Below are 72,089 nucleotides of genomic sequence, written 5' to 3' on the forward strand. Positions count from 1 at the left end.
AGTATCGAATTGGTATCGAGCATTGAAAAAAAAATGTTGGTATTGGTATCGAACTCAAAATTCTGGTATCGTGACATCACTACTTCTATATATCCATAAAGGTTCTCTTAACATGAACACAGTGACAAACTACATCATAAAGTTGCATGACTTCATGTTCCTGTTGCATTTTAATGGTCAGATTAGTTTTAGTTTACAGCTAAACTCTTGCAGCTAAAAAACAAACAAAACAAAAAAAAAAAAAAAAAAACACAAAACCTGATGGATCATTCATAAGTCAATAGTATCATCATCACGACTGTCTAAACCAGTAGTGTCAAACTTCCGGCCCTCCAGCTGTTGCAAAACTACAATTCCCATCATGCCTGGACAGGTAAAGCTTAGACTATGGCTGTCCAGGCATGATGGGAATTGTGGTTTTGAAACAGTTGGAGGACCAGAGTTTGACATCCCTGGTCATGACTATCATCAGAAATGATGCTATAAGCAAAATCTTACCATGCTACCACCCCCAAGTTATTACACTTTTATATACCAGAATTCCCTTTTGAATACATATTTGTTCCACTGAAAGTTTGTTTTTATCTGTTAATTTTATTTTTATTTATTTACAATGACAATTCCATACAAGCATGTATATAGCTCCAGACTGCCTGCTGAAACACATCAGTCAAGCACTTCTACCTCCCAAAAGCAGCAAAAATTAAGAGCTACCTGCAGCCACTTTTATACAAAGATGATCAAAAATATGTTGTGTTATGCTACAATAGTTAAAAAAAAAAATGCATAAAGCAACATGTATCCTCTTCTGCAGCCCTCGGACGGATACAAATCATGGCTATAATTGTATTACGAACCATTGATGTAGGCAGGCTTTGCTGCAGGTAATGGGAGAAGCTGCCAGAAGAAAAGTTATAGAAAAAAAAAAAACGTCCAACGTGAGACCACATAAAGATCCACATAAAATCCTGTAAAATACGCCTCTGGCAGTCCAAAGGCCATGGTCCTGATTGTGGCATTTTACAAGAACCCTAAAGTTAATTATAAAATATGTTGAGCTCAATAGTAAGGAAATTTGGAACGAACAAGGTATAAAAAGAAATTAATAGTTAAGCAATGTCTTCAAAGTCTGCACTATGAATTGTTACCAAAATTCATACAGATTAATAAAACTAAGTTGCAAAACCTGGCACAGTCCAAGGATTAGAGCGGCACGGCTTCTGTTTTTCTAACCTGGACAATCTTGTACAGTGTCTCTATAGCCTATGGTTTGACATAAAAGGGTATTTTAGGGGAAAAATATTGACTGCACATTTCTAGAATAAGTCACTAACAGGTGGGATTCAGACTCCTGGGATCCTCATCACTCAGAAGAAAGAAGCTTCAGCAGCAGCACTCTACTGAGCCCCTCTAAAGTGACACTCTGGGCAAAACATTTTTCTCCTCTTCCAGAATAAGCATGGAGAGGATATATGGCTGATCTACTCCCCTTCTTACCAGCTGACACTGTTTCCTCGATACAATGCCCCTTATACTCACTGTTGCTCTTAAACTGATTAGGCAATCCACATAGGGTTTGCTATGCAGACCGGAAGTAACCTTCTTGAAGTAATTCTATGAGATACTCAAGGAGGCTCAGAATTACATTAGGTGACATCTTGTCCACACAGAAAACTCAATGAGAATCAGTGTCACTATAGTAGCAGAGTGGACTGGACATGGTACTGTATTGCGGAAAATAAGAATGGGAGAAGAGTGGCAGTTTACCCTGAGTTTGTGTTAGCAGGAGACAAGGAGTGTCCCTTTAAAAGGTTACCCCATCCTCAGCTGAACCTGATGGACACTATTTATCTAGGGCACACCGGCTTGTGTGTATGAGAAGCTTTGGCTGGTTCTGCAATTCTGACCTGTTCATGTGAATTGATCTGGATGCAGTAATTCTCATGGCCACATGTACAGAAATAAGCTGCTATGCCTAGATAAACATTGCCATTTGGTCGAGGTTCCAGGGATTGGCACCCATTGATCACATTAATAGCCCATTCTAAAGACAGCCCAATTTGTTTTTTCCCCCAAAAAAAATCCCTTTAAAAAAAATGTGTGGATTGTTAAACTTATAACTTAGATTATAAAACAACACAATGCAAACAGAAAAAAAAAAGAAAAAGAAAAAACAACTCTGTACCTGGGCTTGATTCCACAGCGTACAGCTCAAAACAGCAGTAAAACAATGGATTATACAAAGAAAAGGAACTTTAAAATAGAACAACCGTAAAAGAAAAGGACTTAGCACGACTCAATATGAGTGAAAACAATTAATCTACTTTGGTAATAAAGGTAAAAACATAGACAAGCTATGATTTCTTGGAAGAGTTTAAAGGCTTCAATGTAGTAGACTGTATATCGCACAGCGGTCCAAAGCGTCCATTGCCATCTTTGGCTCTCATGGCAAAAGAATAGGTTGTGTCCTCGACAAACTGTGTAAGTGTACAAGCCATTGGGAGTGGTAAAGCTTTGATTTCACCTATCTTTTTCCACTGTTTTTTCGGGTTGTTTGGATCTCCCTGGTGTACATAAAGGCAATAGGCTGTTGCTGGGGCACAGTTGGGGTCAACGTTGGTGATATTCCATGACAGGGCAATGCCTTTTGGATTTTGGACCTGAGCAAGTCTTAGCTGAGGCTTTTGGGGAGGCTTTAGAGATGTAGGTTCAGGTTTTGGTTTCACTGGATTCTGATGAGGAAAAAAAAAAAAAAAAAAAAGCGAGAGAACCGGTGTGACTAAAGATGTATTTTAAAGAATTAACCACAAATGGCTTATGTTATAGATATAAAAATGGTGCAGCAACTTAAACAGAATGGTATAAAAAAAAAAAAAAGTATGCAACTTTGCTAACAGATTTCAGTACATATATCCCACTGTATGTTTACATCCCTTACGCAGCCGCATGCATCTCTATAGTAACAGACTACAAACAACCCCTATATGCAGTCTGATCCTGAACTCAAACATGTACAAAGCAAGGAGGGGACCAGTGAAGAGAGCTGTGACTGCAGGATCAGACTACATGTAGGGCTTTATTGTGGTCTGCTACCATGTACACAAAACTCTGCCAAGGCAGGATTAGAAATCAAAAGGGGTTGTCCAGTGAAAATATTTCTTTCAAATCAACTGGTTTCAGAAAAAAAGTTATATAGATTTGTAATTTACTTCTAAGTAAAAATCTCAAGTCTTCCCATACTTAACAGCCTCCTGCAAGAAGTGTTGTTTTCGTTTCAGTCTGACACAGTGTCAGCAGAGAGCACCGTGTCAGACTGGAAAGAATACACCACACTTCCTGCAGGACATACAGCTACTGATAAGTACTGGAAGACTTTTAAAGATTTTTAAATAGAAGTGATGTTCAAATATATATATAACTTTCTGAAACCAGTTGATTTGAAAGAAAAACATTTTCGCTGGATAACCCCTTTAACACTGTGGAAATTTGTGCAGAGCCACTTAAACATGCAATTACTACATGTTTGTTAGAAAGTGAGTGTGGATTTGAACAGGTTTTTAGGTCTATCATGGATTTCACATGTGACTGTATAATCTGTGGTGGATCTGCAGGCCATTTTCACAAGTACTTGTGTAAGATGCCAGCATGTTCTATCATAGTCTCTTACCTCTGATTGAGGAGATATGGGGATGGATGTTTTTCTCTCTCTCACATCACAATTTAAGGAAGCTTCTTTACCATTACTCAGTGGGAGATCTTTTTTGGCAGGGCATTTATCCAAAACATTTTTCACACCACCATTCCCTTCAGGCGATGCCAACACAGCTCCATTTGGGATCCAATGTTCAGTAACAGTTTTTATTTCTAAAACAAAAATAAAAAACAAAAACAAAAAAACTATAAAAAGTAGTAATAATCTCGTACTTTTTGGGCAAATTTTGGGCAAAAGTACAGTGGTGCCTTGGATTACAAGCATAATTAGTTCCGGGATTGTACTTGTAATCCAAATCCACTCTTAAACCAAAGCTAATTTTCAGCAGCATAAAAGGATGGAACTGCAGATCCCCATAATTCAGTAGCGCAGTACAACAGGCTAGAATAGAGAAGCAGGGCTGCTGCCAGAGGTCTGTGTGGTGACATGACAGCAATGGGGAAGGGGGGGGGGGTCAGCATGACCCAATCAGGAATAGAGAATCACAGAGCTGTGCATTGGGGCAGTGACAGAAACTTTTCTATACAGCAGAGTGTATAGCTGAGTGTAAATGCAGGCACATTATAGAAGGAATGGAGAGGATGGGAAACACAAGGGCTGACAGACTGCAGGGAGCATAAAGGAATGAGCAGGGCATATGTGGGCACAGTATAGCAGCACTCTCTGTCCGGGGAGAGAGCGGTTACAGCTATGGAGAGATTACCTCCACAGTCCTGTCCCCTGATGCAAGCCCCAGCCTGAAGTGGATCTGCTATGATTTGAAAGGTGAGGGAGACTTCCTGGGTCAGAGTACAGTGCTGTAGACCACGCTATGCAGAACATGCCTCTCCCCGACTTTCCCTCACACCCAGTATAGGGAGCTCTTAAACCAAGGCGATTATCTTAAACCAAGTTAAAATTTTGAAAAGCTGTGAGCTCTCCTTGCCAAACATTCTCAATCCAAGTTACTCTTAAACCAAGGTACCACTGTACTCAAACTTTATCTACATCTCTAACAAAGTTGGGGAACCTTTACCCCTCCCCTAGGTGTTGCAAAACTACAATTGCCATCATAGCCGGAAGGTTATCCTAACTGGCATAGAATACAATCTATAGAGCTGTACATGTGCACGGCCAACTCTCCCTTTATTCTCCACCAGCATGCGAACGCTACCTCTTTAGGTACTCTTTGTACTTTTTGATATATCTGTATATTCATGTATTTTTTAAATTTTACATATGTGTAACTTATTAAGTGGTAGGTATGCCCTTTGATTGGGTAGCCTCTCCCAAAAGGTTGATGATTGGCTCCCAGGCCGCCAGACACACATGTAAGACTTGTATTTTTATATGCATAACTAGCTATGAGTAAGGCCAACCGGCCCAAACAAGTCAACTAAGCTGTTACATCTGTTTTTACATGTGAAGACCTAAATAAAGATTTTTGGATGGAATCCAGGACTTCTGGCTTTATAGTCCATATATCTGGTGAAGCTTGCACTGCCATGCACCGGACGGGTGGATTCTTGGCGGGTGTGGTGAGCTGAGTACTTCTCCAGGTAGACACTAGAGATGAGCGATACAGCCATAGGCTGTTTTGTTTTGAGTGTCAAGCAACACCTGTTTAGCATGTTCCTATTGCCGACACTGCAATGACGGCCTTAGGAACATTTTAACCCCTAGACGCACCAGGACGTTACTGTACGTCCTGGCGTTGCTAGTGGAGTTCAGAGGGAGGTTGCACAGCGACCCCGCTCTGAACCACTGCAATCCCGGGTGCTATATGCAGCCTGGGACCGTGGCTAAGAACGATCCCCGCAGCTGTACTAGGCCGGGGCCGCTTCCTGGTCTAAGCTGCGGCTTGAGACGTGACGTTCAGCGGTCGTAGCGGGGGAGAACGGGTAGCGTGATCCGGGACCCGGCCCTGGAACTGGGGAGGTAAGTGACCGGTGGCTTCTATATCCGCCCCCTCCCTGGCCATACGCTGATAATGACCCCAGCCTGGAGTACCTCTAAGATTCTTCAAATGTAAATGCAGCCTTGCTGAGGATATGTAACGGCTGTAAACAAATTAGCACTTAATACCTTTATCCAGTTTTTGCTCCTCATCTGTGAGATCAATTATGGTCTTGATGGTTTTATTCTGTTAAAAAAAAATGCAAAGCACTATAGTTATACCAAATCATGTAAGTACATACAACCTATGGAAAACACAACAGCTCAGACTTTAACATATAAAAGCCTACCGTTTGCGCTTTTCTCCTATGCTCCATGATGGATTCCATGATTTTGTGCATAGCTAGAAAAAGAAAGTGTTATAAGATTAGATTTCTTACAAAATATGACCAAAGATGCTTAATAATCTATAGCAGTTCCTTGACCAATGATCTATGTTCCTCAATCACTGATTCAATGGACAAATGTGACTCTTAGGCCCCCACAGGTTGTTCCCAGCAGAAGTTAGCCTCAATCTTCTCCTTTTATCATAATATAATTTTAGGTACAAATCCCATATTGATTAATTTCATGTCTTTATAGTGGCTGGAGATAATTTCATTTCTTCTGATACAGAGCTCCAAATCTTTTGCACAGACACAGGTTGCACATGTAAAATATTGATTACAGTCAGCTGCTAGTATAGAGAGCTTACTGCATTATGGGTTATTATTGAGTTCAGTGAATGGTGGCTTCAGGTAGTGAGTATGGTATTTTTAGGGAAACTGACAGCACAGATATGCATATATCAGTGCTGCCAGTTACCTATTAAAGGGGTTGTCCAGCCAAAATCTCTCTTTCAAATCAACTAGTGTCAGAAAAATATATAGATTTATAATTTACTTCTATTAAAAAATCTCAAGTCTTCCCATACTTATCAGCTACTAAATGTCCTGCAGGAAAAGTGGGTTTTATTTTCAGTCTGACAAAGTGCTCTTTGCTGACATCTCTGGCCAAGACAGGAACTGTCCAGAGCGAGAGGGGTTTTCTATGAGGATTCACAGAAAAACGAGACAGTCTCGGCCAGAGATGTCAGCAGAGAGCACTGTGTCAGAAACTATGAAATTATAATTTCCTGAGAAAATACATAGTTGGCAAATATATTGAAGAGCTTCATACCTGCGCTGTCCACCTTTTTGGAAGCACTGTTGGGATGTTCTGGATTACTGGGGTAAAAAAAGAGAACATAAAACAAAATTATGGCATTCATAGCATTTTTTGGTAATACAGATGTAAAAACATTCAGCAGGACCTCAGGGAGTGTGAAAATGTATGTATACGTTTAATTTTTTTTTTTTGTTACACATCACATGTGGCGATGCGCACCCCATAGAGAATGATTTTAGGTCAGGATCAAAAGACACAATCAGCTGATTATCGTTGTCATCAGCCAATTGTCGTCTTTATTACGATGATCTGCTATGATCAATGATTAGCCTGACTTGTTCCGTGTAACAGGGCCCTTAGTTTCTATGCCTAAAGTGTTTATTTTTAAAAGTTTTATAAATCTCTCCGCTGTGTCAGATTGTGGGCATATCTAAGCTGCATGTAACCACAGTATAAACTATATATTAATATAAATAGTCCATTGTTATGTAATTGGAATTCCCCTCAACTCACCCAGTAGACCAAGGTTGTACCTACTATCAGTGGGCTGTGTACAAGTGCCAGAGTGGGGGAACGGCTGAAAAGATTAGCTCTCTAGAGATTTAGACATGACCACATAAATTACCCGGTCACACACCCAGATGCATTTCCATAGAACAGTAAACCATTAGCAAGTCTGCATTAAAAAAGGGCCTGTTTTGTTAATATAATTGAGGTCATATACAGAGTCAGGCTATGGTCACACATAGTATAAGACTGGTCGGGTCATGGAACGGCCAGTCTGAGAAAAGATTATCCCTGCAGTATCGGTTGATCTTTAGCGCCGCATTAGAACTCCCCACAGCACACAATGGATTGCATTGGACTGCATTGTGTGAACTGACAGGGTTTTCTGCAGCCGCCAGCCACTGAATAGCGGCAGCAGAAAACTGACAGGTCAGTTTTCTACGTGTGTGTACACGTGTGTACATACTCCGGCCAGGATTCCCTCAGCCTGCAGCACTACGTAAGCACCACAGAAATCACGGTCGTTGTAACAACGGCCGTGATTTCTGCGGAACTTATGTATTGTGAACATAGCCTCACTCTTTATTAGAGAACTGAACCCCTCTGTCTCTTGCAAGTCTAGATGCGAAAGTAATGGTGCGTTTACACAGACAGATTTATCTGGCAGATCTTTGAAGCGAAAGCCAGGAACAGACTATAAACAGGAAACAGCTCATAAGTGAAAGACCGAGATTAAAGAAGCAGTTCACTTTTTATTTTTTTCGCCCCCCCGGGTAGCCGCTGTCAAGTATACTTACAGAAGATGATCGGTGTCCCGTTCCCGTCGGTCAGTTCCGTCCCGCGGTGCCGTTCACATCGGGCGCGCGCTCACTTCCGCCGGCTGCTGCGAGTCCTCTTCTCTGCCCAGTGATTATACGCCGGAAGTCACTCGCTTCCATGCATTCTCTATGGAAGCGCGTAACTTCCGGCGTTCAAATGACAAGGGAGAGAAGAGGAGTCACAGCGCCGGCGGAAGTGAGCGCGCGCCCGATGTGAACGGCACCGCGGGACGGAACTGACCGACGGGAACGGGACACCGATCATCTTCTGTAAGTATACTTGACAGCGGCTAACCGGGGGGGCGAAAAAAATAAAAAGTGAACTGCTTCTTTAATGCTCTTTTCAAATCCATTCCTGGCTTTGGCTTCCAAAATCTGTCAGATAAATTTATCTGTGTAAACGCACCCTTAGACTCTGCTCACACTGCTTAGAGCATATATTTGGTGTACCTGTTAAGCGTGCCTTTATAACTCTGAGTATGCTACTGATGTTGTAAAAGTTATTAGGGGCCAAAATGAGGCTCAAAATACTGCATTTACATAGGCAAAGGCTGGGTTCACATTCACTATTCTATTCTCATTTTGGAGCTCATATTAACCAGCATCTTTACCAATGACAAGAGTGGATTAGAGACAGAATTTGCACCTTTTTCTGTGTCTTGGATCCTCTCATTGTTTTCACTAAGACTGACCAAAATAAGGACCCATATACTGGACCAAAATACTGCTTGTGATCAGAGTATGGGGTGGTGTAGGACCAAAGAATAATATCCAACTACAGCCATGCATGAAACAACCGCACCGTAGTAAAATGTATATTCAAAATATATAGATACTTTATTTTGTATTAATTTTACAACAAGCTATTGAAGAACAGACAAACAAGACATTACACTAAAAAAAGACCTCCAGGACAAACATGCAAAAAAAATAAAAATAAAAAAAAAAGTTTAAAAATGTTTAAGTGGAACATAAGTCAACAGGTCTGGTCTCCACTATGGGACACAGAACCCTTGTACTTAGATGACATGGAGCCATATTGCATATTGGTAATGACGGTGCTGCATATGTACACACAGGAAAGGGAACATAGCTTTGTCAGCTCAGTGGGGCATTACTCTGGCTGTTCAGAGCTCACTGCATAATAGCTCATTATGTGAATCTCATTTACAAGAAATGATTACACAGGTCAACAAAAAAAAAAAATTTTACTGGTGTCCAAAATATTTTAATGATTTTGGGGTATTTTTGGGGTGCTGATTCTGAATATGCTATCAGTTTTGCCAGATTGGCTCAAGTTTTTTTTTCATGTCTTGTTCATTTTTGAAGATTACTTTCTAAAACTAGTTAAAATAAACTAAAATCAACATTTACTTTGTAAAATTTATTGTATTCATGACAATAGCAATAAAGTTAATGCGCGTGTAGCAAATTACGTCTTTTTTTTTTTTTACACATTTCACGAAAATTCTCAAAAACTTGAGCCAATCTGGCAAAACTGATGACATATTCAGAATCAGCACCCCAAAGTTACCCTAAATTCGTTGAAATATCTTTGGCCCCAAAAATGCTGTTGACCTGTGTTATTATTGTATCAAAAGTAAAAAGTAACAACATGAAACATGGCACTTAACACATTTCCAACAGGGGAAATGAACCAAGGCAAAAACATGTTGTTGGTCTCTAGACAAGTGAATTACCCCTAGACCACAGCTCCCATACAGTTAGACTAGGAGATTCAGCTATATCTGATTAAGGATCAGGCCTCAATAGGCAGTTTGTGTCTGGAATAAACACTCAGACACTGGCTGACAGCATGAACGAGCAGGAGGCCAGGCAGCAGAGATTATTCACGAAGAGGGAGGAGGAAGGGTTGGTTCATACTACGGAATTCTCGTGGACAATGTCCGCAGAATTCCGTAGTGTTTCTGGCGCACGCCTCTCCGCCGGCTCCATAGACATCATTCCATGGGCCGGCATATTCCGCTATCCACCGAAAGGTGTCTATGGGAATGGTGTCTATGGAGCCGGCGGAAAGGCCCGCGTGGACACACAACAGAATTCCACAGACATTGACCGCAAGAATTTCGTAGTATGAACCCACCCAAAGGAGAGGTAAGGCGTGCCAGAGTGCAACACAAACACTGAGGCACAACTCCTCTTGGACTCTTGAATTACAGTAGCAGACCAGATGTTGCACATAATCCACTAACATGGACAAATTACTAAAAAGGTACCATGTTCACTAGGGGACTGCCAGCTACAGCATGCCGTCAGCATCTGTGCTGACAGATTCCCTTTAAGTCTAAGTGCACTGTAGATGGTTGAGAATGTGGGATCACATTAGACTTTACTGATTTAGGTTATGTGCACACCGAGTGATTCTGATGGAAACTTAGTTGCGGAATTCTCAGCTCGCGCATGCTCGAGGACTGCGGCGGGCGCGTGTCTCCGCCCGTGTAATAGACTCCATTCTATGCACGGGCGGATTCTTTCATCCGTCCAAAGAACGATCAAGTTCATTCTTTGGGCGGAGGACGGAATCCACCCGTGCATAGAGCAGGCGGGCACAAGCTGAGAATTCCGCTACGGAGTTTCCTTCAGAATTACTCAGTGTGCACATACCCTCAAACAGGATCATCTCTTCTTTTACCAATTATGTATTTAGTTGTAAGAGAGATGTATACACACGTCTGTTTTAGAGCTCCTGACATATTTTGAGGTTGCACTACACATGGAGTTTCTGTCCATGTTGGCTCAACTTCTCAACATTTCTGGAGGATTTTAAAATGTTTTAACACTTTTTTGCACTTCTATTTGTTTTTGTTTTCTTTTGTAACAGTGTCTCTAGTCTACATTTTTGAATTGTTTGTTGTAAAGCCGTGATGGAATAAAAGGATAAATTTCTCTATTATACCATTTATTGGAAATATGCATTTTTCGTGTTATGTAAGTGATGCTCACTGGCTTTTCATATATTTTGAACTATATATTAATGGCATGGCCCTAGGGAATGTCATCATTGTCTTAATTGTAAGAAAAAAAGAGTTTGCGTGTTCAGTTCATTATAGAAGACCCTTCCAAAGCCTCATTTAAAGTTTCTGCATTTGAAATGGATTTCAGTGTAGATTCGGAAACCTATATATCAGCCTCCAATCAATGTAACATGTGTATTGAATTTGCAATACACAAATCCAACACATGTGAATAAATTCCTACCAGACACTGGTACATCTTCTGTCTGCTTTAGGACTGTATAGTTAGATTTATGGTGAGTTCTAACTGGAAAGGTTGCTGGTGAGATTCTACAACAGGGTGAACTAAGGTTTCTAGCACAGAAGCAATAAAAAAATTATATATGCAAAAATATGTATTATGTGCAGTTCCTACTCTGCTCCACATAATTCCCCCTCCCTGCATCAGTACAGTAGCGCAAAGATTTGAACAGTTTTGGAGCTCCCTGTATTATAATGAATGATGGTGCCGGAAGTTCCCAAGTCCGTTCTGTAGCACATCGTCCACATATACGCACCGTACACGGAACGTGTGAATGACACAGTAATTCTGACATTGCGGTTTTTGTCATTTATGGTGTTAAAGGGAATGCATCAAAAATGTCCTATTGTTTAAGCCAAGTTTTTGTGCAACCTCAGCATTAGAAAAACATAGCCACTTTCTTTGACAGCACCCCTCTAGTCTTCAGTTTGGGTGGGGTTTAGCAACTCAGTTTCATTGACGTGAAAGAAGCTTAATGAGACTGTCAGCAAGTTTAGGCTGTCCTATAACAGGGTAGCATAAACTAGTGAGAGAAGCTGAACAGAATAATGTATTACTTACATTGTTCTGTGCAGCTGATCTAGAGATATAAAATTGTCCTGAATAACATGGACAGTAAGTAGTCCTCTCTATTATGTGCATGAGCCCAGTAGCCCTGGATATTCATGAGCAGCAGAAAACCCCACCCACCAGCTGCTGATTGGCAGTTATCTATCCATGCTGTGTATAGGCAGTCAGCTGTCAATCAGCAGCTGGAGGGCGGGGAGAGGGGTGAGTAGTGCGGCAAGAATCCCATTCTCCTGCATATTAGGAGAACGGCTGAACAGAATGATTTAAGTAATACACCAATCTGTGTTCAGAATTTCTGTCACTAGTTTATGCTGCCTTCATTTAACCCCTTTACGGACGCATGACGGCTATACCCGTCATGCAGCCGTTAAGGGTGATCAGAGAGGGCTCTCTGCAGCCTGCAGTCCCCGGTTGCTATGTGTAGCCAGGGACCACGGGTATTAGGCGGTGCGGGCCGATCGCCGCTGCCGGCTAATTAACTATTCAAATGCAGCTGTCAAAGCTGACAGCTGCATTTGAATAGTGGTGGTGCCCCCTGTCCCAGGTGTCTAGTGGAGGATCTCCCCCTCGCGATGCGATCGTGGAGGGGAGATCCCTTGTACTGAGCCGGCCGGGGCTCAGCGTCAGAATGACGCTGATCCCGGCTTGGCATTCCATGTATGTGGTCTGCAGCAGACCATTATAATAGAGCACCTATCTGATGGATCATTGTTCTATTATATACACAGCATTGATCTCAATGGGAGATCAGTGCTGTGTCTTTAGAAGTCCCCCAGGGGGCTTCTAATTACTGTTAGGGAAAAAAAATAAAGTGTTTTTATTAATAAAAAATTCCCTCCCCTAATAAAAGTTTAAATCACCCCCCTTTTCTCATTTTATAAATAAAAAATACATTAAAAAAACATTTGGAATCACCGCGTGCGTAATCGCCTGAAGTATTAAATGATTACATTCCTGATCTCGCACGGTAAGCGGCGTAAGCGCAAAAACCCGCCAAAGAGTAAAATTGTGCATTTTTGTTTACAATAAATCCAGCCTCACACAGCCCCATAGACCAAACAATAAAAGCGAACATAGATACAATTGTCAGTTTTACCATAGGGCGCACGGCGTAAATACGAAACCCCTCGAAATAATTTCAATTTCACTGCACATATAAATTTTTTCAGGTTTTTTTTTCAGCATATTTTATAGAAAAATTAAGGTTTTGCAAAAAATAAGTGCTGATGTGGGTCTGTAGGGGAAAATATGCAAGTGCAGTGGCCTTTTAATTAAAGAGTCACTGTCGTATTTTTTTTTTTTTGCAGAAATCAATAGTCCAGGCGATTTTAAGAAACTTTGTAATTGGGTTTATTAGCCAAATCTGCCATTATCTGCATGTAAAAAGCCTTTTCCCAGGTCCCCCCCTCCTTCCTCTTTTTCATCCACTCTGAAAAATCTGAAAATTGTGACTTGTTGCAGGAGACGTCCCCTGTCTGCTCTAGGGAGAGGGGAGGGGGGAGGAGGGAGGAGGGAGTTAGCCGGCAGCAGAAAGCAGATAACAGAGGATTACAGGCACGGAGCTGGGTGACAGCTGTAATCTGAGCTCAGACAGGTCACTGGTGATGGTCAGTAGAGATATCCCGAGGGATTTGTAGATTAACTCTTTGTTGTCCTGTTTTGGTCTTTTCTTTAGCTCTCTCCATAGGAGAACAATGAAGACAGGGGGGAGAGCTTCAAACTGCTTTTTCATGATAAAAATGCATTTTTCGGATAATAAACCCAATTACAAAGTTTCTTAAAATCGCCTGGACTATTGATTTCTGCAAAAAAAAATTTCACGACAGTGACACTTTAAACATGAGGAGGAAAAAACGAAAGCACAAAATTGAAGACTGGCTCCATCCTTAAAGGGTTAAGGTGACATAAACCTAGTGACAGATTCCCTTTAATTGCAAACCACACCTGAACTGGAGAGATAAGAGTCATTTTGTCCTGGAAGAAAGTGGCCACATATTTTAAAGAATCAATGTTTTTTTTTAATTTTTCCATTTTACAATCTATATTATAAAATAGTTGTTCTCTCTCACCACTAGGCCTAATACTAAGCTGAGACTTCCTGTTCTGTCTGTGATGAGGAGGCTGCTTTAACGTAATCTCTACAGCAGTACAACAGGTGACACCAGAAGATAGAGATTACAACAGATGAAGCTCACAGCTCAGCCTCCCACACCCTGTAGAATGATTTTTATAAAAGGTCACAGACTATGCTCAGTAATGTTTTCATTCATGTCAATGGGGCAGGTACTGTCTATATCCATGGGTTTGCTGTAAAGCATATCATTAAGTGCTGTTAGAAACAGTTCAGGCAAGAAGGCTGCCCCTACAATTATGTACGAAAAAAAATTATAATCAGAAAATAAAAACAGATTAGATGGAAAAAAACATAGGTGCTTAAGAGGTGATAAAATCTTTTCAAAAATGCAACAGCTCATGCAACCTAACAAGAAGCAGCAAAACTTTTATAAGACTATGGAAGGAATTAATCGACTGTATAGTCATGGGGTTTTGTATATTATATTTAAAAAAAAATGCTTTACTGGTAAAAAATAAATAAAAAATAGCGACTGAATTCCTTGTCCATCTCCCAAGTAAAAAATGTGTGCTGCAAGATGAATTATTATATTTATGGCTAGTCTCATATGCAACTCTCATTTACGTTTGACTCTTTCCTTTCTGCACAATTATATTTACACAAGTTCTGAGCAGTCTTACTTTTTTCAGTGTGACTTTGTGTAGATTTGTGCAGCTTTATCATGCTACATGTGACTTTTTTAAAATTACACACACTCTACACAAAACTTGTGTACATATGGCTTATGGTACATACACCATTGATTAAATTCCCCCCAATATCTTGTACAGTAGATGGGAACAATCTAACAATATTGATCTGCAGGAATAAGTGTATTTTATTTCAAGACATAAGTAAGTCACAAGTAGTGCAGTCTCACCTCGGCTGCTCAGACTCATTATCACTAAGTACAACAAGGTCCTTGCATCTGCTTGGGGTGGGATTTAGTGGAGGTTCTGGTCTGGAAGGGGATTCGGTTTCCTCTGTGGGGGGAGTGACGGTAGATGCATTGGGTGTTGCATCTGTGTTACAATGCTATAAATGAAAAAACAAGTAAAGTGTGAGAAGCCTGCCAGCTTTCTACACTTAGTTTATCTTGGAATCCTGATAAACTGGGAATAAACTGTTCGCATAAGCAAAATATCAAGGTTCTAAAAGGTGTAAATGTCAACATATCTGCCTAGTTTTGCAGATATACCAGAAGAGGGCATATATCTGTATATAAGCTTGTTGACAGGCTAGGAGTGAATTTTGGGTCCACCCATTTTATTTAGGCAAAACTAGGCCACAGCTTCAAGGGGTATTCTGGAGTTTGGGGGACCATACGCACAAAACATTAATAACACATACTTCAGTATCAGCCAGTACACCCCCTACTTCCCTGGCAACTAAAGAGCGGGCCTTCATTTGCTTATGCACATCATCTCATGCACCCTCCACCTTCAGCCTCCCACATCAGTTCCTAGTTCCCACCCTAGGATTTCTTCCCATAGACCAATAGCTCTCTTTACTATAACTCCTAGTGCTGCAACTGAGCATGCCTGACCAACCAGCTGTACCTAAACTGCAGGTCATAACAGAATATTCTAGAACTTAGACTTTCTAACTGACAAATAACTGAATTACCTCCTCACGTATAGGGCTGATAGGTGTGGATTTAGTGCCCAGCTGTCTCTGAAGGTGGACGGCACATTTAAGACGTCTTTCCAGCCTATTTATGCTTCTCTGTCAAGAAAAAGACAACAAAGAGTAAAACAAGGTTTTTGGCTGCAATTTACATAGGATTAGTATGTATTGCAGTAAAATATCGTTTTCAGGGTTCAATGAAGCCAAAATTTACACTTTGCTATGAATAAAATATCAACAGGCTCTAATACATATCTCGGCAGTTAAAATATATTTATTGGGGTTTTTCAAGTTGTAAAATTTTGGAACAAATGTGCCCAGTATAGTGAAACACAAACACATAACTTCCTCACTCCACTGCTGCTGCTGTTCTTGAGAAGTGGGTCCAGTTGCACAGCGCCTTGTGTTTGGGGTCGGAAAGTGCACTGCCCACTTAGCCAGCAAGTCTGAAGGTAGACCTAGGGCTGTAGTCAATCAGGGCATATTTGATGCATATGAAAAATGTCATGTGTGAACACAGCCCAAGAGGCTGCCTTCTAGTATAATGCTAACAGGTACAATGTAAAACACTAGTTTTGCAGTGTATTAGTTCTAGGCTCAAGTAGGGCCTAAGAAAAACAAAAACAAAAAAAAACTTGTTCTCTTTCACACAATGACTTATTAAAGAAAAAAATTAAAATTAAAAAATACCCAAAATTGGTATAGCTGTAACTTTAGCAGCCCATGCTAGGAAATTAACAATTTATTCTGCCTAGGGATGGTCCGAACCTGAACGCTCGACATCAGATTCCCGCTGCCTGCCCGCTCCGTGGAGCGGGTGGATACAGCGGGAGGACCGCCTGGAAAACTGTGATACAGACTATGGCTATGGCTGTATCCCAGTTTTCCAGGTGGCCCTCCTGCTGGATCCGCCCGCTGCACGAAGCGGGCAGACAGTGGGGATCATTACCGAGAGTTCGGGTTCTTACGGGTTTCTTTTAAATAAACCAATGGATCCAGATGGTATCCACACCAGAGATCCTAAAGAACTCCAATCTGGGATTGCTGCAGCTCATGCTGAGTTTACACGAAACGACAATTGGCCCGATCGTACGATTAACAATGTCGATTTTTCTTTTCATAACGATCAGCGTTTAGACGGTACGATATATCATACGGAAAATTCGTTTTGCGATCATTTTGCAATTGCTTAAGCCTATCTCACACATTGGTTACATCAGCGAACGACTGTTCACACGGAACGATCTGAAAATTTTTTGCAAACGATCGACGATTTGAGAACATGTTCAAAAGATCAAAATGAATGATTTCTCGCTCGTCGTTTGATCGTTCGCATGATAATCGTTACGTGTAAACGCAGAATCAGTATAACCAATCCCATCTATGATGAGATGTTGCAGGTGATTAGAGGTTGTTGTAACAAGGAGGGTTGTAGAGAAGATGCAAGTGGTTACAGGCCAGTTAGTTGACATCTGTAGTAGTAATAAATATGATGGAAATTATTAGAAAAAACTGACCAACTGGAAACCACCAGCTTGTTGGACCTAAACCAGCATGGCAGGGCAAATCATATCAGACTAATCTCATAATTATAGTGTGACCTGGACATATATGCACCAATGACTTTAAAGAGGTTAATGACACAACCCCTTTAATCCCTGGATAGTTCAATGGACTTGCGTTTGGCTGAAGGATAGCTATCAGGGGGTCATTGTTTATGGTGTGTACTCTAAGCAGAGACTGTTTACAAGTTGTGCGCCACAAGAGTTAGTTAAGACCCAATTGTGCTGATTTGGTGCCCTGCAGCACTGTATAAAGCTGCTGGGCAGCTTGCGGCACGTACTGGCTGCAGCAGCAACTTTACACAGAAGAAAAATAAGTTTTATTACCCGGGCACGCGGCAGATGAAGCGGGCAGGTAGTCATCTGGGCAGCTCCCCGTCCATGTGTAGTCACTGCTCTCTGCCTGTTCGCACACTTGGAGAGCTCTTGAGAGCTTATCCCAAGTATAGCATCTGTAGGCAGTCTGCACATTCCTGGCATACATATCAAACATACCCACAAGAATGCAAAAAGGCACTTTTACCTCTGTCAGAATTGTATGTGTCAACATAGCTATTTTCTCGGTAAAGAAAAGCACGGCAGTGGGCCACTGCAGAAACTCATATGCCACTTGGAATACTTTTGTTTACATCAGGAGTCAATGACCGGCAATATCCAATTGTATATTTACACTGTTACACAAGTTGGAGCCCTTTATTAAGTAGATATTGGGGTATCTTAAAGGGGAACTCCGGATAAGAAAAACTTGTTTTCTATTAAAAGTACATTAAAAGTTATATAGATGTGTCTATACTAGTGATGTCACGATACCAGAATTTTGAGTTCGATACCGATACCAACTTTTTTATTTCGATACTCAATACCAGTTCGATACTTAATAAAGAATTAAAAAACAAGAAAAACACAACTATAGACATATAATGCATGCCTGCCCCCTCGACTGTTAGATATGTGACCTTTTCATCACTGAATTTTTTTTCTGGGATGCGATTTCACTAAAAATCAGCAAATTTGGACTTGGCCTTTTTTGCGATTACACTGTTTACTATGCAATATCAGGAATGTAATCATTTTATAGTTCAGGCAATAACATTTCAGCTATCAGGGTAAGCTGGGGGCAGTAGTTATGCACTGGTTCAGCTGTTTGGGTATGCTGGGGGCAGTAGTTATGCACTGGTTCAGCTGTTTGGGTATGCTGGGGGCAGTAGTTATGCACTGGTTCAGCTGTTTGGGTATGCTGGGGGCAGTAGTTATGCACTGGTTCAGCTGTTTGGGTATGCTGGGGGCAGTAGTTATGCACTGGTTCAGCTGTTTGGGTATGCTGGGGGCAGTAGTTATGCACGGTTTTTAAATAACATTAAGGACAATTCTCTTTTTACAAAAAAATCCTAGAAGGCAAGGAGAGGTGCCAGTGCAAGTATACACAGCACCAGGGTCAGAACAGTGTACATGAAGTAGATTGCCACAGTATATACAGACTCTGCACAGAGAGAGAGAAAGATAGGAGATAGATAGATAGGAGGCTGCATTGTGGCAACTTGGCATGGAGAGAGTCAGTATCCCACCCGCGGTGGGCTCCGGGGGCGGGGCTTGTCGGTGGGGACGGGGCTTGCGGGACGTACCAGAAACATTAATTTGCCAGGTCCCCAGCCCGTTTGTCTTCAAGAGGGCCCCAAACCCACCAATATGCAAGGAGGGAGACGAGCTCCCCCCCCCCCCCGCCACAGCCCTCTGCAAGTCTACAGTGCCGCACCTATCAGCCTTGAAGTGAGCACAGGAGTTAAAAAGGCAGCCCTGCTCATGCACCACCACAGCCGTCAACGTCACCGGACTCAGCCCCTGGAGTTAGACGTGCAGTGTCTCATCCCCCAGTGAGGAGACACTGACAGGCATACTAGGCGGCCTATACTATGTACAGTCCGGCTTCTCCACAGCCCTGCCGCAGCACAGCGAGCCGCTTCTAAACTGAGCACTCAGGATCAACTAGCTGCATAGCGCGACCCGCCGCTGCACCTATGGTACGGGGGGGGGGGGGGGGGGTATAGTTGATCGGGCGGCATATGGACATTCCCTGCTTAAATGATCATTTCCGGAGGGGTTATATGCCGCTGTCAGTGTGACAGCTGCATGTACACAGTAAAATAGCCGGCACAAGCTATCGCTAAGTGCCGGCTATTTGAATTTGGCGCCGGCGGGAGCGGAGGGTGGGCAGGCAGCAGTGGTGACTCTAGGGGGCAGGGGGCGCTCTGAGAACATGGCCGGCACTCAGCTAGCTGCCGGTCATGTTCTCTGCACTATACTTTATATTAAGCTGCTGTATTAGGCAGTTTAACAAAGTATCGAATACCAGGAAATCCTGGTACCGAACCGTTTTTATGCCCGGAATATCGATAGCAGTATCGATATTTCGGTGCATCGTGCATCCCTAGTCTATACAATGTATTACTGTACCTGTACGGTTCTGCTACACTGGTAGCTGACAGAAATCCAGGAAGTGAAAAAAATGGCCCCTGTGCCAAGTCACATTGTCTCCTGCTGCTATCCCCCCCCCCTAGGAGACAAATCTTCCATGCCTCTGTCTCACATTGTGTGTGTGTTTGCTGATGATGCATACAGGGGGCAGGGCGTGATAGCACAGGAGGCTTGGCTGGATAACCCAATCCCCTGACTGATTCCCCATCTCTGTCCGGCCAGAAGCAGGTGCAGCATAATTTTACTGATTGGGATGGGTGGGGGACTGTGATGGTAAGCTGAGGGAAAGCATTGCATTCTGGGAACTGCTGAACCAGGAAACACAGAAACACAAAACAGAACAAAAACACCCCAAACAAATGGATTTTTGGTAGTTTCAAAACCGGGATAGACAGGTAAGTAATGCGTTATGCTTCTGCAGAAGTTTAATTTTTTTTTTTAACCTCTACCCGGAGTATCCCTTTAACTTATCTTTGTCTATAACACTTGCCTTGTTTTTATACTTGTATGTACAACTTTTTAGCACATTGGAACATGGAACCCAGTTAACATGAATATTGCAGATCTAATACTACAATAGTACTTGTTTTTAAATCAGATAATTTTTTTTATTGTCAAAGACCGCATTACATCATTGTCTAATACAAATCAATTATCCAGAGACACATAAGCGATGTAAAAACAGTACTTGTGGTTTATACAAACCTGTAACATGTACTTTTATTCAGATTTTCATAAATATGTATTATTACTGTACTAAAGTTAAAAATATTCATGTTAGAGGGTACAGTGATCGTTTGTGCCATTTCCAGGGACATGGGATGTGGGTAAAAAAGTGTAAACCTACCACGTGTCTAGCAATCTCATTAGTGCGACTCCTGCTTCTTTGGATACGATTGACTTGATGCATTAAAGTTTCTAATTTTTGGTCATATGTTTCCTCAAATAGCATATGTATGCGCCTGTCAATCAGACACTGAACCTGTTGTAGAAAAATTAAAAATAAACAAGTTACAAGAACATTTTTTTCATCACTATGAGCCATAAGAGTATAAAGAACATAAAGAACAGGATCGCTGGTAGTTTTGTCAGGTTAGATGGCAAAGACAGCGCTGCACATTGCAGAGATCTCGGACACCAGTTGACCTGAAAGAAAAAAATTTGGTGGAGTTGCCCTTTAACACAAAAGGTTAAATAAGGATGTAAGACATTTTTCTATGCAACCTGAAGAGGAGACTCCTCACACTGGACTGAAGCACATAAAACAATATGCTCAGGAAGTAGCCAACATCAATGAGAAAAGGTTGTACTTCAATATTCCAGAATTTATTCTCAGTTCAAATCTATTTTCTCTGTTCCATTTTGGTAATGGATAGTTACGCACCTTATCTAATAGAACACTGGTTGATGTTTTGGCCCGCTTCGCATCAGGAACATTGCTGCTTTCCGAGCAAGTCCTCTTCTTCTGACAATCACCTTCATGAAGAACAAAAATAAAATGCTATTAAATTACACCCTCATACCACTCACACTGTGGCATTTGGCACTATTGGAGAAGTAGTTTGAGCTGCAATGTGCTTAGGTGGTACTAGGGAGAGGAATCCACCTGGATTCCTCAGTGTGAACATACCATTATGGTAAATGTACTGTCCTTCTGGGGATAGTCTGCTGCACTGCGGTATTTGGTGCTGTTAGGAGGGCTATTGTGTCCTGCACTGTGGTACCGGTTTGTGCTGCTAGGGAAGTATTTTATACTGCACGATTGTGTCTGGTTTTCCTAGTGGATATTATATATGCTACATTCCTGTTATTTAGTTGGCTCTGTTGGGTGTGCTATGGGTGCTGCATTTGCTGATGCATGGTCCTTTGTCACTGTTAAGGACTCAGAATCACCATAGATTAACTGGCGAGGCCCAAGCAGGACACTTTGAGAAGGCCTTTATTAGATCAGTACTTCTATGTGCATACCATACTTTTGGAATTCATAGGTTACATAGAAGCAGTACTTTGTTGCTATGTAATGCAAGCTTCTCAGAAAGTAGAAAATGTACCGGATTATATATTGGACTGCCAACATGGTATTCTACTCACATTTCAGAACCAAACAAGACTTACCAACAGCAGTATCATCCTCGTACATGGGTTGGACAGAGTCAGAGACTGCAATAAGTCCTGATGGATAGTTAAGTGCATTAGAACAGTCAGTAGTGCCATTGGATGGATCAGTCTTGTTTCTGGTGGGGGCATCGCTCTCTGTATTTGGAGGTCGTTCCATGCTCACATCATTGATGGATGATGTCTTTGTGAAGTTCTCATCTTTATTGATTATTTTTACAGATATGGATGCATTCAGATTGTTGGAAATGGTGGTGCATTCCATATCTGTCTGTTCATGCTCTATTTTCTCATCCTGCACAAGCACACTCTGGGCAATCTGCAGCGTCTCCTCGCTCAACATCGCACTTCCAGTATCTGAAACCGACGTGACTTGATCTAGACTAGTTATGTGATTTTCTGTTGCAGCAGTGTTGAAATCTCGAACCATGAAATGCGCTGTGTGAGAGAATGGGACATCTTCTGATTTTTTGGGAACTCCTTCCCAGGTTTCATTATATGAACAACCAATGTTAATGCCAGAGTCCACCTCAGAAACCTCTATGGAAACCTTCAGTTCATTGGGGAACACAGCCGGGCTTTTATTTAGTTTGGACACGGAGGTATCTTGTGCAGTAAAGTTGGTCTCAGAGAAGACTGCAGTCTGTTGAAGAGTTTTGTTGGGGGTATCTTTAAGTGGGTCCTCACTTTTGGATGGGTTTTTCAGTTTGAGTGTGGCCAGTTGCAGTCGACAGCTTGCAGTCATTGTTTTTCTTGCTCTGAATTTCTTTTTCACCGACCCATTTGTAGGTAAAATTAGGGGGACCTAGAAGAAATCACACAGTACACAGTGTCAAGATCAACATTTATAGAGCACCAAATCTGAAAGGAATATTCTTATTAACTAGCTTATGCTATGACTTCCTATTGGTAGAGGGGTCACACTTCTGCTTAGGCCAAAATCAAAGTAGGGAAGTGCAGCTCAGCACCACCAAGGGCCATCCAGATCTATACATACTGCTAGTACGTCTATATATACATGTTAGTAATAAAGAGGACAGCTGTCGTGAGATATAAAAATAGATTTCAAGAGGCCAAGCACTTCTGATACATGACAAGACATATGGGAATTGTCAGCACATTGCAACAACGCAGGACTCATAGTAGAAAGGAAACCCAGAACCACCCGTATACGCAGCCTGTAAGAAACTGTGACGGCTATGGATGACATAAACATCCCTCATCACACAAGAAAATAAAATTATATATATTTTTTTCTCTGCTGACTTTATTTTTAAAGAATATATAATATGTAAATGAAAGCCATATACTATTATTTTAAAAGAATTGCATGAAGTTGCATAACCAAAACCTAAAGCTCCTGCAATTCTGATAACATCTGGTTTGTCAAGTGCAATGCTGTCATGGATTCATATTCCCATCTATACACTGCCAGGTGGCAAATACAGAGTTGTGTGTGTATATGAGGAGTAATTGACACTATGCAGATTTTTTTCCATCACAGATTTTAAATCCCTGCTGAGTAAATTAAAAAAAGGTATCCATCGCAGCAGTAGTGTATACATAGTAGAAATCGGAAGGTATGGCTTGGATTTCTGCAGCATATTCTATATACATGCAGGGAGATCTGTGTGATAAAGCAGAACATACATTTAGGCCATAGCGTCAACTATCCTATTAACTATATTACGAGCAAAAACTCAAATACATACTTCTACAAAAAAAAAAAATTGAGCAGACGTGGCATTCTAACACTGTATGTAGAAGCCCTCATATAAACCTTATTACCTCCATGTTCTAGCCTTCAGAACTCCTCATTGCTGAAAGGGACATCACACCTGTCAATGTTTTGTCTACAAAGCCCTTCCATTCCTGTGGTCTAAAGACTATGGTTTAGTTATATCCCTAGCTAGCTGACAATTGTGTACAATGATCACTTGACAGCATAGCCCACACGGCCCTCATTGCACAACCAAGCCCAGAGCTGCGTCATCAGTTCATGTTCATTATTTCCTGCTCTATCTAGTGCTGACAGCTCTCATATGGTATAACAAGCCCCCCCCCCCATCCCACCCCACTTAGTGGTAATACAGTGCTCTGACTAACCTAGGCGCCCAATACATTTATATATATACACACACACACACACACACACACACACACACAAGTCATACCCCAATTCATTTTAAACACAGATATAATGGGATTAAAGCTAATTCACTTAATTTCATCATCAAGTAACTAGCCATCTAAAGTATTATAGATATTATAGAGTATCAGACTTTTTCGAGCACCACACACAGCAACTCTTCAGCTTCATGGGGCCTACTGTGCATCCACCCAGACAACCAGGGTCAGGAATACACATAGGGTGGTATTATACGAAACAATTATCTTTCGAAAAATCGTTAAATCGTTCGGATTTGAACGATAATTGTTTAGTGTAATAGCAGGCGATTAAACGACGAACAAAAAATCGTTGGTCTTTTAATAGAATTTGGACCTATTTTTATCGTTTTTTGTTCACAAATCGTTTGCAAGTAGTAGGACGTCATTCGGTCGTTCGCAGTAGCAATAATAACGATTATTGTTCTGTGTAATTGGGTGAACGATTTCATGTCGTTTGAGTTCATTTATCGGTAATCGTTGGTTGTCAAAAAAATAAAAAATAAAAAAATAAAAAAATCGCTTTGTGTAATAGTACCCATACTCTTACTATCGGTACGCTCTAGTCAGTAGGTTTTCTTTCTCCTGTCACTGCTGGTAACCTGCTCATAGCCTTCTCCTAAGCGTGGCAGATACCTCCTGCAACACTTAATGGGGACTAAAAGCTACAGAGGCAATGGGATGTATAGAGATGAGGCACAACCATTGTGATGATGGCTGGTCCTCACTGCATCTAACATTTCCCTCTACCAGAACACTGCTAATTTCTGGCATCCAGCACCGTAAAATATATATATGTATAGCCACCAGATGTTAATCCTATGGAGCATTTCTGGGACGAGATAGAAGGGAATGTTCCAGCACATCAGGACCTACTGTGCGACAGCTGAGAGACACTATCCTGTCTGCATGGGATCCAATGGACTGCTAGATGGAGGGGTCCGTTAAAGGGCTGGTGCAAGGTGTGTGTGTATACAGACTTATTTGCCCTTCACTGTAGTTTGAGTGTTTTTCATTGCTGTGTTGGCTTCTAACACAGAACAGGTCTCTGCGGAGAGATGTAATAACAGTGCACGCTCTCATTTTACAGATGCAGATGTCACAGCAAGACCGAGGTGACGTTCCACTCAAAGAAAGGTCTTTCGCTACCCAAGGCAAAGGTGTTAAACAGAAGTCATCCCTAAAGACAACCCCGGATAAACACCACACTGTGACATAATGTAACAGCTCTGCATTCTGATGACTTCAGATACAGCTACTGAGCTAAGGGGAGATTCCTGACTATATACTCATTGCTAACACTATGGTATACAGGGTTATGCAGAGACTTCCTCCAACCATGGTGTCAGTGTCACATCAGTGGACCCATTATTTTCTCCTACAATAGAAGAACAATGTCTTTGCATTTTGAGAATCACAGTAGGCAGGCAAACAGGTTACCAGATGTCAAGCTCAAAACTGCTAGCAGTCTATGGGGCTGCACTGTACCTTGTACTAGTATTAGTCTGTTATGTTTATTAATGGAGGCCCCATACAGTGATAATAATAATGTGTATTTCTATACATTGCAATGTTGACTGCCTACAGCCCTGAAATCTGGAACCACAGGGTCTCCATGTGCCGTCCTAAAAGGTCCATGCACGTTATTTTGCTGTATGCAAATTCATCTGATGGGGCTGGTAGAAATCCATGTGCTTGGCGGCAAGACAAACCCTGTGGATAAGGGACAAGTTAGTTTATCGGATCGGATCGTAATTCCACTGGGAGAATGTAGTGCCAGCTTTCTTTAACTACTACTATGCCAGGCCGGTAAAATAATAAATGAATACTAAAGACACCATGCTTACTCACCCTCTTTTCTCTGATGCGCTCCTGTCTGCTTCTCCAGGTCCGGGCTCACTAACAGCTCAGCCAATCACTGCGCTCACCCACCACAGCCAGGGATTAGCTAAGCAGACTGTCAGTGAGCCCGGACCCAGCAACAGTATTTCTGTAAGAATTTGTAGCCAAAATCAGCAGAGGAACTGACAGAAAAACTATAATAGAAAGATTTGTAAATGTTTTGTGTCTTCAACCCACTCCAGGTTTTGGATGAAAAAAACTGACCAAAATACTATGTGTGAACATAGCCTCATAGCTTATGGTCTCCAGTTGCCTGGTTCCTCCCTTTCTCATTTTAGGAGGCTCGTCTTTAAAGGGGTTATCCAGGGCTACAAAAACATGGCCACTTTTCCCCCTCTTTTGTCTCCAGGTCAGGTGTGGTTAGCAATTTACTCCATTTACTTCAATGGAACTGAGTTTTAAACCCCACCCTACCTGAAGACAAGAGATTGGAAAAAGTGGCCATGTTTTTGTAGTGCTGGATAACCCTTTTAAGCTTAAAGGGGTTATCCAGCGCTACAAAAACATGGCAACATAGGCTTCCTTTAACATTTTGTATTTTTGGGATCATCCACTAAATATGATACATATACAGTAGTACCTTGGTTTAAGAGTAACTTGGTTTAAGAGCTCACAGTTTTTCAAAATTATGACTTGTGTAAGAGCGTTGCTTTGGTTTAAGAGCTCTCTGTACTGGGTGGGAGCAGGAGTGGAGGAGGGGCATGGTCTGTATAGCGGAGTCTACAGCACTGTACTCTGACCCAGGAAGTCTTTCTTACCTTCCATATCATAGTAGATCCACTTAAGACTGGGGCTTACATCAGGGGACAGGACTGTGGAGGTAATCTCTTCATAGCTGTAACCCCTCTCTCCCTGGACAGAGAGTGCTGCATGTATGTGCCCACATCTGTCCTGCTCAGTCCTTCATGCTCCCTGCATTCTCTGTCCGCCCTTGTGTTCCCCATCCTCTCCATTACTGTACAGTAACTTATAATATCACATATTCTGCTGTTTCTGAATGTTTGTTTTATCTGTTTAACATAGTTATTCTGAATAATAAATAATTTTTGGGGTGTGGAATCAATAGTCTGCATATCAGTGATTTCTTATGGGAAAATTTGCTTTGGTTTAAGAGTGGATTTGGATTACAAGTAGGGTCCTGGAACGAATTATGCTCGTAATCCAAGGCACCACTGTAGTTAATACAGTTGAAAAAAAGTCCGTTAAGTTCAACCAAGGTAGATAGATATGAAAAACAGTGGTTCCTTAACATACAATACACATTGGATCTGAGAGGAACATTGTATGTTGAGACCATAACTCCATGGGAAACAAGTATTTGGCTCTGAAGCCTCCGGAGATGTCAAACCAAATGGATAAACTCAATAGGCGATAGATAATAGAGGTGACATATTTCAGGAATTACATAATCCACATACAGATAACTTTAAAGGGAACCAATCACACACAAATTGGCCATAAAGATAAGGAAACGTGCTGGTACATCAGCCAGCACGCTTCCTAACCATCCCCCTGTCCCCTCCGTCCCATGAACATTCAGCCCGCAAAGTTAGTTTAATAGTGTCCCGCGCTGTATGCAAATTACCATGTAAGTAGTCAAGGTGGGCGGGCGGCTGGTCAAGTAGTCCCGGTGGGCGGGGGCTTCGTCATGTAGTCACAGGCTCCTGGGCCGCCTCCGGTGCTGTAATCACGCCCCTCCGGGCGTGTTGTAAAGCGGCTCCTGGTGACGTCACTCGGGGGGGCCGGCATTGCACGTCGGCCACGCCGACGTCTTTACTAAGCTGCGCATGCGCAGTGCAGCCTGAGAAGACGCTGCTGTACTGCGCTTGCGCGGCGTAGTACAGCAGCGGCTTCACCCACTGTACTGCGCACGCGCAGCTTAGTAAAGACGTCGGCGCGGCCGACGTGCAATGCCGGCCCCCCCCGAGTGACGTCACCAGGAGCCGCTTTACAACACGCCCGGAGGGGCGTGATTACAGCACCGGAGGCGGCCCAGGAGCCTGTGACTACATGACGAAGCCCCCGCCCACCGGGACTACTTGACCAGCCGCCCGCCCACCTTGACTACTTACATGGTAATTTGCATACAGCGCGGGACACTATTAAACTAACTTTGCGGGCTGAATGTTCATGGGACGGAGGGGACAGGGGGATGGTTAGGAAGCGTGCTGGCTGATGTACCAGCACGTTTCCTTATCTTTATGGCCAATTTGTGTGTGATTGGTTCCCTTTAAAACATGGATATCTGCAGCTGCATGCAGTCCTTGGACTGACTTACACCAAGTGATAATCAATGACCCCATCCTCTGCCTGGCACACAATGTTGCCCCTCTCACTGACAAGGGGGCTCTGCGGTCGCCCAGTTTCTTCCTTATAGCTCTGCCACTACAAATGATCTAATCTTGCACAGGCTGCTTCTTCCATTTTTCCCCTTGACAATGGACACTGCAGGATCCCCCAATTTCTGACAGCCCCAGAGTCAGGGCATCACACACACACAGTGCTTGTCCAGAAGCTGTTGTGAGTGGTTTTCCCATATCTGCTGTTTGCAGAAGCTCCCTTGTTTGCAGCCATGGCCTTTGGATTTCCTCGGGTGTCCCATAGGTAACATGATAAGCAGACAGTGGGAGTCAGTAAGTGTTGCTAAGCGTGACACAGTTGGGGGGAGGAGGTCAAACATCCAGGACAGAAGGGCAGAGGGTGACTGCAGGCCTGTAGTGCTGCTGGGATATAACTTATAGATTCAGTCACCAGCTGCATGGCCTGTGAGTGATTCCTGCAGGGGGCAGCTACGCGGAGCAGTCCCAGCAGAGAAGACTGATGTCACACATGCCAGGAGACCTCATCCTGCTCAGTTTTCAGCTTTGGACGGGCAAACCTAGTACAAAAAAGAAGTGCAGTACAAGGACTGGGCCCCTAGAGGCGCTGTGGGCCCCCGACACTTGCCCTAGTAAGCCGGGTGCTGACGGCAGCCCTGAAGAGAAATGTTTACAGCATGCTGCCTAATGCTGAACAATGCCACAAGCTGAGGAGCAGGCAGTGAACACAGCAGGTTTTGCAGACTTGCACGTAGAGCAATGTTCTTCAGCAGCTCTGGGTAGGGGCTGGCAGGAGAGCTAGTTTAGTTTGTACATTAAAGACAAACAAAAAATAAATTTGGGTGCACATGGCTAAAAAAGTTGAACAAAAATCTGTAAAATTCTTCCTCTGGCCCTTCCCACATTACATCACATGTCTAAGGGCAGCATAGGCTAGAGCTCAGAAACATATGTACAAATGAATGTACATGCCTGTGTCCTCCAAATGACTTTTTGACCTCTGATGCACCCCCCCCCCCAAACAATCACTGTAGTATTGCTAGCTCTAGTGACCTGTAGTATCTGCAAGTATGTTAACATGAGGATTGTATGTAGTGTTGAGCCTATGGCTGTATGTATGTTTACCAGCACAATCTAGATCATGGGTCTCCAAACTGTGGCCCTCCAGCTGTTGCAAAACTACATTTCCCATCATGCCTGGACAGCCAAATCCAAAGCTGTAGCTGTCCATGCATGATGGGAATTGTGGTTTTGCAACAGCTGGAGGGCCGTAGTTTGGAGACCCATGATCTAGATGTTCACTGAACACTTCCCGATGGCTTTTATTCTTCCTATAGTGCACCTTCCTGCCAACCCTTGTACCCAGACATATGGTGGAAAGGAATGAGATTTATAAGACCAGACCTCTTTCTTACAGTGCTCCAGTAGTTACATGGGGTCTAGCACACATGGTGAAGAGGCTTTGGAGGGTCCATTGACAGAGCCTTTGTAGTGGTGTCATGAACAAGATACGTATACTGCTATGGACTGGAAGCACATTGTTTGTAGTGACAAATCTAGGTTGTGTTTGAGCTGTGCTGCAGGGGCACGGAGACAGGCAAGTATGATTCTTTATTATGACCCCCCCAGAGGATTTTTAAATTTCAGTCTGGGTTCTTCTTTAAAGTGACTGTACCACCAGGCCAAGGCTGAAGCAATGGAGGCGGGCCGACCCACCCTTAGTGGGAGGAAACCCTAGCCCCTCTATGATAGGGTTCCATTGATTCTAATGGAGTGACGTCATGGAGGGGCTGGGGTTTCTTCCCACTAAGGGTGGGTCGACCCGCCTCCAGTGCTTTAGCCTGGACCTGGTGGTACAGTCACTTTAAAGGGAACCAAGCAGCATGATTGTTCTGTTATGGTTTCCTGCTGTACAGTATAATAAGCTTTACAGCAGGGAAAAAGTAATAAAGGGATGGCAACTGGTCATCTGGGCAGGGAGCCATCTGTGACTAGTCACAGCTCTCCTCCTGTCAGTGCGCAGTGCAGGGATGATTGACAGATAGAGAGAACCGTTAGTGGCCTCTCTCTGCCTGTCAATCATCCCCACACTGCGTGCTGACAGGCAGAAAGTGGTGACTAGTCACAGGCAGCTTCCCGCCGCCCCTCTCTCGTCCTCCTCACACTGCGCGCTGACAGGCAGAAAGTGGTGACTAGTCACAAGCAGCTTCCCGCCGCCCCTCTCTCGTCCTCCTCACACTGCGCGCTGACAAGCAGAAAGTGGTGACTAGTCACAAGCAGCTTCCCGCCGCCCCTCTCTCGTCCTTCACACTGCGCGCTGACAGGCAGAAAGTGGTGACTAGTCACAAGCAGCTTCCCGCCGCCCCTCTCTCGTCCTTCACACTGCGCGCTGACAGGCAGAAAGTGATGACTAGTCACAGGCAGCTTCCCGCCGCCCTTCTCTCGTCTTTCTCACACTGCGTGCTGACAGGCAGAAAGTGGTGACTAGTCACAAGCAGCTTCCCGCCGCCCCTCTCTCGTCCTTCACACTGCACGCTGACAGGCAGAAAGTGGTGACTAGTCACAGGCAGCTTCCCGCCGCCCCTCTCTCGTCCTTCACACTGCGCGCTGACAGGCAGAAAGTGGTGACTAGTCACAGGCAGCTTCCCGCCGCCCCTCTCTCGTCCTTCTCACACTGCGCGCTGACAGGCAGAAAGTGGTGACTAGTCACAAGCAGCTTCCCGCCGCCCCTCTTTCGTCCTTCACACTGCGCGCTGACAGGCAGAAAGTGGTGACTAGTCACAGGCAGCTCCCGCCGCCCCTCTCTCGTCCTTCTCACACTGCGCGCTGACAGGCAGAAAGTGGTGACTAGTCACAGGCAGCTCCCGCCGCCCCTCTCTCGTCCTTCTCACACTGCGCGCTGACAGGCAGAAAGTGGTGACTAGTCACAGGCAGCTCCCGCCGCCCTTCTCTCGTCCTTCTCACACTGCGCGCTGACAGGCAGAAAGTGGTGACTAGTCACAGGCAGCTTCCCACCGCCCCTCTCTCGTCATTGCACAGCGAAATAAAACTACTATTTCCCGGCTGTAAAGCAGCTGGTCGCAGAGCCGCACAGCGGAGCTACACTGTTTAGCAGGGAACCATAGCAGCACAGTCGTTCTGATTGATTCCCTTTAAATAGAACAACCACATGGATCAAAGCAGCAACACCATCTTTGCTGCCCATAGCGACCAATCACAGCCCAGCTTACTGTTCCTAAACTGCTGCAGACAAATGAAAGCTGTGACTGGTCGCTATGGTAGTCATGACAGATGAGGCCCTAACAGCCTATGGTGGCCATTCCTCAGTCAGCCCCTATATGTCGCTGTACCTTCTGTCATGCAGCAATGACATAGTGCTCGGCCTCATACACTGTATGTATAGAGGGGGATTCCCTCACTAATCCCCCACGACTCCCTGACAACACACAGCCTCATAAAGAACAGTCCCGCTAAAAAGTTTGACTACAAATCTTTATTTATAAACCGAGAACAGCGCACAGAACCTTGGCAACAGCTGCCAGTCTCACGTGAACTAAGGCAGATTGTTGTGAGCCCAGTCACGGCACTCACTGCTCCTGCACGGTCCGCCCCACGTTCTCTCCACTCACCTCCTCGTTACACGCAGCCGCCTCCATCTCTAGAGCCGCTCCAGTAGCCCGGTCACGTGGAGGACCGTATCCGTTTGGTCCCAAACTTGGTCAACAGCCGTAGCCACGCCTATCGACCGCGCGTCACGAACAGGGGGCGTTTCTGTCAGGCGGATCATGTGATGAGAACGAAACTCGCGCGCGGGAGACACATGGAGGGTCTGGGTAGGAGGAGGGGCTTGTGGGTAAATAGAGAGCGGCCGCACTAGAGGCTGGGCTGAGGAGCCAGGCAGTGAGTGATAGAGGCAGGCTGAGGCGGCAGCGCGGGCAGGAGGCCGTATGTGTGGAAGGGCTCCCCCTACCGGCACCAGGTGACGGAGCAATATGTTGTCTGCTGTAACTATTAACCCTTCAACATCCGGAGGACAATATTTGGGCCTTGAAACTCAACGAGCCCGCAGTGTTCCTGTATATGTTTTACGTGTATGTGACATCAAGTGGTAAAAGGGCACGTTATCTCTCTTCTTTGGTTCAGTACAGATGTAGCCATATCACATGCATTCAGTATAGGTTTTTAGATATTTTGGCATTTTGCACACTAAAACCATGAGCCCAGATGTAGCAACCTATCACGGCTCAGCTTTCGTTTCTCACATAGCCCTGGTAAAATGAAAGCTCAGCTGTGATTGGTTGCCATGGGCAACAGAAAGCATCTTACTATGAGAGAGAAGGCTCAGTCTCCCTTGCTGCATTCTGAAGGCGTCATGTGGAGGCTTTTTTTTACATTTCCTTTGGTTATTTTTTTTATCCCCTCTAAGGAAGGTCAGACTTCTGTATCTTCTCCTCTAAGGAAGGTCAGACTTCTGTATCTTCCCCTCTAAGGAAGGTCAGACTTCTGTATCTTCCCCTCTAAGGAAGGTCAGACTTCTGTATCTTCTCCTCTAAGGAAGGTCAGACTTCTGTATCTTCTCCTCTAAGGAAGGTCAGACTTCTGTATTTTCCCCTCTAAGGAAGGTCAGACTTCTATATCTTCCCCTCTAAGGAAGGTCAGACTTCTGTATCTTCCCCTCTAAGGAAGGTCAGACTTCTGTATCTTCCCCTCTAAGGAAGGTCAGACTTCTGTATCTTCCCCTCTAAGGAAGGTCAGACTTCTGTATTTTCCCCTCTAAGGAAGGTCACACTTCTGTATCTTCCCCTCTGAAGGAAGGTCACACTTCTGTATCTTCCCCTCTAAGGAAGGTCACACTTCTGTATCTTCTGTACACCGCTGTGATGCCTATCCATCAGATCATGTCTCTGGCACAGCCCAATGGCCACACAGCCATGGTCGCTCTGGAAGCCTTGGTTAGGCCTATGGCTGTCAAGGCAAATATTGGAGCCCCCTCCCAAATCACCAGATGCCACAAGTGACCGTGGCAGCTGTAGCGGACTGATACCTATCCCTGCTCCTGCGAGAGGGACAGCTATAATTGGAATAATCTGAAGAGTTTCTTATATAACATGCCTCCTACAGGGAACCGCGTCCTGTGCATCATAAGATTTCTTACTATCAAGCAGACTATACTACTGATGTGTCAAAAAGAAAAAGTAAAAAACAAAATACTGTAAATCCTGCTTTCTTAAAGTGTACCTGTCATTATAGAAAATTTTTGACTTGTCAAAAGTCTTGAATGGTCCAGGTCTGACTTTTCAGACCTGTGCTAATCGGGAGACGTGCTGCAACGTGTCCTCTCCCAGCTCTGTATTAGCGCGATCAGTTGGGCTCCATAGACTTACATTATGAGCGCGACTGATCATGTGACACAGAGTTGGGAGAGGACCGCGGTCTTCTCCCAACTCATTTTCCCGATTGCTATGGGCGTGAACACTCAGACCCAGACTGATCAACGCTTTTGACATGTCTATGTGACACGTCAAAAGTTTTTTTATGGTGACGGTGACAACCCAGTCTGGGACTTTTATCCTTAAAGAGGACCTGTCACCCGTGGTGCCGGGGTGACAGGCTCCCGACCCCCGCTAGAGCCCCTCATACTTACTTGATTGCTCAGGGTCCCACTTCCTCGGCCGGTCTCGGGACGGAGACATCCCAGCGGGAAGCCCGGTGCACGCGCCGCTGAGATACAGGTACATCGCTGCTTTTTTTTACCTTAATAGATCGGCGCCAGTGTGGGGATGCCAGTGGCACTGTCCTCTTTTTGAAACGCTTCCCAGTTCCCTTACTCGGCACCAGTCTTTTCCCGAGCACCAGCCCGCACTGGAGGCAGGCCTGTCGCCCCTCAGTATGATGAAACCCCCTTCTCTCTGTGAAGCGGCTCCATTAGAATCAATGGAGCTGTGCCACAGAGGGGAGGGGATATCGCCACACTGGGGGATGGGCCGGTGCTTGGGAAACTATTTTCATGTCTGTAGTGGGTCTGTATCTTGCCATTGTGGTGAGCTGTTGCATTTTTCTGTGTTTTTGTGTGTTTGCAATTTTAGCCATATCAACGTGCTCCTGCCTAGTGTAAATGGTGTTCTAGGAGAGATGATCAAATTTGTCTTTTTTTCCGTGCTCGGGAAAAGACTGACGCCAAACGTAAGAACCGGGTTGCGTTTAACTAAAAGGACATGTTCCTGGCATCCCCGCGTTGGCGAAGATCGATTAAGGTAAAAAAAAAAAAAAAAAAGCAATGTACCTGATAGTATATTCGCTTTAAAAGGAGAACACTTAACCACCTTGTTACATGATTTTTTCCCCATTTATTTGTCATTTTTCCCCCTTTATTTAAGTGTTTGTATGCAAAATAGATGATGCATATTTTAGAGTAGTACTGGGGCCATTGTTAGGCCCATGGCTGTCCCTATACCACTAGACAAGGCAATTGTGTTGCAAGGGTTGACAATAGGAAGACAAGAAACCACTTTGTTTAAAGAGAATCAATCACCTAAAAAACCATCATAACACTATGAACGCACTGTAATACATACAGTATCTGTATAGCCTGGCTACACTGTATGCTAATTGTTTCCATCTAGTCATCTGGGTGTAGCAGAATGCGTCCGAGGCTATTTCGGACATGCGCAGTACATCGGAGATAGGTTGCAGGTGCAATGTGCATGGCTGCCGGATGTGACTACACACTTCTAGGCCAGCCTCAGAATCACAATTACATGACAAAGAGCTGTCAATCACGTCCATAGAGGAATGATTACAGCGAAACCCGGGATCGGAACTATGACTAGTTGGATGAAAAGAAACGCCCAGTATGTTTTCTGGGTATACCTGGAAGGCAGTCAGTCTAAACAGATATGTTTGTAAAGTGTGTGATGGGATGTATAGTAGCTTAATAGCGTTATAACTTTTTTTTAGGTTATTAGTTTCTTTTAATCAATGCTATAATTGATGATCATGGAAAGATCTAATACAGTGTTCCCCAATTCTAGTTCTCGTAGATGATAATGATAAAAGGATATCCCATACAGCAGGCATGTCCAAACTTTTTTCGAAGAGTGCCAAATTTGATGAAGTGAACATGTGCGAGGGCCGACCATTTTACATGCTACATGCTATATGCTTTATAACACAGGCAGATAATAGCTAGCTGGATACCTGGGGGGCCGTAAAAGTTCGGAACGCGGGCCGCAAATGGCCCTCCGGCCGGACTTTGGACATGCCTGCCATACAGAGAAAATCTGGTGCACTGGAATTTGGGAACACTGATTTAGTAGCTTCAACAAACATATCTCTAGTTATACGATACGATTTATGGTCTGGACAGCTGCTGGCGCAGCAGATCAAGTAAAATTAATGCAAGGCACTAAGTAGTCAGGCCATAGCAGACGAGAGTCCACATAAAGGTAGCTGGCGCCAACCCAGAGACAACTAATGGAGAGTGCAGGAAATGATACAGGAGATCTATAGTCCAGGTATTCTTCAGGAGCCCCAGCAGGACACAGATGGACAGGCAGATGCAACAGGTGAACAGCAGGAGCCTACAGCCCTCTGTGGGAGTCAGCAACAGAAACTTGACCCACATACTTGATACGGCAGATTAGCACAGGTTAAAAGCCGCCAGATGGGAATATAGCAGAGCTTAACATGTTCAGGTTATAGCAGGTTAAGAAGTCCAGTCTCATTGACGGTAGATCTAAATGCTCTGATATGTTCTATTCATTTTCTTCAGTAATCTCCTTGTGCTTCTGGTACATTGTTTTCTGCATCACACCCAGGTAATACAATACACTGTGTAGGTAGTCCAGCAGTTATGATATTTTTTAGGAAAATAAACACTGGTTACACAATTTTTTTTTTAATAAACTTACAAAGTGAATCGTGTGGTTTCCCATAGCTGGTACTTCCTCTTTATCTCTATTGCCACATTTGTTTCTGTCCCTGATGAGCAAACAATGGAGACAAAATCTTTGCAAGGTATACATACAGTACATCTGCCTGGCTGCAAACATCCAACCTGATGATAAGATGGTTGCCAAGTTTGCATCTTGACAAAGAATGAGGAAATAAGGCTGGGTTCACACTGCGTTTTTTTTGCATACCTGTTTACTTTATATATCTGCTATATCCCAGGTCTGCCTAATGTGATCGTAATTTCATCCCTAATGCGCGTGGATCATCAGGCAATATCAGGTAAAAAGCCCCAGGTTACATATGGTTTGCAGATCAGGAACAACACCTTCACTATGCTAAAAGCACACTATTGCTTAAAGGGGAACTCCAAATGAGGAAAATTTGTTTTCTATTTAAAGTACATTAAAAGTTATATAGATGTGTCTATACAATGTATTACCGTTTCTGTGCGGTTCTGCCACACTGGTAGCTGATAGAAATTCAGGAAGTGAAGAAAGATGGCCTATGTGCCAATCCACATTGTCTCCTGCTCCCACTGCTCTCCCACAAATATTCCATGCTTCTGTCTCACATTGTGTGTGTTTGCTGATGATGCAGGCAGGTGCAGGGCGTGATGTCACAGGAGGCTTGGCTGGATCCCCCAATCCCCTGAGTGATTCACCATCTCTGAACGGCCAGAAGCAGGTGCTGCACTGATTTCACTGATTGTGCTCTGTGTTGTTACAGGTAGAGAATACAGCGTGCTGTGTGGTGTTACAGGTAGAGAATACAGCGTGCTGTGTGGTGTAACAGGTAGAGAATACAGCTTGCTGTGTGGTGTTACAGGTAGAGAATACAGCGTGCTGTGTGGTGTTACAGGTAAAGAATACAGCGTGCTGTGTGGTGTTACAGGTACGGAATACAGTGCTGTATGGTGTTACAGGTAGAGAATACAGTGTGCTGTGTGGTGTTACAGGTAGAGAATACAGTGTGCTGTGTGGTGTTACAGGTAGAGAATACAGCGTGCTGTGTGGTCTTACAGGTAGAGAATACAGCGTGCTGTGTGGTGTTACAGGTAGAGAATACAGTGTGCTGTGTGGTGTTACAGGTAGAGAATACAGGGTGCTGTGTGGTGTTACAGGTAGAGAATACAGTGTGCTGTGTGGTGTTACAGGTAGAGAATACAGTGCTGTGTGGTGTTACAGGTAGAGAATACAGTGTGCTGTGTGGTGTTACAGGTAGAGAATACAGCATACTGTGTGGTGTTACAGGTAGAGAATACAGCGTGCTGTGTGGTGTTACAGGTAGAGAATACAGCATACTGTGTGGTGTTACAGGTAGAGAATACAGCGTGCTGTGTGGTGTTACAGGTAGAGAATACAGTGCTGTGTGGTGTTACAGGTAGAGAATACAGTGTGCTGTGTGGTTTTACAGGTAGTAACTGTGTGCTGTGTGGGTGGGACCACAATGAAATGATAAAGTACTGCAAATATTTCAGTAACACAATGAAACTGCAATGTGTGAATACAGCCTAGATGTTCTGCAACAGCTATGGGCAGGGTGGAGAACTGTGATGAACAGCTGAGGGAAAGCAATGCATTCTGGAACCAGTACTGCATTCTTGGAACTGCTCAACCAGGAAGTACAGAAACACAATACAGAACAAAACCCCCCAAAACAAATGGATTTTTGGTAGTTTAAAGGACACCTGTCACCCCCCGTGCCGGGGTGACAGGCTCCCGACCCCCGTTAGATTCCCCTATACTCACTTGATCCCTCCGGGTCCCGCTTCCTGAGCCGGTCGGGTCACGGAGATATCAGAGCCCGAAGCCCGGCGCGCGCGCTGACAGCAGAGTCAGATGCCCATAGAGATTGAATGGGGAGTCCGATGCTCCGTCATTCTCTATGGGCATCAGACTCATCTCTCAGCGCGCGCGCCGGGCTTCAGGCACTGATATCTCCGTGACCCGACCGGCTCAGGAAGCGGGACCCTGCAGGATCACGTGAGTACAGGGGGTCGGGAGCTTGTCACCCCGGCATGGGGGGGTGACAGGTCCTCTTTAAAAACTGGGATAGACAGGTAAGTAATGCTATATGCTTCTGCAGAAGTTTCATTTTTTTAACCTCTATATGGAGTTCCCCTCTAAGCCCCTATTACACGGGCCGACTTGAGGAGCAAACGAGCACTATCAGTGCTCGTTTGTTCCTCGTTCCCCGCTCACTGCTGCCGCCAATACACGCGGCGGCAGCGAACGGGTAAGTGTGGGGGGCTGCCCGGGTGATCGCTAGATCGTCCAAGCAGCCCATAGAGGATAGCTGCTAAATGAGTTGTTTGTCTTTCAACATGTTGAAAGACAAACGACTGCAACCATCAGCTGACATCGTTCATGTCGGCTGATTGTTGCCTTCTATTATACGGAACGATTATCGTCCGTAACAGATGATATCGGCCGAATGATAATCGTATGGTGTAATCGGGCCTTTAGACACAGATGAGTGATCAGAGCAGCTTTAAATCGACTCTGTACCCACAATCTGACCCCCCCCCCAACCGCTTGTACCTTTGGTAATCCAAGATCTGTCCTGCTGTCCGTTTGGCAGGTGATGCAGTTATTGTGCTGAAGAACAACTTTTAAACTTACAATCCCATGCCCTACGGCAGTATCCGTGCCCTAGCTTTGCACCACCCCTCCGTCCCTCCTCCCCACCCTCTTCATCATTAGGAATGCCACTGGAACATTTTCTCCATGCTGAACATTTGCACAGGTGTCTTAATGATCCAGCCCATGTGCCGGGCTGACACAGCTGACGAATAGGAGGCAATCTGCCTGGAGCATTCCTAATGATGAGGAGGGCGGGGAGGAGGGACAGAGAGGTTGTGCCAGTCTAATGCACACACAATCTAGGCCACTCCCGTAGGGTACAGGTCTGCCAGTTTAAAAGTTGCCACAGGACAGATCTTGGATTAAAAGCAGCTATCTGAAGGTACAAGCGGTTTGGGGGGGGGGGGGGGGGTCAGATTGTGGGTACAGAGTCGATTTAAGGCAGAGGTCCAGTGGAAAAAAAAAGTCACCGGCAAGCAGGGGGGGTTCGGAAACATAGAGAATGTATACTTACCTGTCCCCTATAGCACTGCTCTCAGACAGCCTTCAGATGTCATTGTCTCCTGGCTTCTTGGTATGTTATGGCTCCTGCTGCTGCAAAGTCATGGCTCTGCTGATGGATTGCCCTCTCAGCGGTGTCCCACCCCAGTCACTAATTGGCTGAGTGTGCAATACATCAGGCAGGTATGTGATGTTGCAGTAGCAGGAGGCCGGCAGCTGACAAAGATTGGTAATGAAATGCTAGGGGGACCATGGGGATAGAAGTATACATTACTTATTATGTCCCCGCACCCCCTATCTGGCTGTTTTTTTTTTTATTTTCTCAGGACTTCCCTTTTAAATAGGTAGGCAGGGGTTGCAGGGGAACACATAAAGGATGAGCACACCTTTAAGCTGCAGCCGGTGCTTGTGTGTGACCCCAATGGCTCAGACCAAAAGTGACTGTCGTGAAGTAGGGAACAGTTGAGAGACTGGAGGAAGCCCAGGGCATCTTAATAGTAAGGCACTCACCAGATGAGCTTGAACAGTAATGTAAACTTTTATTCCATATCAAAGCAAGGTCTCAGACTCTTACCAGCGATTAGGCTACGGCTGTTTGGCGCACATGCACAGCGTGCGTCCTCTGGCTTTATACTGTATATCACCAGTATGTCCACCCCTGTTAAAGGCATTTTAATTATTTTTCTCACTTGCCGCAGTACCAATGTGGTTTACATTGTGTTATGTAGTACAAAGGGAAAACTATACGTCCCATTTACAAGAGATTTTCAGAGCGATTTTCCTTAGGTCAGTGCGTAATGACAAAGACTGTCCGGGACTAATTGCTCATGTCTGGGAGGTGCATGGAGGCACTATTGCTGACCTCTTTTTTGGCGTCTTATACAGGGGGCAAGCAGGGATTACGATACTGGTGCAGCACTTGTCACGAGGCTAATATTACTCTAGCTCAGTGATTTTCAACCAGTGTGCCGTGGCACTCTAGTGTGCCGCGACACATGGTCAGGTGTGCCGCAGGGAAAGTTCCCCAAACTATGGTGCTCCTGTGAAACAGGAGAAAACAATGGGGGAGAGAAACCTGGGGATGGGGGAGAAACAGGGGAGAGAAGCAGGGGGGAGAAAAACATGGGGATGGGGGAGAGAAACTGCAGAGAGAAGCAGGGGGGGGAGAAGCAGGGGGGAGAGAAGTATGGTGGAGAGAAGCACAGGAGAGAAGCAGGGGGGAGAAGTATGGTGGAGAGAAGCACAGGAGAGAAGCAGGGGGGAGAAGTATGGTGGAGAGAAGCACAGGAGAGAAGCAGGGGGGAGAAGTATGGTGGAGAGAAGCACAGGAGAGAAGCAGGGGGGAGAAGTATGGTGGATAGAAGCACAGGAGAGAATTAGGGGGGAGAAGTATGGTGGAGAGAAGCACAGGAGAGAAGCACAGGGGGGAGAAGAAAACAGGCCCAGGTTTCACACTGAGTGAGTATAAATACATTTAGAATCTATATTATTAACTATATGTATAATATGTACTGTTTTAATGTCATTTTGTGCCATTTTGGTTGGTGGTGTGCCCCGGGATTTTTTAAGTATAAAAAGTGTGCCGCGGCTCAAAAAAGGTTGAAAATCACTGCTCTAGCTTACCAAGATCCCCATCACTGCCAGCAAGCAGCGGTAAGAGGATAATCTCTGAATCTACTTGCTGGCAATAATAAAAATCAGATGGACAGAAAAGATAACTCTGCTTGCTGGCAGTAATAATCAGTTATATAGACAGAAAAGATAACTGCTTGCTGGCAGTGATAATCAGTTATATGGACCGAGAAGATAACTCTGCTTGTTGGCAGTGAAATAGAGAGGTATAAAGAGAGTCAATTGGATGATCTCTGAAGCTGCTTGCTAGCAGTAATAATTAGTTATGTGGAAAGAGAAGATTTATATATGTGATTATAGTGCGGTTTTATCCAGTGACTCGCATGGGGGCATCTTGCTCTCTTTTCATTTTATTCTCCATCAAGACTGGCCATCATGAAGACTTCTTGTGATACTTCGTCTCTGCAGAATCTGCCAGACAAACATTTTAGGCTCTTTGCTCAAGCACAATCCTCATCTCTATACAAACTCCCTATCTGTATTGCTCCCCACTGTAACAGTGCAATCTTTGTGCTCCCAGTATTAAGGCCTAATTGGGTCTTCAAATAGTATGTAGGCCCCCTCTATTCCATCACATAGTAGTGAGGCCCCCATCTATACTCTCATATAGTAAATAAGCCTTCTCTGTGCCTCCACATAGAAGATACCCCAATATTGTACATATGTTCAAGGCCATATTTACCACTAGGCACCCGTGGTCCGGTGCCTAGGGCAGCACCTTGCAGGGGGGCAGCACCAGAGATCAGGGGTACTGAAGGAAACAACTTTTTTTTTAGTCTCGCACCTCCCGTTCAGACTTGCCAGTAAATCTGGTGTCTTTTCGAGAGGGGGGGGGGGGGAGTATGGCGGTATTGTTCAGGTCTGGTATGGTAGTGTTATCCAGTCACAGTATGGGGGTATTGGTCAGGTCTGGTATGGCGGTGTTATCCAGTCGTAGCATGGTGGTATTGGTCAGGTCTGGTATGGTGGTGTTATCCAGTCACAGTATGGTGGTATTGTTCAGGTCTGGTATGGTAGTGTTATCCAGTCACAGTATGGGGGTATTGGTCAGGTCTGGTATGGCGGTGTTATTTAGTCGTAGCATGGTGGTATTGGTCAGGTCTGGTATGGTGGTGTTATCCAGTCACAGTATGGTGGTATTGGTCAGGTCTGGTATGATGGTGTTACCCAGTCACAGTATGGTGGTATTGGTCATGTCTGGTATGGCGGTGTTATCCATTTGCAGTATGGTGGTATTGGTCAGCTCTGGTATGGCGTTGTTACCCAGTCACAGTATGGTGGTATTGGTCAGGTGTGGTATGGCAGTGTTATCCAGTTGCAGTATTTTGGTATTGGTCAGGTCTGGTATGGTGGTGTTATCCAGTCACAGTATGGTGATATTGGTTAGGTCAGGAAAATAATAAAAAAAAATACCTTACATCTCCTACCACATTCCCTTGGGTTTTCTTCTTTTGATGTCTTCAAGGCTGAACACTCTGGCCTCTACTTCGGAGACTTGTCTCTGGAGTGACAGCCTTCTCAGTCAATCACTGGTTACTGTATTGTCCCTCTTTAATCAGTGATTGGCTTAGCGGGCTTTCACTGCTGAGGTGAGTCCACCTTAGAAGTAACTGGTAGAGTGTGTATTTGGGGATACAAAGACAACTCAGGTGGACCAGCAGTCCCGGCAAAATAGGGTCCGGAATACCCCTTTAAGTCAATTGTCCCCAACTCCAAAACCAGTTGGATAATTTCCTTTGGCTAATTCAGTGCTTGGCTTAGTGTATGTTCATATAAAGCAGGGCCAGCATCAGCACAGGGCTTGTCTGGGCAAGTGGCGGGGCCCACAGCACCTCAAGAGGCCCAGAGAGGGAGAGGGGCCCGGTGTTCTAATGTTCAGCCACTCACTGTAGTAGGCAGGGGTTGCAGGGGAACACATAAAGGATGAGCACACCTTTTAACTGCAGCCGGTCCTTGTGCGTGACCCCAATGGCTCAGACCAAAAGTGACTGTCATGAAGTAGGGAACAGTTGAGAGACTGGAGGAAGCCCAGGGCAGGGGCAGAGAGGAGGTGGAGCAGTCATTGTGGCCTTTACTGCTAATATACTAGATCTTGTTTACCTTCACAGTGTGACGTGAAGTGTAATGATAAAATGAAGCTCTAAATTATAGTTGACAATAATGTTCAAAGTAAGGTAAAGTGAAGATGACGGTCTCAGTGATCCTTATTCCATTAAAAAGGAAAATTATTTCATATCACAAGAAAGTTAAAAATCCATGTTGGTGCCAGACCAATGCGCTTTGTGCAGGTGCACTGCGGACGCTGAGTGAGGCGGATGCATCACAACCCGGTGCTTGCTTAGAACAGGAAGCGCCCAGGGGACCGGAGTGGAGAGCATCCCACTATTTGCACCCTCAAACAGTACTTAGGCCCTCTCTATGCTCTCACATAGTAGAAAGGTCCCCATCTGTAACCTCATATAGTAGTCGGGCCCCCTTCTGTGCATCTTAATAGTAAGGCACTCACCAGATGAGCTTGAACAGTAATGTAAACTTTTATTCCATATCAAAGCAAGGTCTCAGACTCTTACCAGCGATTAGGCTACGGCTGTTTGGCGCACATGCACAGCGTGCGTCCTCTGGCTTTATACTGTATATCACCAGTATGTCCACCCCTTTTAAAGGCATTTTAATTATTTTTCTCACTTGCCGCAGTACCAATGTGGTTTACATTGTGTTATGTAGTACAAAGGGAAAACTATACGTCCCATTTACAAGAGATTTTCAGAGCGATTTTCCTTAGGTCAGTGCGTAATGACAAAGACTTTCCGGGACTAATTGCTCATGTCTGGGAGGTGCATGGAGGCACTATTGCTGACCTCTGTTTCTTGGGTCTTATACAGGGGGCAAGCAGGCATTACGATACTGGTGCAGCACTTGTCACGAGGCTAATATTACTCTAGCTTCCCAAGATCCCCATCACTGCCAGGAAACAGCGTTAAGAGGATAATCTCTGAATCTACTTGCTGGCAATAATAAAAATCAGTTAGATGGACAGAAAAGATAACTCTGCTTGCTGGCAGTAATAATGAGTTATATAGACAGAAAAGATAACTGCTTGCTGGCAGTGATAATCAGTTATATGGACCGAGAAGATAACTCTGCTTGTTGGCAGTAAAATAGAGAGGTATAAAGAGAGTTAATTGGATGATCTCTGAAGCTGCTGGCTAGCAGTAATAATCAGTTATGTGGACAGAGAAGATTTATATATGTGATTACAGTGCGGTTTTATCCAGTGACTTGCATGGGGGCATCTTGCTCTCTTTTCATTTTATTCTCCATCTGGACTGGCCATCATGAAGACTTCTCCTTGTGATGCCTCGTCTCTGCAGAATCTGCCAGACAAACATTTTAGGCTCTTTGCTCAAGCACAATCCTCATCTCTATACAAACTCCCTATCTGTATTGCTCCCCACTGTAACATTGCAATCTTTGTGCTCCCAGTATTAAGGCCTAATTGGGGTCTTCAAATAGTATGTAGGCCCCCTCTATTCCATCACATAGTAGTGAGGCCCCCATCTATACTCTCATATAGTAAATAAGCCTTCTCTGTGCCTCCACATAGAAGATACCCCAATATTGTACATATGTTCAAGGCCATATTTACCACTAGGCACCCGTGGTCCGGTGCCTAGGGCAGCACCTTGCAGGGGGGCAGCACCAGAGATCAGGGGTGCTGAAGGAAACAACTTTTTTTTTAAGTCTCCCACCTCCCGTTCAGACTTGCCAGTAAATCTGGTGTCTTTTCGAGAGGGGGGGGGGAGGTATGGTGGTATTGTTCAGGTCTGGTATGGTGGTGTTATCCAGTCACAGTATTGGGGTATTGGTCAGGTCTGGTATGGCGGTGTTATCCAGTCGTAGTATGGTGGTATTGGTCAGGTCTGATATGGTGGTGTTATCCAGTCACAGTACGGTGGTATTGGTCAGGTCTGGTATGGTGGTGTTACCCAGTCACAGCATGGTGGTATTGGTCATGTCTGGTATGGCGGAGTTATCCATTTGCAGTATGGTGGTATTGGTCAGCTCTGGTATGGTGGTGTTACCCAGTCACAGTATGGTGGTATTGGTCAGGTGTGGTATGGCAGTGTTATCCAGTTGCAGTATTTTGGTATTGGTCAGGTCTGGTATAATAATTAAATAAAAAAAAATAATTAAAAATACCTTACATCTCCTATCACATTCCCTTGGGTTTTCTTCTTTTGATGTCTTCAAGGCTGAACACTCTGGCCTCTACTTCGGAGACTTGTCTCTGGAGTGACGGCCTTCTCAGTCAATCACTGGTCACTGTATTGTCCCTCTTTAATCAGTGATTGGCTTAGCGGGCTGTCACTGCTGAGGTGAGTCCACCTTAGAAGTAACTGGTAGAGTGTGTATTTGGGGATACAAAGACAACACAGGTGGACCAGCAGTCCCAGCAAAATAGGGTCCGGAAATACCCCTTTAGGGTGCCTTCACACCTACCGACTCGCAGCATTAATAACGCTGCGAGTCGGCTAGGTCCTGGCAGATCACTGTCAGTACATACACGCAGCGGTCTGAACGACCGCTGCGTGTATGTAAATCTGCCTGCTGCTTAACCCCTTCTGATGCCGGCCGGCCGCCTCCCGCTCAGCTCTGTATACATACCTCCTCGCTCCACAGGGTCCCGGCGTCCTGCTCTCGCGCCCGGCCAATCAGTGTTTTGCCCTGCCGCAGCCACTGATTGGCCGGGCGGGAGAGCAGGACACCGGGACCCCGTGGAGCGAGGAGGTAATGTATACAGAGCTGAGCGGGAGGCGGGAGGCGGCCGGCATCAGAAGGGGGTTAAGCAGCCGGCAGATTTACATACACGCAGCGGTCGTTCAGACCGCTGCATGTATGTACTGACAGTGATCTGCCAGGACCTAGCCGACTTGCAGCGTTATTAACGCTGCGAGTCGGTAGGTGTGAAGGCACCCTTAAGTCAATTGTCCCCAACTCCAACACCAGTTGGATAATTTCCTTTAGCTAATTCAGTGCTTGGCTTAGTGTATGTTCATATAAAGCAGGGCCAGCATCAGCACAGGGCTTGTCTGGGCAAGTGGCGGGGCCCACAGCACCTCAAGAGGCCCAGAGAGGGAGAGGGGCCCGGTGTTCTAATGTTCAGCCGCTCACTGTAGTGCAGGGTGAGAACTGAACATCAGAAGAAGCAGCAGAAGAGAGAGAAAAGTGTGAATGACTAGATCACATGACCCTAAGGTCCTCAACCTTACAGGGTGGAGAGCAGCCTTATGTTACTAAGTTACTATGTTACATGACCGGAAGGTCCTTAACCTTACAGTGTGGAGAGCAGCCCAACAGAGAGGAAGAGGGAGAAGACTGAGCTGTAAGTGCTGTGTGTGTCAGTGTCACTCAGTCTTTGTCAGTCAGTCAGTGTCAGTCAGTCTGCCAGTGAGTAAATTTGGCCTAAGTGTATACTTTACTGTTCTGAAGCATAGATGCAAGGACTCCTTTCTTGGACAGGAGTCCAAAGTTAATTATAAAAATATCGGTTTTGGACAAATATGTTTTTTTTTTAATTCTGTGAAAATCTGATTTACTCCAATAAAAATTGTTCACCATTATGGCCAGTTTTTCATAAATCTGTGCTTGTAAATGAGGGTTATTTTCTACTTTTGTAATTCATCTCTTTAACTCACCTATCCATTTTTTGGATAAGGGGAAATAGAAGAAAATAGTCCAGGTATTATAGTGGTAAAAAAAAAGTTTGAAATGAGGTAACATTTGTGTATACTATTGCTAGCGATAAAGATTTTACTGCAATGATGAAAAAAATATACTTTTTTTTGTATACCATCTATATGGCTAGCATGCGTGATGGTAATTTGTCATCATTTTCTGAGAAGACAAGTGATGTAAGACATGGGGATTCCTCCGTCTTAACCTATTGCTCATACAGTCTTTGTTGTAGCCAACCCATCACTCTGCTCTTATTAATATTATTGTAATGTAATGTGGATTTGGGGGGATGTGCACCACCTTTCTCGGCTAGAAAAGTATGCAATAAGAAAAAAAATCCTGGGTTTCTTTTCTTTCCAAAAAAATTGTAAGACATCTGTGTAGATGTGTAATGAAGGAAAAGGTCAGGGGTGTTTGCAGATTGTGAAAATAACAAGTAACACTCATATTTTATCCATTATTCACCCCCCCCCACACACACACACACACACATACACACCATAAAAAAAAAAATTCCAATCACCTTCCCCAGCTATTCACCTTCCTTTTACTAAGGTTTACTTGTTGGGTCACTTGAAGCAAAAAGACATTTTACTTGCTCGTGTATCTTTACTATTGATTCCAATTACTTTCTTCCAGAGCTGAATGTTAGACATTGTGAAGACATCCATTTTGGTGCATAAAGCAATTTAACAGTAGATTAGACTTTGTGTGTGATATTCATTACATCTTTACTGTCCGCTGGGTCATTATTTTTTTTTTTGTAAAAAATACTTCCCAAAAATCCTAGTGTGACTCTACCACAAGTATCATATCTAAATCTTTCATCAAGAATTTAGGCTGTCTAACCTCAGTATAATACCTCAGTATAATTTAACTATTTGAACAGGGGCGCACAAATTATCAGGTTTGCGGGTCAGTTGTCAGTTTTAAAATATTTTTTTTTTTCAGAGAGGATCGCATAACTCATGTGACAGGTTCCCTTTAAAATATTTCTTAAATGTTACGGATAGCAGAAAACCTGCTATCTCCTCTTCTCTCATATCATTAACACTGGGGCAGTTGCTATACAATTGTCTTTCAGGCTAATGGTAACGGTATGGTTGCTTAGTTCTATATGTTTGGGTGGAGTTTTTATTTCTTATCATTTATAAGGATCCATAATGTAATAGACAAGTTTAGAATACAAAGCAAAGTCTGTAGGCCTGAGTAAGTGTAATTCCAGTTTGTCTTATATTATGTATGCAAAAAACACTGCAGAGACACCATCACATATCTCGACATCAGTGAGCTAGCCAGACCTTCCTCCGGGAAGGAACAACCAAGCCAAGGAATGTCTCCAGTCAAGGAAACCACCCAAGCAAGGTATCCATCCACAGACAGCTGTTTCTGGGTGTTTGCCCCTCATCAGTGTGGAGTAGGATTCTGGCTAGTGGGAGCAATGCCTAGTAAGTGCATGCAAAAGGACGCTGGTTAACCTCAGAGAGAGCAACCAAAACACAGCAGGGACACCATCACCATACACTGACGTCGAGATACGTGAGGTCAACCAGCATCCTTTTGCATGTCTTATATTTTGGTCTTGTTTTGTGATCTAGTTGTGATGCCCCAGTGATCCAGCGATCGTCCTTGGATCCTATCTGCATGATACATGTAATAGGCTCCTTGAGCATGTGCTGACCTTCTTAATTTGTGTTTGCATGGGTCTGCCCATGTAATGTGGCCTTTATTGACATATGCTTGCATTACTTTCATTGCACGTGCTGACTGGTCATCATTTACTGCCCTTCTATAAAAAACTAGCATATCTGAGCATTCAAAGCCATTGTTAGGACCCAGGAAAGGCAACTAATGCTATTACTACTACTACTACTATGCTAATTTCTGCAGTCTAGCAACCAACCAGTAATGGTTATACAGAGGTCACTTTTATATTGCATTTAAGGGGAACCTTGTTAAATATGCATTCTGATCTGTAGGACTGTTCTGAGTTTAGGACTCTAGTGGGTGGTCCTAATCATTGAATGACACCTATCTCTTACACAGAAGGATATCAATAATTTAATAAGACCAACCTCTGGAGTCCCAATCCCAGAATGAGCAGAGATATAAATAATTTATCATATATTTTTCTATATATATTAGTCTCTTCAGCTTCTTTTGCTCTATAACATGTTGCAGGCAGAAAGGACAGCATATCTAATATAAGACATTCCCCTTAGAAGGGTACCCCGATGCTGAGCAGCAATACAAAGCTATTACAAAGTTATCAGAGATAAGCGAAACAGATTAGTTTTGCTTCATACAAAACAAAACTGATCTGTGCTCATATGCCTCAGGCTGACGGCACCGTGCAGAAGGAGGATACCACCTGGGGACCGCCTGGAAAACATGGATACTGTATTTGAATTTGGAGTGATTAGACTCAAGCATTTCAGTGGGTTAGGGTTTGAGATGGTAGTTACAGACAGCTCCATTGAAGAGTTTATTAGAAAGCCTGAATTGTGGATGTAATTAACACTTGATGCCCATTGATAGTTTCGAGTCTGCTTTCCTTTCCAAATTCTTTTTTTTTTTTGCCACTTACTCCCAGAGGACTTGGAATATAACAGCTGTTTGCTTGGCTCACCTTCAGGTGCTGCACCAATGACCTTCAGCACTAGCAGCGCATATGCTAAAGTACTGTAGCGTGAGCAGCAGGCTGAAAGAGAGCAATTCACTTTATGTTACTATTATTTCCCGTGATTGCCACCCAGCGCCATTAATGTTAAAATTCTCCTAGAACTCACTTGTATATTTTTAATGAAAAAAATGCAGAAGCCAAGCTTTTTTTTCCGGCTAATAGATGCTTTAGAAATATAACACATATTTGGATGTTAAATGTCAATGATTATTAAGAGAGACTCAATTTCAACACAATGACCGGCATTTATTTGTTTTCATATTGGACAAATCTCATCTGGCATATGTGTATGCAGTGAAGCTTGTAATGGTGTCACCTAGGAGAAATGAATGTAAATCCTAACCATCCATTGCTTTTGCAGGGCTAAGTACAAATTCCATTAGAACTAAACTGAACTAAACTGTGCTATGTAATCATACCCTTCCAAGGCTTATTATGGAATAATATATGTAAATGTAAATTATAAGCAGCCAATGGTAACCAATTAGGGATTTGCTTTCACTGACTTATCAGTGTTAATCCCTAATTGGTTGCTAAGGATTACTGAACACAATTTTTTGGATTTTTACAAAAATAATAGTATTTTTTAAGATTCCATGTTACATATTGGGCAGCACAGTGGCTTGGTGGTTTGTAAAGGCTTACTGTACTTCTGTAGGCCTCCAATTTTATGCCCACCATATGGTAGTACACATATAGGCCCTAGTTCCTTAGCACTGTGTAGTAAGGACGGGTCTAGTCTAGTTGCAAGAATGGAACACATCCACATGCTGCAATTTAGAGGAGTGTGGGACATCGGATGTCATATATAGTTTCTGGATGAAAGACACCTAAGACTTCTATAATATTATCAGCCTTAGGGTATGTCCACACTACGGAATCCTAGCATATCACCCGCTGCAGATCCCGCAGCTCACCCCACTCGCAGCCGCGTGCATCTCAGCTTGTCCCATAGGCTTCATTCTATGGTTTGGCAGATTCCACTCACTCTTTGGGCAGATGGCGGAATCTGCCAAACCATAGAATAAAGCCTATGGGACCAGCAAATCCGCGGCGGGTGATCTGCCGGGATTCCATAGTGTGGACATACCCTTACAGTGGACCTGTTAAAAGCTTTGATCTATCAAATCTGCTAGCAGCCCTACAGAGAGTTTAGGGAGGGAATTGCCATACCTGTGGTCTTAGTTGTGCTGCTCAGTTGCATGATCAAGAAAAACATTATGTCATTAGTAGAGATGAGCGAACCGGGTTCAGGTTCGAGTCGATCTAAACCCCAACGATCAGCATTTGATTAGCGGGGGCTGCTGAACTTGGATAAAGCTCTAAGGTTGTCTGGAAAACATGGATACAGCCAATGACTATATCCATGTTTTCCACATAGCCTCAGGGCTTTATCCAAGTTCAGCAGCCACCGCTAATCAAATGCCGAAAATTCGGGTTCGGATTGACTCGAGCATGCTCCAGGTTCGCTCATCTCAGACATTAGTCATCAGAACATAACCTGTTAATTAAATTGTTTTTTATGTTAGATTTTTTTTCTAACCGTCCACTACTATCTGTTTTAAAATAATTGCAAAATTTTGTAGTTTTTTTTCTAACCATTACGCCTAAAGCTGAGCCAAGATGTCCTGTTATGTCTGTGATGAGGGAATAGACTGCTAGAAAGTGATCAGCATTGCAGTGAAAAGTGACACCAATAGATAAATTATACAATAGGAGTAGGGATGGTCCGAACCTGCCGAGGTTCGGGTTCGTATGAACCCGAACGCTCGGTATCAGATTCCCGCTGTCTGCCTGCTCCGCGGAGGGGGTGAATACAGCGGGAGGTCCACCTGGAAAACTGGGATACAACCTATGGCTATGACTGTATCCCAGTTTTCCAGGCGGTCCTCCCGCTGGATCCGCCCGCTGCACGGAGCGGGCAGACAGCGGGAATCATTACCGAGGGTTCGGGTTCGCGCGAACCCGGACCGAACTCTGTTCGGACCATCCCTAAATAGGAGCTCAGCTTTCCCTTTCTAATAAATAAACACTGCACAGTTTACAGTGCGGTTACAATGCATGCTTACATACCTATTGATATTCATTGGGCTATGTCCATGGGAAGAGTATCACTAAATTTTGTTTATAACAGCTCATGCAAGATGCATCCCCCATAATAATACACAAAAATTTACAATAAAAAAATAGAAACAGATTAGAATCATGAAAAAAAAAATCACTTTAACCTTTTGGCAGCGGCAAGTGTCCTGAAGGTTGGCTCTTGATAGGTGCCAAGAGTACTTTGTGTTAAAAGTGTTCCTGACTTCCCCTCTCAGCTATGACTGATAGTGAGTTTCCATTCAAGATCCATGAACAAGACCATAGACTACAGTCTTTTCCTTGACTTCTCTATAGGGCTGTGGGCAGTTTTAAAGCAGAAGTCCAGCGAAAATGTTTATTAAAGTATTGTATTGCCCCCCAAAAGTTATACATATCACCAATATACACTTATTACAGGAAATGCACATAAAGTGCTTTTTTCCCTGCACTTACTGCTGCATCAAGGCTTCACTTCCTGGAGGACATGGAGATGTCACTTCCTGGATAAAATGGTGATGTCACTCCCCGACTCCCAGAGCTGTGCGAGCTGTGGCTGCTGGAGAGGATGATGGCAGAGGGACATTGAGGGACACAGGGCACTGGAGGGACACTGAGCATCCCTCTGCCATCATCCTCTCCAGCAGCCACAGCCCGCACAGCTCTGGGAGTCGGGGAGTGACATCACCATGTTATCCAGGAAGTGAAGCCTTGATGCAGTAGTAAGTGCAGGGAAAAAAGCACTTTATAAGCATTTCCCGTAATAAGTGTATATTGGTGATTTGTATAACTTTTGGGGGACAATACAATACTTTAATTAAAATTTTTGCCGGACTTCTCCTTTAATTATTAAAACTTCAGATAGCTCTGTTTCAAAGAGGATTATTTACTAAGGAAGATTGTCCAATTTTAGCTTGACAGCTCTTCCTTCCAAAAGAGGTCACAGCCCGATCCAGTCATTCAAACCTCTAGATCTTTTCTTGCACAATATGCAATATTGAACAGTGATGATGTCATGCTGCTAAGGGCTCCAATTACACAGAGTGATTTATCCGATTATCGATCTGTATAATAGGGACAACGATCAGCGGCTGATTGTGTCTTTTGGTGCAACCTAAGATCATCGGCTGCTGACTGCACATCACTACGTAGTAGAACAGACATAGCTAACGATATCTGTGCTGCCCTTGCTAAATGTTAATCAAGCAGTGTAAAAGTCTAGCAGATCGGTGCTCGCTTACATTAGGCATGGGGCCATCTAATACAACCCTTAGTCTGCCCATTGTACAGATGTGATAACCAGCAAATTACACCACTATGGAACTTGCGTCCAATGTCTAACAGTATGCAGTTAGCGATCAGCTCAATCTAGTGTTAGCTGCATTTTTTCCACAAAATAAGGCTTAGACATCCCCATTGATATCACGCGTTTCTTAAATATTCAATCAATAAAGTGGATGTCATTTCTGTAATTATTAGTTGACTGTCTGTACACAATAACATGGGTATAATACATGGAAAGCTATATTTATGATATTCTCCATTGCTCACAATTCACAGTACAAAATTGTATGTTAGTAACTGGTTATCCATCTGGAAATTATTTTCTGCAGATAAAGCCTTGGATAGTTGATTGGTTTGGATCACAAGGGCCATTTCACTCCAGTCTATTTGAGCTGCTTGCATACTAAAATTAGCTTTTATCTACAGATTGTCACTTATTGCCCTAAGCTCCATCCAAGCACTTTATTCAGTTCCAGTAGTAATTTTCCACATGTATATTTCACGAAGCATCTATTTATATTCAACTTTTACTAAAGTAATGAAAAACATAGTCTATTTATTCTGTTGATACAGTCACTAAAGATTCCCATCTTTGTGTTATATTGCATATTGTGTGTACATATGGTCATAGAAAATGGAAAGAAAGTAAAATGACTACAGGGCTTGTCTCAGAAGCCAACCCATCAAACTGTTAATGACCCAAGCTTTGGCTTCTCTGTCCCCCCAGTGATCAGCCAGCTCTTATCACTGGATATAGACCTATATAATGGGACACTGTATAGAAAATGTAATATAGCGTACCAGCCATTCATTCAGCTGAATAGCCAAGCATGTAATGTACTGATGTGCTGAATTTGCCATTGTGAAAGCCTCTTTTTATTCAGGCTTACATGAATGAGAGACTCCCCACTCCCACCCTTTTAGGGTACAAACCCACTTGCCGGATCCGGAGACTCGCTGTGGATCCCGGCCCTATTCTTTCAATGGCAGACAAAATCGCAGCAGGGATGTACATCCCTGCTGCGAGTTTGTCCCCAGCCCGCCCTGTTAACCCCCCGGCCGCCGGAGAGTATACTTTACCTGATCCTGGCTCCGGCTTGCTTCGGCGGTTCCCGGTGTCTTCAGCAAGCCGGAGCCGCAAGTATATGCTCGCTCCAGCCGCCCGCCCGCAACCCCGGCCGCCTGATCACCCCCCCCCCCCGCAGCCACGATTGCCCCCCCCCCACAGCACCGGCCGGCCTACCTCCTCCCACCCCCGCAGCCTCGATCGCCCCCTGCAGCTCCGGCTGCCTGATTGCCCCCCCCCCCCCCGCAGCCCCGGCCGCCTGATCGGCTGTTGTATTGAAATAATGGCAGTTATTTACTGTTATATGGCGCCTATCCACTCAATTTCAACATTGTGTGAACAGAGCCTTTCTGTGTTTTTAATCCACTCCTGGTTTTGGCTGCAATATGAGGACCACAATACTGACTGAAATATACGTAGTGTGAACCCAGCCTATAAGTTTTTGCTTCTGTCAGATAGCTACTTTATGTCTGATAGTACAAACCCATTCTGATTAATAAATATATATATATATATATATATATATATATATATATATATATATATATAGGCTCTAACAGGCTCTAACCAGAGTAGAAAAAGAAGTGGGAGGCCGCGTTGCACAACTAAGCAAGAAGATAAGCACATTAGAGTCTCTAGTTTGAGAAACAGACACCTCACAGGTCCCCAACTGGCATCTTCATTAAATAGTACCCGCAAAACACCAGTGTCAACATCTACAGTGAAGAGGTGGCTGCGGGATTTTGGGCTTCAGGGCAGAGTGGCAAAGAAAAAGCCATATCTGAGACTGGCCAATAAAAGAAAAAGATTAAGATGGGCAAAAGAACACAGACATAGGACCGAGGAAGACTGGAAAAAAGTGTTGTGGACGGATGAATCCAAGTTTGAGGTGTTTGGATCACAAGGTTTGTGAGACGCAGAACAAATGAAAAGATGCTGGAAGAATGCCTGACGCCATCTGTCAAGCATGGTGGAGGTAATGTGATGGTCTGGGGTTGCTTTGGTGCTGGTAAGGTGGGAGATTTGTACAGGGTAAAAGGGATTCTGAATAAGGAAGGCTATCACTCAATTTTGCAATGCCATGCCATACCCAGTGGACAACGCTTGATTGGAGCCAATTTCATCCTACAACAGGACAATGACCCTAAACACACCTCCAAATTGTGCAAGAACTATTTACAGCAGAAGCAGGCAGCTGGTATTCTATTGGTAATGGAGTGGCCAGCGCAGTTACCAGATCTGAACCCCATTGAGCTGTTGTGGGAGCAGCTTGACCGTATGGTACGCCAGAAGTGCCCATCCAACCAATCCAAATTGTGGGAGCTGCTTCTAGAAGCGTGGGGTGCAATTTCTTCAGCTTACCTCAACAGATTAATAGCTAGAATGCCAAAGGTGTGCAATGCTGTAATTGCTGCAAAAGGAGGATTCTTTGACGAAAGCAAAGTTTGATGTAAAAACAATGTTATTTTAAATACAAATCATTATTTCTAACCTTGTCTCTATTTTCTATTCATTTCACAACATATGGTGTGACTTTTCATGGAAAACACAAAATTTTTTCGGTGACCCCAAACTTTTGACCGGTAGTGTATATATAGTGGCCCCAATGCAACGCAGGAACTGTTCTATCTGACTTTTTTGGTACCAAACTGATTTCTGACTTGGAATGAGCAGGGTGGCGTTTAGGAATAGATCTGGAGGAAACATTTCCCTCCCGCCCTCCCTTTTTTCATATTTACTTTAAAACTAATTTTCTTTCGTAAGTGTAATAATGATTATGTTTGTGTATGGTACAATATGCAATGACAAAAATCGATTTTATTTTCATTTGATTAGTTACAGTTTGGCATTAAGCCTCTAAGCCCAAGGAAAGAACAATCCTTCAGCCATGGTTCCCTAGAGGTTTCCTTCACAGGGTTTTTTTCCTCACCTGAGTGCTGGAGGATGACTGTTTATGAGTTGAGGTTTCGCCTTGTTTTGCACAGTTTTCATAGTTTTGCCTTAATTTTTAGTTTTAACGTTTTAATGTTTTTTTTATTAAAGGGTGGAAGGCGATCATGCAGTAATAATTATGCCAAAAGGGTACACGGATCAATATCAATGTGAGGAACTAAACTTTGCATAAACAATACTGTAAAGAAAATGTTTATATGCATGAGAAAGGTTGCAAAGTCACACCTGAACAAGAGACAAAGACACACAAATACTAGGACAAAGACAAAAATGATGCCAATCAAAGGAGGGCCTGATGTTAGCCAGAAGCAAGAAAGCGTTAACTATAAGTGCCATTAAGATGGGGAGAGTATAGGTGCAGCATCTTTACTGATAACCTGTAGGATAGTCGCGGGATGAGCTACGGAGATAAAGTTAAAGCTGTTATGCTGAGCATGAATAAGGATTTGTTTAATATGAGTTGTGGCATGGTAAAAGTTGAAAAGGTAGCATACGTTTAATAGTGATCACAGTGAAATAATAAGGTGATGAATGATTGTATGATGTCTAGAAGATGTGTTCGGGGACGAATCAAGGTGTCATGTAAGACGGTCTATAACTTTCGGCATAGCAGAGAATACGAATGCTGCGCTAGAGAGATGATCAGCATCACTAAACACAGTGTACAAATATCACCAAACGAACACAAAAACATGCCTATTACGACGTCAAACAAAATTTGCTAACATTAATTAGCATAAGAGATAGAGGGAAGGGAGGGCATTAAAGTCCGGCGAATACCAAGGGGTGTGTTAAGCATGCGGTAGGTTAAACAATTACAAAGTGAGCTTTCTGTGTATTATAAAAGAATCAAATGTGAATGGTGAGTAATAAGTCCCGAGTAATAAGTCTTCAGCATCGGAGAGCTTTTAAAAATCTGTTGAAATGTTCCATGAGGTGAGTAGTTGCACTCCGTCATCCAGGGAGCAAATCGTCGAGGGAGTTGCGCCTTTCAAAATGACCAGACGGGCAGGGTATCTCCAGGAATAGGAAATGTTGTTGGACCGCAGGGCTTTGGTAACTGGCACGAGGCTTCTGCGCCATTGTAGTGTAGCTGTGCATAAGTCCGAGTAAACGGAGACCATAGCATATTCGTCAGGGGGGACAGTTTTCTTCTTAAAGGCAGTGAGCAATGCAGTCTTAATGTGAAAATAATGCAGTCGTATCAAAGTGTCCCTAGGAACATTGGAAGAAAGGTGTTGGGGTCTAGGGATCCGTCTGATCCAATCAAGAGTAAGTTCCCTGTGGGCTCAGTCTGGGATAGCAGCTTTAATAAAGTGCTGGAAGTAATGATGTAGCTTAGGAGCCGTAACCGACTCCGGGATCCCTCTAATTTTGCGTCTTGATCGGTCATCTAGCGTTGCGAGGGAGTTTTGTAGCTGTTGTAATTTGTCGTTCATTTTGCAGGAAAAGTCAACAGATTTATTATAGGTGACTACCATGTCTTGTACTTTGTTTTTAATGCATGATATATGCTCTTCAACTGCTTGTATGGAAGCTGTTAGATTCTTCACAGTGCGTTCAAATCCCGCTTGTACTGTATTCCAAAAGGTTTGAAGCATTGCTTTACGAGAAGAATTTGTGAGTGGGGCTTCATCAGGGAATAAGAGCTTGTTAAAGTAATCCCCAGTAGCAATGTTAGTGTCTGCAGCATAAGGGGAAAGAGCCCTGACAGCCTCTGACCATCTTGGTGTTTGTGATTCTTCTTGCTCACAAGGGTTAATAAGAGTTGCAGCATCTCTGGCATCAGGAGAGAGAGAGAGGCTGTGCCATGCGACGTGGGAAATAGGAGATTGTCGGGATCGAGATCCGTTGTACCGTCGGGTCAGGAGGGGGGATGGAGAGGATACTGCATAAAAAGGAGAAGAGTCCCATGTAGAGCTGACTGGTTCTCCGCTCACCTGCTCCCCATGTCCGTTCCCCACAGATGAAGAGGCTGAAGAGCCGCCTGTCAGCTCGAGGACGGCGCCATCTTGTTTCGCTGCTGCAGAGAAGCGGCTCGGCTGCGGGACCTGTCAGGTGGCTTGTTCCGCTCTGTTTGACATAATTAGCGGCAGACAGAGTCCTGATGCATTAATGTAGTCTGTCGGGTAGTCGCAGGGGTGATCAAACGGGTAGATGGTCTCTACGGAGTCGCTGATGTAGGAGCTCGGCTCAGACGCGTCTGCACTCCTCGGCTGCTCGCCACGCCCCCTTAACTTTTAGTTTTAATTTATACGTTCATGGCATTGAGTTAAGTGTTCAAAAATGTGTAAAAGATTTAAAAAATAACTTAAAATAAAATATGCATCTTTTATTATCTGTCACAGCTTTAGTTTGGTGGCTCAGGAGTAAGGTGGAAGTTGCAGGCAAGTTATGGTGGACTCCTTTTAACTCATAGAGGATGTTAAATGGTGGTGAACAGGCTGAGCCTTGGAAGTGGCCAGCCTTAAGGATGTCAGAATGGTAACGTAATCCAGGGGGAAGTACGGTGGTTAAGCACAGGAGTATGAATCTTGAGTAGGGTCATTGGCGCCCTTAAAGTAGACTGGCTCTGCTAGAATGGCAAGCCAGAATGTGCCACACCCCTTATTGCTGTCTGGCCAAGTGCTGTATGGCAGACAGCTGGGGATCTCACAGTATACGTGAATCCCAGTGACCTAGCACTTCACCTGACTCCTGACGTGACAGGTGTTTTTCACGTCAAAAAGACATTGTGAGGACTGCGTATGGTTTGGTTGGAAAAATACTGACCAAAATACTGATGGAAATACTCTGTGTGAACGCACCCTTAGGCTTAGTTCACACAATGTAAGTTATGTATTAATCACTGATTTGCAACAACAGCCGTGATTAATACAAAACTAACGTTGTTCTGCAGTCAGAGGGAATCCCGGCCGGAGTGTATACACATAGCATACGCTCCGGCCGGGATCCCTAGTGGCCGCACCAAAAAGCTGACATTACAGTTTTATTGAATAGCGGCCACTTAAGCCTGACAGATAACACAATGGAGTGTGGGTTGGAATTGGGATGCGGGCACACTTGGATGCACCCGCATTCCAATTCTGGTATCGGCCAGGATAAACTTCACTGACACTGGCCATCCTGTGACACGGCCGGATCACAGAATGGCCGGTGTCATATGTAGTGTGAACCCGGCCTTACAGTGTATATAGTATTTGTTTTACTACTAATACAAAATAAAACATAAAAAAATAGTTTTGCATTGCCATATTCTGACGTCTATGTTTCCAGATACTAAACTGTAGAATCTGAGTTATCCCCCATCCCAGCTGCTGACAGTTAGCAACCAACATCCACTGTGCTTCATACCTCCTGGTCCCACATTTGATGCAAATGTTAAGAGCTGATAGATAGATAGATAGATAGATAGAGGATCGTGATTGGACTGGTTTTAACCCGTAGATGACCTAGGACGTACCGGTACACCCTGGATGTCTGTGCCCAGACAACCCTGGGCATACCGATACGTCGTGAGCTATGAAGCGCGCTCTGGAGTGCGCTTCATAGCAGGTGGGGGCCGGCTGCAGTGAGCAGCCAGCACCTCACCGTTAATGACAGGCTGCAGCAATCGCACTGCAGCATGTCATTAACCCCTTAAACGCCGCGATCACTGCGTTTAAGTGTAAGTGACAGGGGAAGTCCCCTGTCACTTACCGATCAGGACCCCCACAGTGTGACAGCCGGGGCCCCGATCGTTGTAACAGACCGCCGGGGTTTCTCACCTGCCTTTGTGCAGTCCGATCCGCTCACTGAGTGTGCCACAAGCAGGCTCAATGAGCAGAACGCCTATCACACGGATCAATGCTATGCCTATGGCAGTTTTCCAGGCTGCACGGAGCGGGCAGACAGCGGGAATCCAATGCCGCGAGTTCGGGTTCATCCGAACCCAAACCTTGGCGGGTTCAGACCATCCGTAGTTAGTAGTCAGGCGGCCGTGCACACACAGTATAGTGTTATATCCCTTCACATGCTGTTCCCTATGGGTGGGTTCACACTACGGAATTCTCGCAAATAAACTCCGCGGAATTCCATCGGCTGCCCGCGCGAATTCCGTACTGTGAATCCACCCTATCACAGTACTGGTTCATCATCCAGCAGGATACTGTTATTATTACAATTTATTGTATACTAAAAAGGAAAAACTGAAAAGCGAGAACATTTATGTCAGAGAACTTATTTATTAGCACTTGTGTTTATATTGTGTAGATATAATAATTAACTAATGATGTAATTTATAGAGTCTGAATTTTATCTTCTTGGGCAGATTTATGTGTATTGGAGATTATGTTGTCACAGTCCATGGAGTTTTATGTTATCATAAATCATGTTTTATTTTCAATTCTGTGACACTGTTAATATTGAATGTTTTTTCTTTAATGCTCTGATTGTGTTTTTTTTGTTTTGTTTTCTTATTATTTTTTTTAATAAAATGCAATCCTATTGTAAATATAAGACAACATTTTGGGGTAAAAAATTGCTAAGTCTATAATACCTAATGTGGTATTTTCATCAAGACTATATCTGAATAAATTTATTTGTACAATGGTTTAAAAAGTAGCCCTTAATTTTGTTAAAGCGAATGTATCGCTTTGTGATTTTTACATGAACAGGCCGGCGCGGGGATGGTGGTTCAAAGGCCGGTCATGTAAAAAACACAAAGTAATGTACCTAGTGGTACATTCGCTTTAAGGCTAGGTTCACACTATGTAACTGTGCGGCTGTATTTTTTATGCGGCTGTAAATGTGCGGATGAAACTCCGGCCGTGGGAAAAAATAGACATGCGGCTCAAAACATACGGTCATTTACTTTGAAATCTGGTTCAACTAAAAATAACAAATAAAATCTTAAGAAAGTGATGCAAACACCTCTGGATGCATCTGGGAAAGCAGGGAACACAGTTTACATGAATTGCTATTACCGGGGTTTGCGATCCTCTGCAGTATGCCGATGTCTCTCATGGTTAATCTATTAAAATAATAAAACACATTTTCGTTGAAATAAAGTGCCTTTCGTTGTTCAATAATTAAATTTAAACTAATCCATCATTTTGCAATTAAATATACTGTTAAAATAAATAGATATATAAATAAATGTATATTTATATATATATATTTATTTTTTGACAGTATATTTCATTGCACAATGATGGATTCAGTAGAATTAAATTATTGACCAACGTAACTGAATTTATTTCAACGAAATTGTGTTTTATTAATTAAATATTAATTAGTACAGGAAGCTCCATAAGCCGTTAATTCATATGCCGGCAATAGAGCTTTCTGTACTAATCATCACTTTACTTTAATGAAAACATCAAATGTTTCTTCTAATTATGTTATCACAATAGCATTATTAGAAGAGACATTTAGAATTATATGTGCGCTCAGCTGATTGGCTGATCGGCTCAGCGCACATATAATGAGCCGGTCCGCAGCACAGTGACTTCATTGTGCTGCGGACCAGCGAAGGGGACACATCGGGGTGAGTATAGAGCTCTCCACACCACCTCCCCAGCACTGCACCCCTCCCAGCAAGGAAGGGGGGGTCAGTTAACCCCTTCCTTGCTGGGATGGGTGCAGTCTGACATCAGTCTGGCCCCCAAGGGGTTAAGGGGGATGCAATACATCCTCCCTTAACCCCTTGGGGGCTAGACTGTAAGCAGCGATCTGTAAAAATGCTGCATACTGTAAGGAGCACAACACCGCTCACAATGATGGGTGTTGTGCTCCTGTTTGTGTGTTTTTTGTGTGTTTCTCCCTTTTTGTTTTTCAGATATCGGTATCCTGTGGATTACGTCGGATTCCGTGGACTACGTCGATGACCAGCGTTTTTTTAATGTTTTTTTTTTTTTAATAAAATGGTCAATGAGGGGTGTGGGGGTGTTTTTATTTGAATAAATTTTTTTTTTAACTTGTGTCTTGTCTTTATTTCTTTACTTTATAGACTTAGTAGTGGAAGCCGTCTAATAGACGGAATCCATTACTAAGTTGGGGCCTAGTGTTAGCCGGTATAAAATGGCTAACACTAACCCCCTATTATTACCCCAGTACCCAATGCCACCAGGGGTACTGGGAAGAGCCAGGTGCCAGTGGTCCCGGAGCGTCAAAATTGGCGCTCCTGGACCGGGCGGCAGCAGGCTGGTAAGATTTAGGCTGGGGAGGGCCTAAAACAATGGCTCTTCCCACCCTGGTGTTACCAGGCTGCTGTCGTTTGGTTTTTAACCCGGCTGGTTATAAAAATAGGGGGGACTCTATGCGTTTTTTTTTTTAAATAAATAAATAATTAAAAAAAAACGCATAGGGTCCCCCCTATTTTTATAACCAGCCGGGTTAAAAACCAAACGACAGCAGCCTGGTAACACCAGGGTGGGAAGAGCCATTGGTTTAGGCCCTCCCCAGCCTAAATCTTACCAGCCTGCTGCCGCCCGGTCCAGGAGCGCCAATTTTGACGCTCCGGGACCACTGGTACCCGGCTCTTCCCAGTACCCCTGGTGGCATTGGGTACTGGGGTAATAATGGGGGGTTAGTGTCAGCCATTTTATACCGGCTAACACTAGGCCCCAACTTAGTAATAGATTCCGTCTATTAGACGGCTTCCACTACTAAGTCTATAAAGTAAAGAAATAAAGACAAGACACAAGTTAAAAAATTTTTTTATTCAAATAAAAACACCCCCACACCCCTCATTGACCATTTTATAAAAAAAAAACATTAAAAAAACGCTGGTCATCGACGTAGTCCACGGAATCCGACGTAATCCACAGGATACCGATATCTGAAAAACAAAAAGGGAGAAACACACAAAAAACACACAAACAGGAGCACAACACCCATCATTGTGAGCGGTGTTGTGCTCCTTACAGTATGCAGCATCTTTACAGATCGCTGCTTACAGTCTGGCCCCCAAGGGGTTAAGGGAGGATGTATTGCATCCCCCTTAACCCCTTGGGGGCCAGACTGATGTCAGACTGCACCCATCCCAGCAAGGAAGGGGTTAACTGACCCCCCTCTTCCTTGCTGGGAGGGGTGCAGTGCGTGGGAGGGGGTGGGGAGAGCTCTATACTCACCCCGATGTTGTCTCTTCGCTGGTCCGCAGCACAATGAAGTCACTGTACTGCGGACCGGCTCATTATATGTGCGCTCAGCCGATCAGCCAATCAGCTGAGCGCACATATAATTCTAAATGTTTCTTCTAATAATGCTATTGTGATAACATAATTAGAAGAAACATTTGATGTTTTCATTAAAGTAAAGTGATGATTAGTACAGAAAGCTCTATTGCCGGCAATATGAATTAACGGCTTATGGAGCTTCCTGTACTAATTAATATTTAATTAATAAAACACAATTTTGTTGAAATAAATTCAGTTTCGTTGGTCAATAATTTAATTCTAACGAATCCATCATTGTGCAATTAAATATACTGTCAAAAAATAAATATATATATATAAATATACATTTATTTATATATATATTTATTTTAACAGTATGTTTAATTGCAAAATGATGGATTCGTTAGAATTAAATTATTGACCAACGAAAGGGACTTTATTACAAAGAGAATGTGTTTTATTAATTTAATATATTAACTATTAGAGGCATCGGCATTCGGCATCATTGCCGGCTATTTTTGAAGTACTCCTTACGGACTGCCTGTCAATCCTCGGCCGCATGTCCAGCCGCAAACAATGGTCTTGTTCATTTTTTACGGGTCCGTTTACGATCGGGCCGTAGATTCATACATAGTGTGCACTGTGCAGCCGTATATCCTATACTTTCCAGCGTACGCATGAACCACCAAAAATACCGCCGCACAATTACAGCCGCAAATACAGCCGCACAGTTACATAGTCTGAACCTGGCCTAAAGGTGCATATAAGAAAGAGGCAAACCTGTGGGGTCCCTTTTGCACTGGTTCTACAAAGTAAAGTGTAGTAAGTTTTTGGTAGGTATCAGCACCATATAGGACTACCACATTATTCTTTGTTGTAGGACCCCCAAAACTATGTATGTCGTTAGTTTTTCATATGTCAAGTACCTACAAGGGTTTAAACACTCCTTCTTCCTATATGCAGAGCTAGGCTAAGATCACACAATGTATGACAAAGGTCGCTCTGTGACACGACTGTGTCACAGAACCTCCGCTGTCTGTGAAGTTGAACCCGGCTGGTACTGCAGTACCGGCCGGATGAACTTAATTTCTTTCGAGATGGGTGTGCCTTTGTTCCAATAACCATTGCAGACAATGTAAAGTCAAGCTGGAGCCGCACTTTACATTGTATGCACTGTCAATTTGCATAGCAGCAGACGCTGTTAAACTGCTGGCCGCTGGGCTGCATTCAGGATGTTCTTGCATTTGATACCTCTGTATCGGCTGCTTGGACATTCTTTTTTTTTTTTACAATTGACTTGCGGGCAACATCGGGTGTGCCCTTAAATCAATTAGCCATTCACTTCAATGTAATGTGGGTCCGCCAGTGACTTTACATTGTTTGAACAGCTATTATTTTGCTGTTCACTAAACAGCATCTGGAAATAAAAGACAGGTACATTATTTTAATGACCGTTCTAAAGAACAGGCGCTAACATAACGATGTGCGAACACAGCGGGCGCCATTGTATTGACTTAAATGCAATGCAGTAAAGAACGGACGCTGACTCCATTGCAATCAGTGTCCGTTCTTTACTGAAAAATTAGGTAATGTGAACATAGCGCACTTTTATTTTCCTACTTGGGCCTCACCAGTCAATTCTGTATAGAAATACTAACCCAGAGCACCTGACGATTGGATAAACCATTCATACATGACCTCTCCAGGTCAGGCATGGGAGGTGAAGTAAGGAGGTGTAACCACTTACAGCAGTTCAGGGGCTTAGGAAAGCCTCTCTGACACTTTGCACTGGAGAATAAGGCATTTTCTGGCAGTACAGACAGCTATATGAAAGGTACCATGTGTCTCCTTGACCTAACAGTTAGATCTAACAATGTCAGGAGTTTCGTATGTGAGTTGTAGCTGAAAGATTTCCTTTAAAGACCTAGCAATTCTATTTTAAGAAGCCAACATTATACAGAGTATAAGAAACCATTAGGGTATGTGCACACTGAGCTGCAGCTACACATTGTAGCTGAAAGTATTCAGGCAGAATTCAAGCAGAATTTAAGCCCCCCCATTGACTTTTATAGGATTCCTCTAGCAGATCTGCAGCAGAAAATTCTGCTCAGAAATTCTGCAGTGTGAACAACAGAGCAGAAAACCCATTGAACACAATGGGACTTTGCTCTGTACATTTTTTACGGGAGGAATTTCAAGCTGAATTTCAAGCTGAATTCCTCGCCTTTTCCTCAGTGTACACATACCCTTATGTTGATTGCTTCTGTCGGGGATTGGTATTAACCCTCTTAATGCCAGTAAGTCAGAACAATGAACTGTGAGTATTAGTGAATTTATGTTGGACCCTTGCCATTTGTAACAGGATGACAATGTTCTTTAAACTCAACTAAAATCTAAATACTTGATGTATCTGCTAAAGGTAAATTGATTTACTAGAGATGTAATGCTTAATGTTGTCACAAGTTCTAGAGTCTCAATAGATAAATACTGCATGGTGCAAACTTTCCAATGCCAAGCACAATGAATCAAAACAGTAACGACAATTGGTCGTATGATTAATGTATTTCTTTGTGCAACTCTGAAAAATAAATGTGTGTGTCACACTTACTTGAGGATAATATATAGCTCTATCAGCTACAGTGGTTTTAATAACCAGCAATGAGTAATGTTTTATTAGAAATGTAAGTGATATTGGATGTTGGTGTAGACAGCTTCGAAGGGGAATCTATGGGAATGTGGTTTTATATTGGTGCTGTTAGATGTTGGTGGCACAGCGTGTGTGAACCCTTACAATGCACCTTTGGAATTTATGTTTATTAACTAACTATATGTCGGCTGTTTATGGTTTTACAGCTGAATTCAAATGCAGGTTATGACACTAAAGTATATGAAACTGTAAAGGCCCTATTACATGAAGCAATTATCAGCTGCATGCGGCCATTATCGGCCGTTACGGCCGATAATTGTCTTGTATAATAGGAGACAGTGATCAGCCGACATGCACAATGTTGACTGATTGTTGTCTTTCAACAGGCTGAAAAATGAAGGATTACTATAGCAGCCATATGCTGCCACCGCGCCTTGTAATACGATCTAGCTTTCACCCAGGCAGCTCCCTCCCCAGCTCCCCGCGGACCCCCGGCTCTTACCCGCTTGTTATCGGCGCATATAATAGCACCAGCAGCAAGCAGGGTATGAGAAGCAAGCGAGTGCTGAACTGACAGGTCGGCGCTCGCTTGCTCCCTATCGTCGCCATGTCTAATAGAGGCTTAAAACATACTAATGCTAATGAGAGGACAGAAGCACTTCTGGCATATACAAAGACACCAGTAATAAAAATGGGATATGGTAGGTGTGGGCTACTCTTAAGGATTATACTGTGGGGAATGGCCACATCTGTGTTGGGCAAAGTGGTACTGGTGTCACCTGTCACTGTAAGGCTATATTCACACACAGTATTTTTGCTCAGTATTTTGGTCCTCATATTGCAACCAAAACCAGGAGTAGATTGAAAACACAGATAGGCTATGTTCACACACTGTTGAAATGTTGTGGATGGTCCTCATTTAATTGCAAATAATTGGCATTATTTCAAAACATTGACCGTTGTTATGAAATAAGGATAATTATTTGTCATCAAATAGTGGCCATTCACTAAATTTCAGCAGTGTGTGAACAGAGCCTTTCTGTGTTTTAAATCCACTTCTGGTTTCGGCTGCAATATGAGGACCAAAATACTGAGCAAAAATACTGTTTGTGAACTCAGCGTAAGGCTATGTTTACACTATGTATGAGACCGGCCGTTCCGTGACCTGGCCGGGTCACAGAACGGCCGGTTTCTGGAAAGATCATCCTGGCTGGTATGGCAGTACCGGCCGGAAGGTCTTTAGTGACGTGCGCGCCCGCATCAAAACTACCCACTGCACACAATGGAGCGAGCGGCTGGAGCTGCTCACTCCACTGTGTGCACTGACAGGGTTCTCTGCGGCCGCTATTCAATGAATACGGCCGCACAAAACTGACGTGTGAGTTTTTTCTGAACTGCTAGGGATCCCGGCCGGAGCTTATACTATGTGTATACACTCCGGCCGGGATTCCCTCTGAAGACGACACTACTTAAGTTCCATGGGAATCACGGCTGTTGTAACAACGGCCATGATTCCCACGGAACTTATGCTGTGTGAACATAGCCTAATGCTGTACACAGGGGCGTAGCTAGGGGTTCAGCCTAGGGGGGGCGAGCAAGTCTGAGTGGGCCCCCAACCGATTATGTTACCCAAAGGGAACCTCACTTAACAACAATGCTTTCTAAATAATAAAGGGTATATTCTGCTCCATTACTCATAGTGAATTAAGATAAAGAGCAGTGTTAGAGGCTTCTACATTTACATATATAGACACATAAAATGAAAGAGGTTCTTCAGGATAAGAAAAACATGATTGCTCTCTTCTAGAAAAAAAAAAAACACCACCCCTGTCTTTATCTTGTGTGTGTGTGTGTGTGTGGTATTGAAGCTCGGTTGCTTTCCACATGTTTCCACATGTCCAGCTCCCCCTGTTTCCACATGTCCAGCTCCCCCTGTTTCCACATGTCCAGCTCCCCCTGTTTCCACATGTCCAGCTCCCCCTGTTTCCACATGTCCAGCTCCCCCTGTTTCCACATGTCCAGCCCCCCCTGTTTCCACATGTCCAGCCCCCCCAGTTTTCCACATGTCCAGCTCCCCCTGTTTCCACATGTCCAGCTCCCCCTGTTTTCACATGTCCAGCTCCCCCTGTTTTCACATGTCCAGCTCCCCCTGTTTCCACATGTCCAGCTCCCCCAGTTTCCACATGTCCAGCTCCCCCTGTTTCCACATGTCCAGCTCCCCCTGTTTCCACATGTCCAGCTCCCCCAGTTTTCCACATGTCCAGCTCCCCCAGTTTTCCACATGTCCAGCTCCCCCTGTTTCCACATGTCCAGCTCCCCCCTTTTCCACATGTCCAGCTCCCCCAGTTTTCCACATGTCCAGCTCCCCCTGTTTCCACATGTCCAGCTCCCCCAGTTTTCCACATGTCCAGCTCCCCCTGTTTCCACATGTCCAGCTCCCCCTGTTTCCACATGTTCAGCTCCCCCCTTTTCCACATGTTCAGCACCCCCCCTTTTCCACATGTCCAGCACCCCCCCTTTTCCACATGTCCAGCACCCCACCCCCCTTTTCCACATGTCCAGCACCACCCCCCCTTTTCCACATGTCCAGCACACCTCTGTTTTCCACATGTCCAGCCTCACCCCGTTTTCCACATGTCCAGGTCGGCCTTCCCCTGTTCTGTGTGCAGCAGCAGCAGTCATAGGCGGCCGTCCGGCTCCTATGCTGTTCAGCAAGTGACTGACCTGGTGCGAGCGCGGGAGACGGAACCCAGAGGGACAGCGCCGCGCCGGAGGTGATTGACAGGTGGGCGGCGCATGTACCAGCAGTGGTGCGCTGAGGCCATACGCAACCTCAGTGCACCCGATCAGCTTAAGATGGCGGCGGCCGCGGCGGAGTGACATGGGGGGGCAGGGCCGGACTGGGACTGAAAATCAGCCCTGGCACTCACACCCCTCCAGCCCACATACCATAACACACTTAGGTCGTGTTGTGTTGTATTTCAACTCATTTTTATTTACAGAAATGGTGCCAAGTCTATCCATCTCCTATCTATCTCCTATCTATCTATCTATCTATCTATCTATCTATCTATCTATCTATCTATCTATCTCCTATCTATCTATCTATCTATCTATCTATCTCCTATCTATCTATCTATCTATCTATCTATCTATCTATCTATCTATCTATCTATCTATCTATCTATCTATCTCCTATCTATCTATCTATCTATCTATCTCCTATCTATCTATCATCTATCTATCTATCCATCTATCTATCTCCTATCTATCTATCTATTATCTATCTATCTATCTACTGTATCTATCTATCTTCTATCTATCTATCTATCTATCTATCTATCTATCTATCTATCTACTGTATCTATCTATCTCCTATCTATCTATCTATCTATCTATCTATCTATCTATCTATCTATCTATCTATCTATCTATCTATCTATCTATTATGCAACAACAGGTTACAGCAGTGATAATATATATAAGTAGGGTCCTAGGGAAATTTGTAGGATATGTAAAATAATATTACACATTTCCTGTATAATGTTAGCACTGGTAAGACAATTTTCTATGCATGATAATACTGTATATCTCTAAATAGCTATTATAGTTACCAAAAAACACCAGTATACAGGAAGCGAATATCATCATTACTGTTACTGGCCAATCTATTATAAAGAGACTGATACTACCATTATTACAGTATACAAGTAACAGATAATACCTCAACACTATGGCCACTACCATCATTACAACAACATGACTAATACCACTATACTGTCACTGAATAAAATCCACTACACGAACACAAGTAATACCAATAAAAGGAGTATACACAGGACAAATAATACCATGACCACTGCCGTCATCACCATACAGTGACTGGATAATACTGCTGTACTGTCTATAAATAATATTCCCTTTATAGCACCAGTATATAAAATGCAATATTCTACCTCAGCATTGACTAGAGATGAAGTTCAGAGAATTTGGGTTCATGTGAACCTGAACTTACTGTAAGGTCACTCATCTCTAGCAGTGACCAAATAGAGGTAGAGATCCAGCTATACAAAGGATCTACAGACCTTAAAGGGGCAGTCCACCAAAAAATAATTTCTTTCAAATCAACTGGTGCCATGAAGTGCCAGAGATTTGTAATTCACTTCTATTAAAAAATCTTAAGTCTTCCAGTACTTATCAGCTGCTGTGTGTCCAGCACGAAGTGGTGTTTTCTTTCCTGTCTGACAAAGTGCTCTCTGTTGCCTCCTCTGTCCATGTCAGGAAATGTCCAGAGCAGCAGCAAATCCCCATAGAAAACATCTCCTGCTCTCCAGACTGGAAATAATACAACTTCCTGTTGGGCATACAGCAGCTGATAAGTACTGGAAGGCTTGAGATTTTTTAATAGAAGTAACTAACAAATCTCTGGCACTTCATGGCAGCAGTTGATTTGAAAGAAAAAATTTTTGGGTGAACTACCCCTTTAAGAGTGTGTTCACACATAAAGGATATGCACCAGATTTGATGCTGCAGATAGCTTTGTTACTCAATGACGGAAAAAATGTGTTCATCCGCAGCTTCATAAAATTCAATGGCTTTATTCAACGTCACAAAACATAAAATAACAGGTGATTTAAAAGACACGCCGACGCGTTGCAGGGTGAGAACCCCTTAATCATCCCCATGATTAAGGGGTTCTCACCCTGCAACGCGTCGGCGTGTCTTTTAAATCACCTGTTATTTTATGTTTTGTGACGTTGAATAAAGCCATTGAATTTTATGAAGCTGCGGATGAACACATTTTTTCTTATCATGGATGATTCGGGCTGCGGTCTCCAATATTAGTACCCGCGAGCTTCCACATCACGGAGATCCACACATCAGGTGAAGCAAGACTGAGTGGGTGAGCTGACAACTCTTTTCCTGTTCTATTACTCAATGACGGAACCCGATATCAAATCTGCTGCAGATCCTGTACGTGTGAATGCACCAAAAAAGTGATTATGCATGATTGTGCAGTTACTTCCAGTGACTTACAGGAGGCGTCTTCCTACATGAATCATAAGTGACGTTCTTGGTAGTGAAAGCTGTCTGTTTTTTCCTTTTCTTTTCATCTGGCTCATCCCATCATGAAGATTTCTCCAGCCATGACTCGTCTCCCCAGAATCTGCGAGACAAACACTTTAGGCTCCACGTTCTAGCATCATCCTAACCTTATACCTCATTATAACCTTATATTCCCCATTGCTTTACACAGTAACAGTGCCCCCTCTGTGCTTCCACATAAGCAGTCAGGCCCAATATGTGCCTCCAAATAGTAGTCAGGCATATAGCCCCCCACACATAATATAGATGCCCTGTGCAGTCCCACATAATATAGGCCCCCCACATAGTATAGCCCTTCCCCCTGTGTAGCGCCCATAGTATATCCCCCTTTGTAGCCCCCGCATAGTATAGCCACAACATATTATTCCCCCCTTCTTGTATCCCCCAAATAGTATAGGTCCCTGTGTAGCCAGCCCCCACATAGTAAAGTCACAACATACAGGGATGTCACTCAGTATATGCACAGTATACGGGGATGTCACTATATGCACAGTATACAGGGATGTCACTCACTATATGCACAGTATACAGGGATGTCACTCACTATATGCACAGTATACAGGGATGTCACTCAGTATATGCACAGTATACAGGGATGTCACTCAGTATATGCACAGTATACAGGGATGTCACTCACTATATGCACAGTATAGGGGGATGTCACTCAGTATATGCACAGTATACAGGGATGTCACTCACTATATGCACAGTATAGGGGGATGTCACTCACTATATGCACAGTATACGGGGATGTCACTCAGTATATGCACAGTATACAGGGATGTCACTCACTATATGCACAGTATAGGGGGATGTCACTCAGTATATGCACAGTATACAGGGATGTCACTCACTATATGCACAGTATAGGGGGATGTCACTCAGTATATGCACAGTATACAGGGATGTCACTCACTATATGCACAGTATACGGGGATGTCACTCAGTATATGCACAGTATACAGGGATGTCACTCACTATATGCACAGTATACGGGGATGTCACTCAGTATATGCACAGTATACAGGGATGTCACTCACTATATGCACAGTATAGGAGGATGTCACTCACTATATGCACAGTATACAGGGATGTCACTCAGTATATGCACAGTATACGGGGATGTCACTCACTGTGTAGCCAGCCCCCACATATTTCCCTCCCCCGATAGTATAGCCATAACATATTATCCCCCCCCCCCCCCAGTGTAGCCCCCCCCCCCCACATAGTATAGGTCCCTGTGCAGCCAGCCCCCACATAGAATAATCACAACATATTATCCCCCCCTGAAGCCCCCCACACAGTAAAAGCATCCCTCTGTAGCCCCCCACATTGCATTTTTCCCCTGTACAGCCCCCACATAGTATAGGACCCCCTCTGTAACCACATGTTATAGGCCCCAAGTGAAGCTCCCACATGAGCATTCATGTAAAAAACAAAAAAACAAAAGTATACTCACCTCTGGTGGATCC

General features: G+C 43.8%; 1 protein-coding gene across 2 annotated transcripts; it reads right to left on the minus strand.

Moving 5' to 3' along the window:
* Window positions 1–574: 574 nt before the first annotated feature.
* On the minus strand, window positions 575–32,118 carry ATF7IP2 (activating transcription factor 7 interacting protein 2). 2 transcript variants are annotated; one of them, XM_069983672.1, is made up of 11 exons: window positions 31,868–32,118; window positions 21,853–22,657; window positions 21,122–21,213; window positions 20,585–20,719; window positions 15,704–15,802; window positions 14,958–15,112; window positions 6,806–6,852; window positions 5,938–5,990; window positions 5,777–5,834; window positions 3,668–3,864; window positions 575–2,732 (listed from the first exon to the last, which is right to left on the minus strand). In XM_069983672.1, exons 1-11 carry the CDS (start codon window positions 31,892–31,894, stop codon window positions 2,355–2,357), a joined length of 2,046 nt encoding a protein of 681 aa, XP_069839773.1. In that variant the 5' UTR covers window positions 31,895–32,118; the 3' UTR covers window positions 575–2,354. The 2 variants fall into 2 exon arrangements, with proteins under 2 accessions (XP_069839773.1, XP_069839774.1); XM_069983673.1 differs by lacking the exon at window positions 31,868–32,118 and adding an exon at window positions 31,589–31,691.
* Window positions 32,119–72,089: the final 39,971 nt, after the last annotated feature.

Source organism: Dendropsophus ebraccatus, chromosome 9 (assembly GCF_027789765.1).
Source record: "Dendropsophus ebraccatus isolate aDenEbr1 chromosome 9, aDenEbr1.pat, whole genome shotgun sequence".
Taxonomy (NCBI): Eukaryota; Metazoa; Chordata; class Amphibia; order Anura; family Hylidae; genus Dendropsophus; species Dendropsophus ebraccatus.

Coding starts and splice junctions, on each gene's coding strand:
- ATF7IP2 (XM_069983672.1), bottom strand. CDS start 31,894: ATGGAGGCGGCTGCGTGTAACGAGGAG. Junction 21,214..21,852: donor CGAGGATGATACTGCTGTTG/GTAAGTCTTGTT, acceptor TTCTTCATGAAG/GTGATTGTCAGAAGAAGAGG. Junction 20,720..21,121: donor CCAGTGTTCTATTAGATAAG/GTGCGTAACTAT, acceptor TTTCTACAACAG/GTTCAGTGTCTGATTGACAG.